At 43.3% G+C, this 72,089-nt stretch overlaps 2 protein-coding genes across 2 annotated transcripts; both read right to left on the reverse strand.

Moving 5' to 3' along the window:
* Window positions 1-12,508: 12,508 nt before the first annotated feature.
* On the reverse strand, window positions 12,509-21,338 carry LOC131291495 (uncharacterized). Its single transcript, XM_058320713.1, has 3 exons — window positions 21,321-21,338; window positions 20,203-20,371; window positions 12,509-13,212 (listed from the first exon to the last, which is right to left on the reverse strand). The coding sequence occupies exons 1-3, from the start codon at window positions 21,336-21,338 to the stop codon at window positions 12,509-12,511; spliced, it is 891 nt and encodes a 296-aa protein (XP_058176696.1).
* A 13,304-nt stretch (window positions 21,339-34,642) lies between these two features.
* Window positions 34,643-37,480, reverse strand: LOC131291496 (uncharacterized). Its single transcript, XM_058320714.1, has one exon. It carries the CDS (start codon window positions 37,478-37,480, stop codon window positions 34,643-34,645), a length of 2,838 nt encoding a protein of 945 aa, XP_058176697.1.
* Between the last annotated feature and the right edge of the window lie 34,609 nt (window positions 37,481-72,089).

Consider the following 72,089-nt stretch of genomic DNA (forward strand, 5'->3'; position numbering starts at 1 on the left):
GCCTTAACTAAACTATTTTAGCTATTTACTCATTATTCATTTATATAAACTATATACATTTCGATGCAGTCCAGAAGTCCAAAAACATTGTGAACATTGTCAATAATCTTTTGTTTTATTGAAATCAAATACTCTAAACTTCATTTTCTCTTTGCAGTTCAGTCAGACATAATTCATAGCATTGTATTAAAGAATTCATGAACTATTCACTATATGCAATATTATACTATGATTAACTGTACTAAACGATACTATCTATAAAATATATTCATTTCTATACCTAAAGACGTTCGTAAACAATATGAAACTTTTACATAATGTAGTGTTTTTTATTTCAATCAATCTAAAAGTCATTGTGATGAAGGAACACTAATTCCGTCATTTTTTTTTTTGGATTTAATCGCGATCGCTTGTCATTATAAATTTGTCCGGCTTTCGAAAATACTCTTTCACAGGGTACAGAAGTGGCTGGTTTACATAAAAATTGCCGCACTTGTATATACAGGGTTGAAAATCTTGATTGATATTTGTGTAACTTCGCCATAATGTAGGAAACACCCGACGTCTAGGCTGTCGCTGGGCACGGCTAACCTTGACCCCGATTGCTGGCGCAATGGGGACTTGGAAGCGTATGGTTGAGGCTCCGTGCATAATTGAGGTTGAGGTTGAGGTTTGGGTCAGATAATTTTCCTTGTACTCTTATACGACTCACAAAGTCTCCAAACAGGTGTTGGCGGTATTGATCATTATCTTTTTTGTCAACTAGAGTTTGTATTTGACTTTCTGGAGGATTCATATTTTGATACGTTGTTATGCCTTCTAATACAAATTTAATAGGTTATTCATATATTTTCTCTTCGTTTTCGATGCTATGGCTTTTCATCTGTAGATCTAGCAGCATTGCTTGCTTGACTGTATTGTTTTAAAGCAGTGAAACCATTTTTGCTAATTCATGTTGCAGAATGGAGCACCAAAGCTCGAACCAATGCTGACTTGAATGCATCTTCCAGTCAAGAAACTCTGAATCTACTGGACAAGGCCACCATGAACACCATACCTTATCAATTTATCAAGCAGCAAGGCATGGTTGACGTAGTCGAAGTCAGTGAGGAAGCCCGTATAAAGATCAGGAAGCACATTATGTTAGTATCGATGGATCTGTTTGGCATTAAACCATGTTGAACAGTACAGATCGAAAGTCGAAATCCTCGCTGGAGATGTTTGACTATAAGTAGCTCAAACAATTTTCTACACGCGAATAGCATGGTGATATCACCCCGGTCCGTCTTCTTGTGAACAGGGAACATCCATGATGATTTCCAAAGGAACGGAAAGCTTGGAGACTATAAGGGTTGATTTGTTCAAGATTTTTGTTAAGATCGGTACAAGGTCCTTAACAGCAGAGAACACTTCTTCTTCGGTGATGGATGGCAAGGGAATATCTACTTGCTCTTGAATGGCTCCAAGAATTGTGAATAAACCAATGTTGATGCACTGTCATACAGTGAAGAAAAGTAGGTGGCAAAGGCGTCACAAAGATTCTATTCGCCTGAGTATGTGTTACCAGTCAGAGACATCGATGCCGGAAATACACCGTCACTTTTCGATTTTTTTATAGGGATAAATTTGTCATCGACACTTAGCCGAGTTTACATTTTAATCTCAACTTCTAACTTCGATGAAGTAAAAAGCATTTTCTTTTCAATTGCTTCAATAATAAAAAACTTTACTCGATAACTAATATTGCGATTAGTTTGAAAACTTTGTGTTTCAAACAGCAAACAAATTAATTGTCGAGTTTGAATCAAACAAACAATACGGAGCATTCGTTTCGTTTAAATGCTCCTTCGTTAAGGCACTTCAGGGATAAATTCCCAGAAGGTTTTTGAATTCATTCTGAACGCTTCCACGTTGATACTGCCTAGAATCAAATTATCAACATAAATTGACAGGCATATAACGTTCCTTCCATGTTCATTTCCATCCTTATTTCCAACCACTCATTCACCGGGTGCTTCACAGTTCCTTTGATCGTTGGGTCGTCGACTATTCCATTGCGTTACGTCGTCATTATAAAAATAGCTTTTTACTATATATTTACGTGTTGCAGGTTCTAATAAACTCACGTATTTTTTTCTTCGGCTCTAACATCAGCTCTCCTTCCTGTCCCACCACTTCGTCTAAGACGTAGTTTGCTGATTGTCGAGTATTTTTCGATGGAGCGAAACTTTGGGCAATTTGGTGGATTCGTTATTTTAGGGATAAAGTTGATCTTATTGGCCCTGTACCACTCAAGGCCACCTTGGAATAAATACAGGTCGCCAAATCGGGCCAAGAGACAACTTTGCCCCTGTGCGCTTTGATAAATGGTAGAATCCATTTCTCCAAACATTGGGTTCTGTAAACGTCCGACGTCATTGCGGTGCCGTTTTGTGCCCGCAGATGCAGATTGCATGTCACACCATCGTCTTTTTTGCGAACTTGTTATCAAACACAAAATTGAGTTGTTTCTGATCAGTGAGCAGCCTCACATGATGTGAGCTGATGTCGTTGCACACGAGACAGGTGTGCCAGGCCCCGCCTACACAGGCACGAGGAGGTAGCCTGCTCATTGGTCCCCAGGATCATAAGGTGTGCGCTCGATGTACAGCGTCTGAGCCTTAGAGCCGCTGAGACTCGCAGTCTCAGAACAGATCGGACCAGTATGTCGGGTACTTCAAATACCCGATATCGCTCCAACTAGGCACACGTGCGAACTCAAGATGAGATCTAACCAAGCTGCATTAGGGGGTTCTGAGACACATGGAATCTGTGAAGTCAGATGCCATGCGTCGGATGAGGCCGAGAGTTTGTTAGGCCTTGCTTATCATACGGTACCTTGCATGGATCGATATTAATCAAGAAATTGATCTTGCGATGGTTGATTAACTAAAGTGATTGATCCTGTGTTCGAAATTAAAGCACATAAATCTTATCGTGTTATAAAGATGCAAAACTGTTCTTCTTTAATTATGTGTATACGGAATAATGTATACATAATATCCACATAAAAGAAATTGTCAACGTTTTCGATCGCATCACGCAAAAACCAAATCTAATCTATTTCTCATCATTCTTGATATCATCTCTCTTTTTCATCCCGGTCAAACAGAACCCAACGTAAAATCGCGAAAAGGCCGGGTTTCTTTTGGTAACCTTTTATTGAACAATTAAAATAACTTCTTGCAGAATTTCTTGCAGCTCAAATAAACAAAAATTATTTTCCAGTTTTTTTCATTACATTATGGACCAAAAATGATTGCACAAGTGGACAAGTTCAAAAGGTTGATAAACACGGAACAAGAAAAATTAAATTATAGGATCTATCAGCAAAAAAGTGTTTCAAAGTGGCTCCACCTTAATGAGCTAATCAACATGCGTTAACATACAATGGATTATAGAATGGTCGCTTCAGGAACGCGATTACGATTGAATAGGGATATAAGGAATCGCCGAAAAATCTAAAGGATACTTTTTTAATTCAAGGCTGCAAAAACGAGAGAAATAAGACGATAAGTTAACAAAACATTAAAAAGGTGGTGCAGTGGTACTTACAATAACAGGAAAGAACATTACAGAAAAAACAGAACCAGAGCCATTTACAATGATGAACGGTCATCCATACAACTGATCCGCGTTGGAACAGTAGATGCGGATAGGTGATGCAAAACGGTTGAGAATGGGTGAGAGCGAAGTTTGCTGATGATATTCCTGTGCTTTCGGTGATCAGAGATCATTTCGTCACAGAAACAGTGCCAGAAGCTGTTTTCATCCGAGAAGAGCGCTGCAATCTTTTAAAAAAAGGTAAAGTAAAGCCTCTTGGTATGAAAGTTCAGCTAAACGGTGGACGAAGTTCTACAAGTAGAGAGGGTAGCAAGTCTCTGTCAGCTCAAGATGAATGATATCAAACTGAGTGTTACTATACTATGTGGTGTAAAATTGCCTTGTTGCAAAGCACTCTTGGTAAACAATATTATCGATCGGCTTTCAATAAAAGGATATGTTTGTCGAGTGTTTAGCGGCACAGCAAGATGTCTCCGTGAAATTCCCTAGGATGTAGGAATTATTATATAAAGTTATCTGGTACAGCCCATGTCCGTTAAGCTTCGATTGAATCAGCTTCCCTATGATTTTTTCTACACAGTGCACAGTTTAAACTGAAATGGAAAACATATTTAATTTAGTTTAGTTTTTTCTCCGAGTACGAAGTGGGCCTGTCCTATCTACCGAAAGGCTACCGGGATGAAAAGGTACCGATATGTAATTAAAAAACGTTGAACAGTTCCCATAATGTATTCCAAGGAGTTGTGCATTCTCTTTTGGCTGTATCTGCTACATATATTAGCGTCTGGAAAAGAAAATCATTTGTTTTGGTGAAAAATATTTGCAAATGTTTTGCTATCATCTTACCTGTTGCCTTTGCAGACACTTTTTTATTTTTGCTTTGTAAGCCTGAATAAATAAATAAGTAAATAAATAAATTAGTATACGATTGTTGCACAAAGTGCTGAAGAACTTAATACGTTCCGAGATCTTACTCCAGCTAGCACCACGATGAGGTTGGTGTCGGAGTTCAAGAATACACATTTTGTAAAACATTTAATTTGTATATAAGCTTTTGCTAGCCAAAAAAATATATGTTTAGGGAACGAACGCAGGAGGCGTATCGCTTTTGCAAGAGCTTTTTTAGCTTTGTGCTATTTTGATGAAATTCCAAATAGTTAAAAATGTGTCATCGTTTCGGCGTTTGACTTCGTACTCCGTAATGTACTCCTCCTCGGTTTGTTCTCTTTTCTCTTCAGAAACGGTTTCAACCATCGTCAGACATTCTCAATATTCTGCGTGTGCACCGTGGGGTCTTCAGGGTGAATAAAATACTGCGAATGGTTTATGGTCTGACGGATGAAACCATGCAAGGCATTGTAAGACCTCCAACAATCAGCCATTATTGTTGTGCCCGGACGGACATGGGTCACAATACACCGTTTTGGAGCCCAGGTAAGCATCGTTCAAGTGCTTGTGTATCACTGTTCAACCGTTAGTAAACATTTGACGTCCAACTGAAATACTGTTGCGTATCTGGGCATGGTCCAAACGTAAATGAATAAAGTTCAAACGCAACGCGACGGGATATTGTTGGACTCCTCATAACGTTTCCAAAACTTATTTGTTTTGCGAGATTGATTTGATACAGCCTGAGCTACGCTTGATTTTGTGTTTTTTACGGTACTGAAAACCGGCTCAACGGGGTCCAAATCAGTGATGTCTCCCCTAGCACATGGTTTTGCTAAAAAACCATCGGATCTTCTCGCTCTCGACGGGATGATGTTGGACTCCGCATAACGTTTCCAAAACTGTTTTGTTTTGCGAGATTGGTTTGATGCAGCCTGAGCTACGCTTGGTTTTGTGTTTTTTACGGTACCGAAAACCGGCTCAACGAAGCCAAAATCGGTGGTGTCTGCCCTCAACTATGATTGTTTGAAATAAAGGGCGGGCAAGATAGCGCTAAGAATGCTATCGATCACGCGCCACGTGAACTGTTGTGTCTTAAACGTACCTGAATCAATAGAAGCATCTACCTGAATCTCTAGCAGCATCGTACCTGAATCTCTAGAACAATCGTACTTTCTATTTAATTATATACCTGCGTACCAACATGCCGAAAATTAATTGATCGCCTCTACCCGTTTGTTTGAAACGTACACTTAAACCTTACCTGTGTTCCACATTTTTTACTCGCTGACACGTTTGGTACAATTCGAGCTCGTGTTTTACTGGCGTCTCAAATGGTAAAACGTCTGATAAAACAGCACAAACTTTTGCATACGAGCCAGAGGATTATTGTTTGGCTTAAATGTTGTACGCCACAAGGCGTGAATTTTGTTCGTGTATAGAATTTTGATCTCAGCTACCGAAAAGGGCGTGTGGCCGAAGCACGTGAGTGACAAAAATAGTGAACGAGATACGTGTTTATCAATTTACCATGCAAAATTGCCTTATCGTCGGTGTTCTACAGTTACGAAATTGTTTTCAAGGGCGATCTTTACCATTAATGTGGGAAAAGGAAAAAGTAACAGAGGGGAATATGACCATGACCAAGTTTAACCAACGGGTTATTTTCCCCCGAATACGAGTAGTCATACGTATGCGCCAAGTGCGCCACAACCGGTATGCAACAGTTCCGAACTGGTTTTTCCTGGAATGTCAATGCCACCAATGAGATAACGGCGACGCGCCAGTCATAGTAGCGGTTCTTTTTCCTTCGAATTCCAGCAACGAATTGTGTACACCGATTGACCCTGACCCTGAAACCAACTTTATATTTCAAGGGCAGTCTCTTTAAAAGGTGTAACTAAGCGAAGTGAAAAACGATCGGGCTGTTGTTTAATTCTTGCTAACGGCTCATGCATGTCTTCAACAGTGGCGCACACTTGGCTATCCAGTGCATGGTACTTTTCATGAATTATCGCACGGGCAGTATGTAACCGAGCGGTAAGCTGGGCAAAGATTTAGAAAGCTTGTTTTTGTTTTAATTAGCAAAAATAATCCGGTTCATTGGATTCTTTTTTATATATACCATTACTGAAAGAAAATGAGGCAGTGAAAGAGGGGAATATGGCGATGACTTAGTTTTAAAAATGTTTATTTTTTCTCAAAATGTTAGCCGTCAAACGTTTGCGCCGAGTTCACCGCAGCCGGTAACCATACAGCAACCCGTATAGTTTGCTCGCAGATTACGACTTTGCGTTTACGTTCTCTTTCTGGCACACGGAGCAGAAAGCCAGGTGCGCCAGAGTGTATCTGCTATGAAGTCGATGCTCGCACATGCTGTAACAGATGCACTATGAGGCAGTCGGAGGAAATCCGCCGAAATGAAATTGAATACGTATAAAGCTTGCCTTGAACACACTTGATCGTACGCCGTGAAATTATGTGTAACATTCTAGACCGATGTATTTGTTTCATAGTCCAATTAAAATAGAACATTACATTTATTTTTAAAGGAATACAAAGTTTTCTCACAAACTATTAACCTCATACGGTTCTACTGTGTTTGCAAATGTGCGGAGTTTCCAACGTTTCTGTTCGCACGCTCGTCCGGCTCATGCGTTGTCTCGCTCACACACGCCAGTTCTTGTGGCAAAACGCAACACAGTGTGAGAGCGAACGTTACTCTGCTGCACTCTCCTTCTCGATTATGCTGGCGCGATGCCGTAGCATGCTCTCTCTTTCGCTCGTTTAATGCCACTGGAGTCCGACCTTCAACTATCGTATTGGCTAAATCTGGGTCAATGACCGTGCGTGCCCTACTTTCGTTGCTTGAATTCGGAGAAAAAGAAACCGCTAGAATGACTTGGTTTATTACATCACCTGTTCTTTCACGGCGTCGCCGTTATGACATTGGTTATAGTTACCAAGGTTCATTCGGAGCTTTTGCACCAGCATTTTTCGCAACAAATTTTTATTTTCCCTAGACGGCTAATCGGTCGTTTGGGTCGTTGACCGATCGCGGTGTACTCTTGGCATGGCAGAATAAGGTACCTGAATGATGAATTATCGTTCGGGCTGTATACAACCGAGCGCCTTGCTAAGCACAGTTTCAGAAAGGTTGTTATTATCTCTTAAGGCATAAACTACAAAAACAAAATATAATCAGGTTTTCTGGAGTTGCCATTAGGCGCATTTGATGCGAGTACAAATAAAAACCAACCTCGCGCGTGATGATCGGCTGCATCTACTACATATTTTAGCTTTTTTTTATGTATGGATTTCTATGTGCACCTAAAACTCGACCAACATTGAACCGTCGCTTCTGAAACTTTTCACACATGAAGTTTAAGTACTGCAGATGTTGTTGAAGGTTTGTTTGATCACTATTTTTTGATAAAATCATATAAATTTTACAATTTAAACTCAGTTTTACTAACACAAACAAAACAAGCATGTAAACAAATGTCAAGGTGTATCTACCATAGTTACACTAAGGTTTATACATAGCGGGGAAATTGATGAAATGTCAAAAATTTTAAATATGTCGTTATTGTAACTATTAAATTCAAACATATCTTTCAAGTATTAGTTAAAACCATAATTCTTTTCTCAATTCCTTCTTCACCGCGCAACGCCGGGCGTCAAGCTAGTACATCATATGTTTCCAAAACTGTTTCGTTCGGGACGGGAGTAAAAATAAGTCGTACTTTTCGTTTAATTATATACCTGCCTGCCAATATTCCAATCATAAATTAATCATTCGTTACCTGTTTCCATGAAAAGTACGCTAAAACTCTACCTGTGTGCAACATTTTGTACTTGCTGACACGATAGGTACAATACTAGCTACCTGTACTGTGTTTCACTGGCGTTTTAAATGATAAAACTTCTGCATGAACAGCAAACCGAGACAAAATCTGTTCGCTTTCAAGTTAAAGCAAAACTTGTAGCACATGTAACAAAATGGGCCGATGGTGAACAAGATCTAAGCGTTAACGGTCACAGCCCATCAAGTAAGACATATCTCCCATAGCTGTTAACCATTCCGTTTAAAAAATATCAAACGTGGGCGAACTTTGTAACATTTTTGGCGTAAAATATGAGTGAAATCGTGCATGCAGTGCGTGTGAAACGTGAAATAAAACAGCAAAATAAATCACGAGGGCCAGCGATAGTGAATTCAACGAGTGCGAGTAACAAAGCAAGGAAAAATGAAGCCAAAGCTCAAATTACTTGAATACGAGCGTCTTATCGTTCAAAGTATTTTCTTTCCTTGCATTTATTTTAATTGAGTTTTATTTTCGTAGATACTTGCGCTTTATAGATACTCGCACAGGAAACGCATTTTGTGTTTTTAGTAAATTCTTTCGTTCGAGGATAGTTTTCAACAAAACACAAGTATGTTTATTGCAGCTTGACTATGTCAGCCGTTTTTTTATTATGGCTGATAGAACATTTACACGAATTTTACACGACGGCAGATTTACTAACTGCCGGGTGATGTTCATGACTATGATGATCAAATTATTCCTGCAAAAGTTTCAGGCTACCATCACCCTCAAACGAAATCCAATATGTGAGTTAAATCATGCTTGTAATAAAAGTCATCATAAACATCGAGAGCCACCGATAGCGAAATAAACAATGCGAGTAACGAATCCAGCAAAAATGAAGCCTATGCATAAATAACTTGAACACGAATGTTTAATAAGTGATGTTTGTTTATTTGCATGCATTAAAAAAACTGAATGTGCTATATCTATCTTTGCATGCATTTATTTACTAAATTACATGCATTACTGAGAATTGAATAAGTTTTTCTATTAACGAGGGTACATTAATAAAATTGTAACAATTGTAAAATTGTAAAAAAAAACATAATTTAATGTGCTATATCTACATTTGCATGCATTAATTTATTGTATTGCATGCATTACTTTAAATTGAACGCGATTTTCCATTTTTTGCATGCATTAAATTAATTGAAGGCATGCATTAATTATAGTTAAATTAATTATTCATATTAAAAAAGAGTGAGCGAGTGGACGCTCGACGACGACGATGAATTGTCCGGTTTTCTTCGTTTAGCACGCCTGTTGCGTTGATCCAAATGGCCAAAAAGGGTTGCATCGTCCAGCGCCGTCGACTCCGCAATCGGCAAGTCGTGGAAATCATCGGTGCTGCATCTGGCCTGGTCTTCGTCCACCGCTTCCGTTTTCGGTAGCACAGCCAGCATGTACCGATCCAGCTCCTCCCACTCCGCCTGCATCTGAAAAGATGAACATGTATCAGTATACGCCATATATTCGGTGATGTATCTAATCAGGGCGTCCTGGTGTTCTTTCTCGAATGCTGTTTTGCGGACTGTTGGCAGTCGGTGGAATCGCTTCCTTGCAGCCCGGTGACACCTCGCTGCGGTATATGGTGGTTTATGTTGGCCGTACTTTGCGACGAAGAAATCGATTGTAGTGAGCGGAACGGATTTGGGCTTTCCGTTTGCCTCGTCAAACAGCCGCTTTTCTTCCTTAGTAAGCCGGTGGTTTTCCGAACGCGATGCTTCGATGATAAAAGGCAGTTTCGCGGCAGTCTCCCGCCGAGGCTTCGACTGCTGCTGCGGATCTATTTGCTGGCTCCTTTGAGGCTTTTCTTTCGGAGCCGGCTTCTCCTTCTGCTGCTGGCTGGTGGTGCTTTGCGGCGAGGCTTTTTACTCTCCGACAAAGGAGCCGTTCCGAGCGTTTCAACTACCAGGTTGTTGATTGTTGCAGCACCTTGTTTAATGGTCTGCGCCAGTTGCTCGTTCTGCTCATTTTTCATGGTCGCCAGCTGCTGGGTGAGGACGCTAACCTGGGTCCGGAGCTCACGGTTGTCATCTCGCAACTCCTTGAGCATCTCCCGCAGTTCAGCGATGACCGTCGCGTTCCGCGATGACTCCTCCCGCATGACGGCCAGCATGTCTGCCATCACCCCTGAATCCTGCCCTCTGTGGGCTTCAGGTTCGGCCGATGATGCTGCCAGGTGGGCCGATGCGCCCTGTTCAACGAGACCATCTCTCTCTGGGGTAGTTCGACCCTCGTCCATCGCCATCGTGCGCCCGATTACTAATGTAGAGATCGGCGTAGCCGTCGGTGGTGATGGTGATGCCGCTGCTGACGATAGTGATGCGCTCGTTGGCTTTGGCGTTGCAATCGAATGCTCCGAAGTCTCCTCGTCGCTGCTTTCAGTATCAATCGTTACATCGGCCGATCAATTGTTGACTGAGTTCCCCGACGGGGAGGCCGATACCGGGTCCAGTGGCAGTGGTCCCAAGAGCACCCCAAGTCTGTCTCCTATTTTCCCGAAAAACGAGCGTTCCTCTTTAGAATGCTGGCAAGAGCTCACCGAAGCCGAGCGACTCCGGAGTGCCCGACCAGGAACTCGCCCCGGCTCTTCCTCCAGCTTATCTTCGGGAGCCTCCCCTTTCGCGGTCCTTGATCTAAGAGTCCTCCTCGGGGTTTCGTCCTCCATGCTGGTGCCTAGGAGAGGAGGGGGGGACGCATGGGCGTAGGGGGGTCAGATGGGCCTAGTACGCCTGTTAACGTGAGTATCCTTGCACGAAAATCCAAAATTTTAATCGTTCGCCGTATTTCGAGCAGATTTTCCGAACTACGAGCACCTGCTCGATATCTAAAAAGGTTGGAAAATCCGAAATTTAATATTTTGCGAAATTTGCGAAAGCACTTGCTCGAATTTCGAATTTCGAGCACCAGCTCGAACACGTGGTTCTAATTTCCGGCTGTCAATCCGTCATAGCGGATTTGGTCGGTCCGCTTTCTCGAGTCTTCAGTTCAATCGACGGATTCGGCAAGATGGTGATCGCCGGATCTTCAGCTGTCAACTCGTTGAACCGGTTGAACCTACCTGAATCTCTAGCAGCATCGTACCTGAATCTCTAGAACAATCGTACTTTCTATTTAATTATATACCTGCGTACCAACATGCCGAAAATTAATTGATCGCCTCTACCCGTTTGTTTGAAACGTACACTTAAACCTTACCTGTGTTCCACATTTTTTACTCGCTGACACGTTTGGTACAATTCGAGCTCGTGTTTTACTGGCGTCTCAAATGGTAAAACGTCTGATAAAACAGCGCAAACTTTTGCATACGAGCCAGAGGATTATTGTTTGGCTTAAATGTTGTACGCCACAAGGCGTGAATTTTGTTCGTGTATAGAATTTTGATCTCAGCTACCGAAAAGGGCGTGTGGCCGAAGCACGTGAGTGACAAAAATAGTGAACGAGATACGTGTTTATCAATTTACCATGCAAAATTGCCTTATCGTCGGTGTTCTACAGTTACGAAATTGTTTTCAAGGGCGATCTTTACCATTAATGTGGGAAAAGGAAAAAGTAACAGAGGGGAATATGACCATGACCAAGTTTAACCAACGGGTTATTTTCCCCCGAATACGAGTAGTCATACGTATGCGCCAAGTGCGCCACAACCGGTATGCAACAGTTCCGAACTGGTTTTTCCTGGAATGTCAATGCCACCAATGAGATAACGGCGACGCGCCAGTCATAGTAGCGGTTCTTTTTCCTTCGAATTCCAGCAACGAATTGTGTACACCGATTGACCCTGACCCTGAAACCAACTTTATATTTCAAGGGCAGTCTCTTTAAAAGGTGTAACTAAGCGAAGTGAAAAACGATCGGGCTGTTGTTTAATTCTTGCTAACGGCTCATGCATGTCTTCAACAGTGGCGCACACTTGGCTATCCAGTGCATGGTACTTTTCATGAATTATCGCACGGGCAGTATGTAACCGAGCGGTAAGCTGGGCAAAGATTTAGAAAGCTTGTTTTTGTTTAAATTAGCAAAAATAACCCGGTTCATTGGATTCTTTTTTATATATACCATTACTGAAAGAAAATGAGGCAGTGAAAGAGGGGAATATGGCGATGACTTAGTTTTAAAAATGTTTATTTTTTCTCAAAATGTTAGCCGTCAAACGTTTTCTTTTCTTTCAGAGCCGGCTTCTCCTTCTTCTGCTGGCTGCTGGTTGCTTTGCGGCGAGGCTTTTTACTCTCCGACAAAGGAGCCGTTCCGAGCGTTTCAACTGCCAGGTTGTTGATTGTTGCAGCACCTTGTTTAATGGTCTGCGCCAGTTGCTCGTTCTGCTCATTTTTCATGGTCGCCAGCTGCTGGGGGAGGACGCTAACCTGGGTCCGGAGCTCACGGTTGTCATCTCGCAACTCCTTGAGCATCTCCCGCAGTTCAGCGATGACCGTCGCGTTCCGCGATGACTCCTCCCGCATGACGGCCAGCATGTCTGCCATCACCCCTGAATCCTGCCCTCTGTGGGCTTCAGGTTCGGCCGATGATGCTGCCAGGTGGGCCGATGCGCCCTGTTCAACGAGACCATCTCTCTCTGGGGTAGTTCGATCCTCGTCCATCACCATCGTGCGCCCGATTACTAATGTAGAGATCGGCGTAGCCGGCGGTGGTGATGGTGATGCCGCTGCTGACGATAGTGATGCGCTCGTTGGCTTTGGCGTTGCAATCGAATGCTCCGAAGTCTCCTCGTCGCTGCTTTCAGTATCAATCGTTACATCGCCCGATCGATTGTTGACTGAGTTCCCCGACGGGGAGGCCGATACCGGGTCCAGTGGCAGTGGTCCCAAGAGCACCCCAAGTCTGTCTCCTATTTTCCCGAAAAACGAGCGTTCCTCTTTAGAGTGCTGGCAAGAGCTCACCGAAGCCGAGCGACTCCGGAGTGCCCGACCAGGAACTCGCCCCGGCTCTTCCTCCAGCTTATCTTCGGGAGCCTCCCCTTTCGCGGTCCTTGATCTAAGAGTCCTCCTCGGGGTTTCGTCCTCCATGCTGGTGCCTAGGAGAGGAGGGGGGGACGCATGGGCGTAGGGGGGTCAGATGGGCCTAGTACGCCTGTTAACGTGAGTATCCTTGCACGAAAATCTAAAATTTTAATCGTTCGCCGTATTTCGAGCAGATTTTCCGAACTACGAGCACCTGCTCGATATCTAAAAAGGTTGGAAAATCCGAAATTTAATATTTTGCGAAATTTGCGAAAGCACTTGCTCGAATTTCGAATTTCGAGCACCAGCTCGAACACGTGGTTCTAATTTCCGGCTGTCAATCCGTCATAGCGGATTCGGTCGGTCCGCTTTCTCGAGTCTTCAGTTCAATCGACGGATTCGGCAAGATGGTGATCGCCGGATCTTCAGCTGTCAACTCGTTGAACCGGTTGAACCTACCTGAATCTCTAGCAGCATCGTACCTGAATCTCTAGAACAATCGTACTTTCTATTTAATTATATACCTGCGTACCAACATGCCGAAAATTAATTGATCGCCTCTACCCGTTTGTTTGAAACGTACACTTAAACCTTACCTGTGTTCCACATTTTTTACTCGCTGACACGTTTGGTACAATTCGAGCTCGTGTTTTACTGGCGTCTCAAATGGTAAAACGTCTGATAAAACAGCACAAACTTTTGCATACGAGCCAGAGGATTATTGTTTGGCTTAAATGTTGTACGCCACAAGGCGTGAATTTTGTTCGTGTATAGAATTTTGATCTCAGCTACCGAAAAGGGCGTGTGGCCGAAGCACGTGAGTGACAAAAATAGTGAACGAGATACACTGGGCCCAAAGTTAATCCGGACGCTCAAAAAATGAGCATGCGTCCGACTTTGTGGTTGATTTTAGAGTACTTAGAATTGATAACAATGATTTTTGTTCATTGCATCTTTTTGGTGCACCTTCCTACGAAGTACGTGCAAAAAGAACGGTGAAAAAAATCGTACCCAAACGGCGCAATAAACAAAAGAGTGGAAAAAGTCAGAATTTTGACGGCCAATCGCAAAGTCGGACAGTTATATTTCATCGTATTTTTGTTAGCTAAAGTGGTATGTAAGTCAGTTTCGACACTTGATATTTGTTAATATCGATGCAGAAGACTCTTGGGCATCGTTAGAAGCACTCGGATAATTCGATTTATTATATTACTAGGATTTTTAGGCCAGGTACCTGGCCCGTCAGCAGTCCCTGGCTCCCCTACCGTCCCATTGTTGGTTCCATGCCGTCCCCGTTACAGTTTCTAGGTCTTTCCGCAGAAGGTATATTGTGTTGACAATTGCCGAGCGATAAGTGGGTTCAAATACAAATACGAATTGCGGGATAAAAAATTACGAAATAATCTGACCCTCTCTCTGTTCGACCAGCGTCCGATCTTCACGCGCAAGATGTGTCCCTTGAATTGAAGCCCCCATCGATATGTATGCAAAAGCACTGTTATATCGCAAAATGTAACCAAAAAACCAAACGCGTCTATGGAACAGCTCGGTTAGTAGAAGGTTTTTCGAAGACAGGGACTTGAACCGAATTACCCACACAACACATATGCATGTAAATCGAATATCAACTTGAAATAATCGTACTTCTATGCAATATGGTTGAATCGTAAATGATGCTAAAATAATGCCTAAACGTACAAAAGTGGAGGCGCTAACCGTACATTGTTCAAAATGTATATGTTTAGTCGTATATTTTCTAAGTCGGCATCATATACGACTTACGATGTACATCAGCCGTACATTGTTCGTATATCTATACGTATGCATAAAGAAAATCGTATTACATTCTTAATCGGCATCATATGCAACAAAGAATATACATTGCTCGTACATTGTCTATGCATAATGCGATTCCGATTCGAAATATACTAATATGAGATTCAATTTATTCAACTTAATACGACTTCGTGTTGTGTGGGTACAGCATATTGTACCAGTTTCTGTGCCACACAGCACATGCAACCGGGTACTGCAACCTTTGCAAACGGTAAAATGTCAGATAGTCAGCAAACTGTCAAAATCTGCGCAAATGTGTTTTCGGTCGTCGAGTGACAAATAGATTTGCAAAAATTTGCGCAACTGGTATTGCTTGCAAGCCGATGGAAAATAGTTGTTTGTGATGATATTTAATGTTAGTTCAAAAGATTTCGGTGAACACATTACCTCTCTGTAATTTGTTACAGTTAAACATTCAAATCAACACTGAATGCGCTTTCATTTGGATCGGCTCACGAATAGGAGCGTCGATACGAAACAAAACAAAAAAATGACAGCAAAACTGACATTCGCGCGAGTATTATACACCCGTTTGGAAGGTAAAGCTACCTGCTCGCACAGCTCGAACATATCGTCCTATGCCGCTCGCATTCTCGCTCTCCCTCCCTCTCTTCTCTCACTCTCACTCTCTTTTTCTTTCTTTCTCGTTTTCTCCCCATCCCTCTCATTATCACCCAATACCTCTCTTGCTTTGTTCACCACTCTATGTCCCTTACTTACCCAACTCTACCCTCTCACCTTCCACCGCCCATTTCCTACCTCCCTCCTCCCACCACCCATCTACCTCCACTGATGACCATCAACCCACCACCATCAACCACCACCAACCGCCCACCAACCACCACCAACCGCCCACCAACCGCCACGAACCGCACACCAACCGCCACGAACCGCCCACCAACCGCCACGAACCGCCCACCAACCACCAACAACTGCCCACCAACCACGACCAACCTTTCACCAACCACCATGAACCGCCCATCAACCATCTCCCATCTTCCATCTCCCATCTCCCATCTCCCATCTCCCATCTACTCTTTCTCACTTTGCCAACCACGTCTACCATCACATTCACACTGTCTCGCTCTCTCTCATTATCTCTCTCTCTGTCTATTTATCTCTCTCTCTCTCTCTCTCTCTCTCTCTCTCTCTCTCTCTCTCTCTCTCTCTCTCTGTCTATTTATCTCTCTCGCCTTGTCATACATTCCATTTTTATCTCTCTTTTTCCCACTATGTCAGCTTCTATCTTTACTGTATGTCTCTCTCTTTCTCTCTCATTTTATCGTTCTACCTCTCCCTATTTCTTTATCTCACTCTTACACACACTAACAGCACAAAATTCCAACAACAACGCACAGAAGGGTCGGTTTTGCTTAACAGGCCCATTTTTCTGATTTTGAATTAGTAGCGACATTGAATCAGGCATCATTCGAATAAGGGTTACTTTTCGCGCGCGTGTTTGTTGGGCCATGGTCGACCCTCGGAAGGAAAATTATTATATAGGATGTGGGAAAAGGAAAAAGTAACAGAGGGGAATATGACCATGACCAAGTTTAACCAACGGGTTATTTTCCCCCGAATACGAGTAGTCATACGTATGCGCCAAGTGCGCCACAACCGGTATGCAACAGTTCCGAACTGGTTTCTCCTGGAATGTCAATGCCACCAATGAGATAACGGCGACGCGCCAGTCATAGTAGCGGTTCTTTTTCCTTCGAATTCCAGCAACGAATTGTGTACACCGATTGACCCTGACCCTGAAACCAACTTTATATTTCAAGGGCAGTCTCTTTAAAAGGTGTAACTAAGCGAAGTGAAAAACGATCGGGCTGTTGTTTAATTCTTGCTAACGGCTCATGCATGTCTTCAACAGTGGCGCACACTTGGCTATCCAGTGCATGGTACTTTTCATGAATTATCGCACGGGCAGTATGTAACCGAGCGGTAAGCTGGGCAAAGATTTAGAAAGCTTGTTTTTGTTTTAATTAGCAAAAATAATCCGGTTCATTGGATTCTTTTTTATATATACCATTACTGAAAGAAAATGAGGCAGTGAAAGAGGGGAATATGGCGATGACTTAGTTTTAAAAATGTTTATTTTTTCTCAAAATGTTAGCCGTCAAACGTTTGCGCCGAGTTCACCGCAGCCGGTAACCATACAGCAACCCGTATAGTTTGCTCGCAGATTACGACTTTGCGTTTACGTTCTCTTTCTGGCACACGGAGCAGAAAGCCAGGTGCGCCAGAGTGTATCTGCTATGAAGTCGATGCTCGCACATGCTGTAACAGATGCACTATGAGGCAGTCGGAGGAAATCCGCCGAAATGAAATTGAATACGTATAAAGCTTGCCTTGAACACACTTGATCGTACGCCGTGAAATTATGTGTAACATTCTAGACCGATGTATTTGTTTCATAGTCCAATTAAAATAGAACATTACATTTATTTTTAAAGGAATACAAAGTTTTCTCACAAACTATTAACCTCATACGGTTCTACTGTGTTTGCAAATGTGCGGAGTTTCCAACGTTTCTGTTCGCACGCTCGTCCGGCTCATGCGTTGTCTCGCTCACACACGCCAGTTCTTGTGGCAAAACGCAACACAGTGTGAGAGCGAACGTTACTCTGCTGCACTCTCCTTCTCGATTATGCTGGCGCGATGCCGTAGCATGCTCTCTCTTTCGCTCGTTTAATGCCACTGGAGTCCGACCTTCAACTATCGTATTGGCTAAATCTGGGTCAATGACCGTGCGTGCCCTACTTTCGTTGCTTGAATTCGGAGAAAAAGAAACCGCTAGAATGACTTGGTTTATTACATCACCTGTTCTTTCACGGCGTCGCCGTTATGACATTGGTTATAGTTACCAAGGTTCATTCGGAGCTTTTGCACCAGCATTTTTCGCAACAAATTTTTATTTTCCCTAGACGGCTAATCGGTCGTTTGGGTCGTTGACCGATCGCGGTGTACTCTTGGCATGGCAGAATAAGGTACCTGAATGATGAATTATCGTTCGGGCTGTATACAACCGAGCGCCTTGCTAAGCACAGTTTCAGAAAGGTTGTTATTATCTCTTAAGGCATAAACTACAAAAACAAAATATAATCAGGTTTTCTGGAGTTGCCATTAGGCGCATTTGATGCGAGTACAAATAAAAACCAACCTCGCGCGTGATGATCGGCTGCATCTACTACATATTTTAGCTTTTTTTTATGTATGGATTTCTATGTGCACCTAAAACTCGACCAACATTGAACCGTCGCTTCTGAAACTTTTCACACATGAAGTTTAAGTACTGCAGATGTTGTTGAAGGTTTGTTTGATCACTATTTTTTGATAAAATCATATAAATTTTACAATTTAAACTCAGTTTTACTAACACAAACAAAACAAGCATGTAAACAAATGTCAAGGTGTATCTACCATAGTTACACTAAGGTTTATACATAGCGGGGAAATTGATGAAATGTCAAAAATTTTAAATATGTCGTTATTGTAACTATTAAATTCAAACATATCTTTCAAGTATTAGTTAAAACCATAATTCTTTTCTCAATTCCTTCTTCACCGCGCAACGCCGGGCGTCAAGCTAGTACATCATATGTTTCCAAAACTGTTTCGTTCGGGACGGGAGTAAAAATAAGTCGTACTTTTCGTTTAATTATATACCTGCCTGCCAATATTCCAATCATAAATTAATCATTCGTTACCTGTTTCCATGAAAAGTACGCTAGAACTCTACCTGTGTGCAACATTTTGTACTTGCTGACACGATAGGTACAATACTAGCTACCTGTACTGTGTTTCACTGGCGTTTTAAATGATAAAACTTCTGCATGAACAGCAAACCGAGACAAAATCTGTTCGCTTTCAAGTTAAAGCAAAACTTGTAGCACATGTAACAAAATGGGCCGATGGTGAACAAGATCTAAGCGTTAACGGTCACAGCCCATCAAGTAAGACATATCTCCCATAGCTGTTAACCATTCCGTTTAAAAAATATCAAACGTGGGCGAACTTTGTAACATTTTTGGCGTAAAATATGAGTGAAATCGTGCATGCAGTGCGTGTGAAACGTGAAATAAAACAGCAAAATAAATCACGAGGGCCAGCGATAGTGAATTCAACGAGTGCGAGTAACAAAGCAAGGAAAAATGAAGCCAAAGCTCAAATTACTTGAATACGAGCGTCTTATCGTTCAAAGTATTTTCTTTCCTTGCATATATTTTAATTGAGTTTTATTTTCGTAGATACTTGCGCTTTATAGATACTCGCACAGGAAACGCATTTTGTGTTTTTAGTAAATTCTTTCGTTCGAGGATAGTTTTCAACAAAACACAAGTATGTTTATTGCAGCTTGACTATGTCAGCCGTTTTTTTATTATGGCTGATAGAACATTTACACGAATTTTACACGACGGCAGATTTACTAACTGCCGGGTGATGTTCATGACTATGATGATCAAATTATTCCTGCAAAAGTTTCGGGCTACCATCACCCTCAAACGAAATCCAATATGTGAGTTAAATCATGCATGTAATAAAAGTCATCATAAACATCGAGAGCCACCGATAGCGAAATAAACAATGCGAGTAACGAATCCAGCAAAAATGAAGCCTATGCATAAATAACTTGAACACGAATGTTTAATAAGTGATGTTTGTTTATTTGCATGCATTAAAAAAACTTAATGTGCTATATCTATCTTTGCATGCATTTATTTACTAAATTACATGCATTACTGAGAATTGAATAAGTTTTTCTATTAACGAGGGTACATTAATAAAATTGTAACAATTGTAAAATTGTAAAAAAAACATAATTTAATGAGCTACATCTACATTTGCATGCATTAATTTATTATATTGCATGCATTACTTTAAATTGAACGCGATTTTCCATTTTTTGCATGCATTAAATTAATTGAAGGCATGCATTAATTATAGTTAAATTAATTATTCATATTAAAATAGAGTGAGCGAGTGGACGCTCGACGACGACGATGAATTGTCCGGTTTTCTTCGTTTAGCACGCCTGTTGCGTTGATCCAAATGGCCAAAAAGGGTTGCATCGTCCAGCGCCGTCGACTCCGCAATCGGCAAGTCGTGGAAATCATCGGTGCTGCATCGGGCCTGGTCTTCGTCCACCGCTTCCGTTTTCGGTAGCACAGCCAGCATGTACCGATCCAGCTCCTCCCACTCCGCCTGCATCTGAAAAGATGAACATGTATCAATATACGCCATATATTCGGTGATGTATCTAATCAGGGCGTCCTGGTGTTCTTTCTCGAATGCTGTTTTGCGGACTGTTGGCAGTCGGTGGAATCGCTTCCTTGCAGCCCGGTGACACCTCGCTGCGGTATATGGTGGTTTATGTTGGCCGTACTTTGCAACGAAGAAATCGATTGTAGTGAGCGGAACGGATTTGGGCTTTCCGTTTGCCTCGTCAAACAGCCGCTTTTCTTCCTTAGTAAGCCGGTGGTTTTCCGAACGCGATGCTTCGATGATAAAAGGCAGTTTCGCGGCAGGATCAGCATGCTTCCACAGCTTTTTCCGGTCGGGGCAAGTCAGATTTGAGGTGCTGTGTTGTTTTGAAAAATAATTGTAAGGTGTTATGGTGCGGTTTGCTATCTTGTTGTATGTTGTTTTGGTTTGCTGGTGGTGCCCGACCAGGAACTCGCCCCGGCTCTTCCTCCAGCTTATCTTCGGGAGCCTCCCCTTTCGCGGTCCTTGATCTAAGAGTCCTCCTCGGGGTTTCGTCCTCCATGCTGGTGCCTAGGAGAGGAGGGGGGGACGCATGGGCGTAGGGGGGTCAGATGGGCCTAGTACGCCTGTTAACGTGAGTATCCTTGCACGAAAATCCAAAATTTTAATCGTTCGCCGTATTTCGAGCAGATTTTCCGAACTACGAGCACCTGCTCGATATCTAAAAAGGTTGGAAAATCCGAAATTTAATATTTTGCGAAATTTGCGAAAGCACTTGCTCGAATTTCGAATTTCGAGCACCAGCTCGAACACGTGGTTCTAATTTCCGGCTGTCAATCCGTCATAGCGGATTCGGTCGGTCCGCTTTCTCGAGTCTTCAGTTCAATCGACGGATTCGGCAAGATGGTGATCGCCGGATCTTCAGCTGTCAACTCGTTGAACCGGTTGAACCTACCTGAATCTCTAGCAGCATCGTACCTGAATCTCTAGAACAATCGTACTTTCTATTTAATTATATACCTGCGTACCAACATGCCGAAAATTAATTGATCGCCTCTACCCGTTTGTTTGAAACGTACACTTAAACCTTACCTGTGTTCCACATTTTTTACTCGCTGACACGTTTGGTACAATTCGAGCTCGTGTTTTACTGGCGTCTCAAATGGTAAAACGTCTGATAAAACAGCACAAACTTTTGCATACGAGCCAGAGGATTATTGTTTGGCTTAAATGTTGTACGCCACAAGGCGTGAATTTTGTTCGTGTATAGAATTTTGATCTCAGCTACCGAAAAGGGCGTGTGGCCGAAGCACGTGAGTGACAAAAATAGTGAACGAGATACGTGTTTATCAATTTACCATGCAAAATTGCCTTATCGTCGGTGTTCTACAGTTACGAAATTGTTTTCAAGGGCGATCTTTACCATTAATGTGGGAAAAGGAAAAAGTAACAGAGGGGAATATGACCATGACCAAGTTTAACCAACGGGTTATTTTCCCCCGAATACGAGTAGTCATACGTATGCGCCAAGTGCGCCACAACCGGTATGCAACAGTTCCGAACTGGTTTCTCCTGGAATGTCAATGCCACCAATGAGATAACGGCGACGCGCCAGTCATAGTAGCGGTTCTTTTTCCTTCGAATTCCAGCAACGAATTGTGTACACCGATTGACCCTGACCCTGAAACCAACTTTATATTTCAAGGGCAGTTTCTTTAAAAGGTGTAACTAAGCGAAGTGAAAAACGATCGGGCTGTTGTTTAATTCTTGCTAACGGCTCATGCATGTCTTCAACAGTGGCGCACACTTGGCTATCCAGTGCATGGTACTTTTCATGAATTATCGCACGGGCAGTATGTAACCGAGCGGTAAGCTGGGCAAAGATTTAGAAAGCTTGTTTTTGTTTTAATTAGCAAAAATAATCCGGTTCATTGGATTCTTTTTTATATATACCATTACTGAAAGAAAATGAGGCAGTGAAAGAGGGGAATATGGCGATGACTTAGTTTTAAAAATGTTTATTTTTTCTCAAAATGTTAGCCGTCAAACGTTTGCGCCGAGTTCACCGCAGCCGGTAACCATACAGCAACCCGTATAGTTTGCTCGCAGATTACGACTTTGCGTTTACGTTCTCTTTCTGGCACACGGAGCAGAAAGCCAGGTGCGCCAGAGTGTATCTGCTATGAAGTCGATGCTCGCACATGCTGTAACAGATGCACTATGAGGCAGTCGGAGGAAATCCGCCGAAATGAAATTGAATACGTATAAAGCTTGCCTTGAACACACTTGATCGTACGCCGTGAAATTATGTGTAACATTCTAGACCGATGTATTTGTTTCATAGTCCAATTAAAATAGAACATTACATTTATTTTTAAAGGAATACAAAGTTTTCTCACAAACTATTAACCTCATACGGTTCTACTGTGTTTGCAAATGTGCGGAGTTTCCAACGTTTCTGTTCGCACGCTCGTCCGGCTCATGCGTTGTCTCGCTCACACACGCCAGTTCTTGTGGCAAAACGCAACACAGTGTGAGAGCGAACGTTACTCTGCTGCACTCTCCTTCTCCATTATGCTGGCGCGATGCCGTAGCATGCTCTCTCTTTCGCTCGTTTAATGCCACTGGAGTCCGACCTTCAACTATCGTATTGGCTAAATCTGGGTCAATGACCGTGCGTGCCCTACTTTCGTTGCTTGAATTCGGAGAAAAAGAAACCGCTAGAATGACTTGGTTTATTACATCACCTGTTCTTTCACGGCGTCGCCGTTATGACATTGCCCTACTACCAATTTTGAATGAACTCAGGCCTGTCCCCGTGCATCGGAGCGAGACGCAGCGACTGACTTATGCCCCGTCGCATTCGCGCTGCAGCGCCGAAATTTTTCAACCCGCTCTTGAGTGAAACTTTGCATGAAAAATGAAATAAAGCGACGGATGGAAAGCATAAACCGTTACAGTTTGAACGGAAAGTTTATTTACCGGCACCAGCGCTGCCACCAACGGTAGAACATTTTCCAATGTAAACAACATTGACGCTTTCAAATCTATTATCGATGCACAATAAAGAGAAGAAATAAAACAAAACTGCTCCTTAATGGTTATTCCTAGCCAAGTGCATCATTCAGACAAAAGATAGTTCCACTAAATACCTATGCAATAATATTTATTTCACCTCAATCGCCTCAGAAATGATTGTGTTTTAGATGATCCAAAATGTATGATTTCAAAAGCATTCGAAGCATTCTCGTGCGGTCTCTTCAAAGCAACACTCGATAGAATAAAGAATCCTTCGACAGAATTTCTATATGTGGGTATGTTTTCATTTACGTTATTACAAAATCGTATAAGTATTACATACCTATAATGACAACGAGAAAATAGACAAATATTATTCAATTTATTGATGATATTTATCTGTTAGCTCGGAACGATCTGTTTGCGCATGCACATGCACATGCATATCAGCAATTACAGCGCTGGAAAAACAAATTACAAGTTTGCTAGTTGCTGGCTCTAGTTATGTTTTAAGAAGGGTGGATGCGATATGTTTTTCTCCCGCATTCAATTTTTACTCTTCTCCCGCAGTTGCTACCATTGCTACCGCTGCACGTTTTGCACCTGTGAATAAACGAATGCATATCAAACTAGCATATGATCGGCTATTCACAAAGTGTGTCCATTAATGGCCGTCCACACAGCATCGTAGCGTAGCGATTTTGACACTCCATCGTAGTGTCAACTATTCTTTATGGCCGTGGCTAAGGCCTCTCGACCAACATTTACACTACGACGGAGTGTCAAAATCGCTACGCTACGATGCCGTGTGGACGCTGCCTTATATTCAAAACATCAAAAATATATCCCTGTGATACATTGATCATTTGAATCAATGATCTCGAACGCCAACTATTGCGAGGTGTTTGATGTTAAGGATTCATGTTCGCCATTTGATATTTGAAATATAGAATTCTTTTCGAGTTTCACCTTCGGGCGTGAAAGAGTTCCAACATAATCGACATAGACTGTCCTTATACCAATTAAATCTTGATTAGTGACGAACGTTTGCATTTCGCGAATATTACAATAACGTTGGCATTTAAAAAATGAGAAAAATTTTAACGACTTTTCATGAAAAAACGGAACACGTTAGCAATTTTCTGTTAGAAGCAAATTAAAGAGTAGCATTTCGTTTAAATTTAAAACAAGTTTGACAACAACCATCTACGTTTGATTGTGTGTTAAACATCCAGCTTAATAGCGGACCTCGTGACCAATGATTATTTAAAACCAGATGGCGGCAAGTGGCAAAAAAGCCTAGTATTTTATATTACTGTTGAAGCTTGTTACAGTATTTTTAAAGCGAAAATTTAATTTTTTTTTAAATATAATAAATTTTAAAAGTGAAAATCAGCGAGAAGGATTTGCCCAAAGTCGCTGTTCTTGTGCAGTGTCTTCCGGAATAAATCCACTTTATCAGAAAACACGATAAAGACGATTCAGTGGTTTGGACATACATAGCCGCAGTAAATCATGCGTAAAGAGGATCGGAGGAGTTGAATGGGTCAAATATAATTGAAATATCTCACACTGCTCACCTTGCTCATGCCTATCAACTACAACCAATAAAAAAAAAACATTTACAACAACTGAAAACATTCCTACATGGCTGGTTTGGTTGGCTATGCCAAAATTTCGGCCAAGGCCAACTGGCCGTCGGAAGTTATTTTGAAAGTACTAAAAATATGTAATCTTCAATAAAATTTACTTGATTCAATATACTTGGTTGACTTTTTTCTTATCGTCAACGAAAATTTGTCTATTTTTTAATGCAAACGTCGTGGCCGTGTTTCTCAGTTCAAATGTTAATTAAAAAGTAACGGTAATCTTTGTCCGGCAGTGATTAATTTTCTATCCACTTGAGCAGTTGCTACACGAGTTTATGTATTTATATTAGGGTAACCAGCATTTAAAAAAAAACGAAAGCGTTTTGACTAAGGAGTGTCATTAACCTGCTCTCTTTTAAACTGTTGTTAGCGCTGCCAGAAAAATATAATAAACGCCAATCAAAGAAGGCTTAGTAAAATAAGATAGAAGAGGTTAGCCAAGAAATAGTTAGTTGCAATGAAGACTTTGAGAGAGGAGGTTGTAATAGTATTTTTTTTTGTGAACACTTGGTGAAGGCTTGATGGAGGATTGAAATTGTGTGAAATATAGCTGCCATTCGAACATCTTCTAAAAACAACTATTCCGTTATTTTCGAGATAACAACTGTCAATACATGATTTCACCTTATGCTGGGAAACGATTATGTTTCCGGCGGAAGAAGATGTTGGAACGTATTTTGCACACAAAAGTAGCTTTTGATAAGAGCTAGATTTTTATCCGTTACTTCCGAATGCTGTCTCCAATCGGTGTATAGATCTGTGTCTAGATCTTTACTAGTTTCCAAAAGACGTAATCTCATGAAACAATCAAATGTTAAGCAATGAAAAATGCGATGCGACATCGACATCTGAAAAAAAATCATTGCAACTTGCAGTGACTTGGATATAGTGGATGTGGGTAAGCTGTGTAATTATTTTTAACCAGATTTTGGCATGGCTTATCTTTGTAAAAGTGATTTCTTATCTGTAACATATTGCAAGCTAGGTATGAAGCAAAGTTCCTCGTGGAGAAAAAAGTACCCGGTTGACAGAAATTGACATTGTTGCTGGTACTATGTAGTTCCAGCAAGAGTCCCAGCAATCTGCCATGGAAAAACTTGCTGGTACTACATGACAGCTGCAAAAAATTTGAATTTTTGTCAACCGGGTACATCTTTGATCATTCGTATTGTTCTTTGCTCCGCATCCACTTTCGTTTTGCATGTTCTTAACGTATAAAGCACATGTTACACAAAAGCATGCAACTTAATCGCTTGGTCACTGTTAATGACGCCGGCAGTACACTGTTTTTATAGAAATTTAAATCAAACATTTTGCGGTCATATTTTAGTACCTTTTATTACATGTTAAAAATGTGAGGAACAACTGTAATGAAAACACAAAGAAATTCCATGCGCATATGTATGTTTAATGCAGCGCGAAAATATAACAAAGATAATCATATGGTGCGATCGGTTGTCGCCACACCAGTGTGGCAAAACAAGAATCAGCTGGTTCTTGTTAGCGGTTCTTTTTACAAGGTCAACGCGCGTGCGTTATACACATGTATGAACCATGCGACGCGTGCGTGTACTGTCACGCAAACACAAAGCGATCAAAGAAAACCCTAGTTAAACCCGAGGGTGTACAAGAATCTCGGTGGACTACTGGAACAATTCGAGATTAACACCCCACACGCTTCGGACTGGCAGAATCAAATGGTAAGTAAAAACTTTAATAACAAAGACAAATATATACATCTTTCACCCTCAGGCAACATACCAACTCCCAAAACCGAAGCAACGGCGGAACACCTGCTACCAGGCGAGCAGAACACATCAGGAGGTTACAAGAGGACCGCAGAGGGGAGCGAGGCAGCAGAACGGCAAAGGCAGAACAGAACAGAAGAAATAGAAACAAACGGAACAAGAGTTGTGAAATGTTTTTTTGACATTTTTCTAATTTTTTTTGCAAAGGTTCAAAACAAAGCTTAAATTTGTTGAATTATTTCATTAATTATTTCATACGCTTCAATTATTTCATGAACTCCGGTGCTGCATCTGAAATGAACGGAGCTGCTTTAATAGGAAAAGTAGCCGAACACTTCACAGAAAAGCAGCGGTCATTTTCCATAGCGAAATGTTGGTGGGGTGGTTATAGTTACCAAGGTTCATTCGGAGCTTTTGCACCAGCATTTTTCGCAACAAATTTTTATTTTCCCTAGACGGCTAATCGGTCGTTTGGGTCGTTGACCGATCGCGGTGTACTCTTGGCATGGCAGAATAAGGTACCTGAATGATGAATTATCGTTCGGGCTGTATACAACCGAGCGCCTTGCTAAGCACAGTTTCAGAAAGGTTGTTATTATCTCTTAAGGCATAAACTACAAAAACAAAATATAATCAGGTTTTCTGGAGTTGCCATTAGGCGCATTTGATGCGAGTACAAATAAAAACCAACCTCGCGCGTGATGATCGGCTGCATCTACTACATATTTTAGCTTTTTTTTATGTATGGATTTCTATGTGCACCTAAAACTCGACCAACATTGAACCGTCGCTTCTGAAACTTTTCACACATTAAGTTTAAGTACTGCAGATGTTGTTGAAGGTTTGTTTGATCACTATTTTTTGATAAAATCATATAAATTTTACAATTTAAACTCAGTTTTACTAACACAAACAAAACAAGCATGTAAACAAATGTCAAGGTGTATCTACCATAGTTACACTAAGGTTTATACATAGCGGGGAAATTGATGAAATGTCAAAAATTTTAAATATGTCGTTATTGTAACTATTAAATTCAAACATATCTTTCAAGTATTAGTTAAAACCATAATTCTTTTCTCAATTCCTTCTTCACCGCGCAACGCCGGGCGTCAAGCTAGTACATCATATGTTTCCAAAACTGTTTCGTTCGGGACGGGAGTAAAAATAAGTCGTACTTTTCGTTTAATTATATACCTGCCTGCCAATATTCCAATCATAAATTAATCATTCGTTACCTGTTTCCATGAAAAGTACGCTAAAACTCTACCTGTGTGCAACATTTTGTACTTGCTGACACGATAGGTACAATACTAGCTACCTGTACTGTGTTTCACTGGCGTTTTAAATGATAAAACTTCTGCATGAACAGCAAACCGAGACAAAATCTGTTCGCTTTCAAGTTAAAGCAAAACTTGTAGCACATGTAACAAAATGGGCCGATGGTGAACAAGATCTAAGCGTTAACGGTCACAGCCCATCAAGTAAGACATATCTCCCATAGCTGTTAACCATTCCGTTTAAAAAATATCAAACGTGGGCGAACTTTGTAACATTTTTGGCGTAAAATATGAGTGAAATCGTGCATGCAGTGCGTGTGAAACGTGAAATAAAACAGCAAAATAAATCACGAGGGCCAGCGATAGTGAATTCAACGAGTGCGAGTAACAAAGCAAGGAAAAATGAAGCCAAAGCTCAAATTACTTGAATACGAGCGTCTTATCGTTCAAAGTATTTTCTTTCCTTGCATTTATTTTAATTGAGTTTTATTTTCGTAGATACTTGCGCTTTATAGATACTCGCACAGGAAACGCATTTTGTGTTTTTAGTAAATTCTTTCGTTCGAGGATAGTTTTCAACAAAACACAAGTATGTTTATTGCAGCTTGACTATGTCAGCCGTTTTTTTATTATGGCTGATAGAACATTTACACGAATTTTACACGACGGCAGATTTACTAACTGCCGGGTGATGTTCATGACTATGATGATCAAATTATTCCTGCAAAAGTTTCGGGCTACCATCACCCTCAAACGAAATCCAATATGTGAGTTAAATCATGCATGTAATAAAAGTCATCATAAACATCGAGAGCCACCGATAGCGAAATAAACAATGCGAGTAACGAATCCAGCAAAAATGAAGCCTATGCATAAATAACTTGAACACGAATGTTTAATAAGTGATGTTTGTTTATTTGCATGCATTAAAAAAACTTAATGTGCTATATCTATCTTTGCATGCATTTATTTACTAAATTACATGCATTACTGAGAATTGAATAAGTTTTTCTATTAACGAGGGTACATTAATAAAATTGTAACAATTGTAAAATTGTAAAAAAAACATAATTTAATGAGCTACATCTACATTTGCATGCATTAATTTATTATATTGCATGCATTACTTTAAATTGAACGCGATTTTCCATTTTTTGCATGCATTAAATTAATTGAAGGCATGCATTAATTATAGTTAAATTAATTATTCATATTAAAATAGAGTGAGCGAGTGGACGCTCGACGACGACGATGAATTTTCCGGTTTTCTTCGTTTAGCACGGCTGTTGCGTTGATCCAAATGGCCAAAAAGGGTTGCATCGTCCAGCGCCGTCGACTCCGCAATCGGCAAGTCGTGGAAATCATCGGTGCTGCATCTGGCCTGGTCTTCGTCCACCGCTTCCGTTTTCGGTAGCACAGCCAGCATGTACCGATCCAGCTCCTCCCACTCCGCCTGCATCTGAAAAGATGAACATGTATCAATATACGCCATATATTCGGTGATGTATCTAATCAGGGCGTCCTGGTGTTCTTTCTCGAATGCTGTTTTGCGGACTGTTGGCAGTCGGTGGAATCGCTTCCTTGCAGCCCGGTGACACCTCGCTGCGGTATATGGTGGTTTATGTTGGCCGTACTTTGCAACGAAGAAATCGATTGTAGTGAGCGGAACGGATTTGGGCTTTCCGTTTGCCTCGTCAAACAGCCGCTTTTCTTCCTTAGTAAGCCGGTGGTTTTCCGAACGCGATGCTTCGATGATAAAAGGCAGTTTCGCGGCAGGATCAGCATGCTTCCACAGCTTTTTCCGGTCGGGGCAAGTCAGATTTGAGGTGCTGTGTTGTTTTGAAAAATAATTGTAAGGTGTTATGGTGCGGTTTGCTATCTTGTTGTATGTTGTTTTGGTTTGCTGGTGGTGCTTGTGGTGGCTAGAAATAAACAAAACAAAACAAATAATACAATCAATGAAAATAAAGGCACCTTTTAGTTGATTATTTAAGACTTACGAATATTGTTGCATTTCTTGTGGGGTAGTTTTCGGCGTCTTGCCCAAACACTCCCGGACTCCTTTCTTCTGCACGATGCAGAGCATTTCGTCCAGCGTCCGATGCATGTTTATTGTCTGCAACAACATTTTGGTAGCGCTCTTTGCTTCTTCGGCCGTACGGTTGCCGACAGCGACGCGAGCCCAGTCTATTTCCTGCAGCCGGGCATCGGCATTTAGCACGTCCTCTGCTGGCAAAATTGCTCGAAGCCCGTGGACCAAATCATTGTACTCTGATTCCGTCCACTGTTCGGCAGCTACGTTTCCGAAATTCGCTCCTTGTTCGGAGTCCGCCGATCCGAACAGCATTCATCAAATTGGAAGCCATTTTCTTCACCAAACTTTTTATTTTTTCTGGAGTGAAACTTGTTGCGTCTGCTTTTTTTGACCGTAGAAAGGAGTCTGCAAAATGGCGTCGTTTTTTGCGGCAGGTACATCGGACAAGATGGACATCTTCTGTCCTGCTTCCCAAAATGTCAGATGAATGAAAAAGGAATTTATTACTTGACAATAGTTCACAAACAATATTTAGAACACGTTGTCTCTTTCTGCGTGAATGTGCCAATATTATTGCGATTATGTGAAAGAAACATAACTAAATTTAAAATAACGACTAGAGAGAACAATTCTTTTTAAAACTAGAATCATCATTAAACATAGAATCAAAAAAATTGGTTCATTGGTGGTCTTTATTCTATTTGAAGAACTGAACCCGCATCTTGTACACACGATGACATTGAAGAAAATTGTCAAAAAGAAAACTTCATACGGAATACATGTTTTTCTGTTTCAACAGACTTTATTTTAATATCCATCTGCGGATATTGAAATAAAATTAATCTTTATTGCCTTCAAATAACTTTTCCAACGATATATAATAATGCGAGATCGGTTGCAATCAACCCGTCTTATTCCCAGTCGAATGACGAAGAGCGCCTCATAAGTAAGGAAGGAAGGACTAATAACATAAACAGAAAACCAGGATTAATTATGTTTAATGAAAATAAAACTCCATTCCGCTGGTTATTTAACTGCATTCCGCTAGTTCTACGCTCCGGTTAGCCTAAGCTTTAAGAATGACTGCCCTTGAAATGCAATTATGGTTTCAGGGTCAGGTTCAATCGGTGCACACATTTTGTTGCTGGAATTCTGAGGGAAAACAACCGTTCGTATGGCTCGCGCGTCGCCGTTAACACATTGGTGGCATTGACCTTCCAGATGAAACCAGTTCGGTATTGGGCGCATACGTGTGACTACTCGGATTCGGAGAAAAATAAACCGTTTGTTAGACTAGGTCACGGCCACATCACCCTCTTTCACTTCATTGTTTACTCACATTAATGGTAAAAATCGCCCTTGAAAACTATTTCGTTTCTGTAGAACACCGATGAAGAGGCTATTTTGCATGGTTTATTAATAAACACGTATTTCGTTCACTTTTTCCTCTCTTTCGATGGGATGTTGTTGGACTCCGCATAACGTTTCAAAATCTGTTTTGTTTTGCGAGATTGGTTTGATGAAGCCTGAGCTACGCTTGGTTTTGTGTTTTTTACGGTACCGAAAACCGGCTCAACGGGGCCAAAATCGGTGATGTATCCCCTCATACCTGATTTAACTTAAAAACCATCGGATCTTCTCGCTCTCGACGGGATGTTGTTGGGCTCCGCATAACGTTTCCAAAAAATATTTGTTTTGCGAGATTGGTTTGATACAGCCTGAGCTACGCTTGATTTTGTGTTTTTTACGGTACTGAAAACCGGCTCAACGGGGTCCAAATCAGTGATGTCTCCCCTAGCACATGATTTTGCTAAAAACCATCGGATCTTCTCGCTCTCGACGGGATGTTGTTGGACTCCGCATAACGTTTCCAAAACAGTTTCGTTTTGCGGGATTGGTTTGATGCAGCCTGAGCTACGCTTTTTTTTGTGTTCCAAACTATGCTTTGCTGGGTTTATGAGATGCAGCTTATCATGCACGAAGTGTTTTTTTTTTTTTTGAAACGTGGATTCAAACTACAAAATAAATATCGACTGCCAGCGAAATTGAAATTAAAGAGTGCGGAAAGCCAAAATAGGGAAAACGTAGCCAAAACTCAAATAAATTGAACACGACTGATATGGTTTTAATAGTTTTTTATTTGCATGCATTTATTATAATTGAATAAGCTATATCTACATTTGCATGCATTAATTTATTAAATAGCATGCATTACTTTAAATTGAACGCGATTTTCCATTTTTTGCATGCATTAAATTAATTGAAGGCATGCATTAATTATAGTTAAATTAATTATTCATATTAAAATAGAGTGAGCGAGTGGACGCTCGACGACGACGATGAATTTTCCGGTTTTCTTCGTTTAGCACGGCTGTTGCGTTGATCCAAATGGCCAAAAAGGGTTGCATCGTCCAGCGCCGTCGACTCCGCAATCGGCAAGTCGTCGAAATCATCGGTGCTGCATCTGGCCTGGTCTTCGTCCACCGCTTCCGTTTTCGGTAGCACAGCCAGCATGTACCGATCCAGCTCCTCCCACTCCGCCTGCATCTGAAAAGATGAACATGTATCAATATACGCCATATATTCGGTGATGTATCTAATCAGGGCGTCCTGGTGTTCTTTCTCGAATGCTGTTTTGCGGACTGTTGGCAGTCGGTGGAATCGCTTCCTTGCAGCCCGGTGACACCTCGCTGCGGTATATGGTGGTTTATGTTTTCCGTACTTTGCGACGAAGAAATCGATTGTAGTGAGCGGAACGGATTTGGGCTTTCCGTTTGCCTCGTCAAACAGCCGCTTTTCTTCCTTAGTAAGCCGGTGGTTTTCCGAACGCGATGCTTCGATGATAAAAGGCAGTTTCGCGGCAGGATCAGCATGCTTCCACAGTGTAGCAAAGTTCGGAAACTTTCCGATAAAAGTACGCGTGTAGCTAGTGCTAAGTTACACTTTATTTAGAATCGTTCGTAAGTGGTTTTCTAAGTGATATTCGTAGTGATTTCCTTAGTGATTTCCAAAGTGGTTTCCAAAGTGCTTTTGCACGTTTGCTCTTCGCGATCTTCAAAATGCTACTGATCGGTGATCGTTAATATTGCGGTGGTCAGTACTCGTCGCAGGGCTGACCCCATGACCGCTCGTACTTTGACCCCGTATCGTAATCGTTATCTTTCTTCGATCTACCTTCGTTCCTTACCACGGGGTCCTAGTTCCTACTTGCTATAAACTCGGGAGCTAGGTTGCCCTCGCTAGCTAGCTCCTTCGTATTCTGTCACTTCGCTGTTGTTTACTTAGCCGCGTGTGTTTACTTGCCAACATCCCGCCGCCCGTGAATCCTGGTGGCTCGAAAGGATTCACTAACTCGATGGCAAATTTCCTTCACTGCAGCTCAACCTAACTCCTATCAACATCTTCTTCGTCAAGCTCGGCATGTGTGACTGCTAGCTTTACTGTGGTACAACCAACTTAGCTCCTATCAAACCCTTCTTTCCTCCTTTGTATCACGGATGGGTTTCTGCGCTGGCCAATCTTCTTTCGACCGGTACAGAAACTCTGGCCCGTTCAACCACATCCCGTCGGGTTCGATGACGGTTTCTTTGCACCATTTAGTCAGGCAGTCGGCAGGATTTTGTTTACTCGGTACATGCCTCCATTGCGATGGATCGGTTAGCGCGATTATTTCCCCTATCCTGCATGCCACAAACTGTTTGAAGTCTCTCGTGGGGGAGCGGATCTAGGACAGCACAACTTCTGAGTCGGTATGTATGAACTGTTCCCTTATGTGAAGTTCGTGACTGTCAATAATTGTTCTCATTATCCTCGCACCCAGCAATGCTGCTTCCAGCTCCATTCTCGGGATGGTCTGGTGTTTCAGGGGAGCAACGCGGCTTCGGGCCATCACCAGGCTACAACGTATATCGCCCGCGTTTGCCATGCGCAGATAGCCTGCACATCCGTAGCCTAGCTCGCTAGCGTCGGTGAACACGTGCAGTTGCAGGTTTTCAAAGCTCTCCGGCGACGCCCCTCCGAAATACCACCGTGGAATACTGAGTTGGTGCATGCTGGGAAGGAGGTTGGTCCAGCGTACCCACTTTTCGAATTGGGCCTCGTTCAAGTAGGTATCCCATTCCGCACCGGCACGCCACAAATCCTGCATGAGAATGCGCCCATGGATCAATACCGGCGCGAGGAGGCCTAAGGGATCAAACAAGCTCATGATGATGCTCAGAGCGACCTTCTTGGTGGGAACCTTTTTCCCGGTGACGTATGGAATCAAGTGATCCTGCCAGCTCGCAGGAAATTTCAGGGTATCCGACTTCGGGTCCCACTCTATGCCCAGCACTCGAGGGAATCGCTCATTCTGGTCGATCTCGATCGCCTTCTTCTCTGTGGTGGCGTTTTCTTGCAGTGCTTCTGCTACTTTTTGGCTGCTGCTCACCCAATTCCGCATGTTGAACCCCGCCTGTGCGTGAATATATTTTACTTGTTTAGCCCTCTCCGTGGCTTCCTCTACCGTGTCACAACTATCAAAGTAGTCATCCACGTAGGTTTTATTCTTAATTGCCAAAAACAGCAGGCAGTTGCAATAGCAGGTCCGGCCCCTTTAGCAGCTGCGAGTTGAGGGAAACGCCGTCGACTTTCGCTGCTGCGTCCCATACTAGACGCTTCTTCTCGGGTTTGCGAGGGTGACCCACAACGTTAATGGGCAGGTACCAAACGCGGTTTGGGTCTGCCGTAGCCAGCTCTTCTTGGGTCGCTTTGTGCGCAAAGCCCTGTTCTAGGTACGTGTTAATTTGGTCGTGTACCTCCTTTTTGAGCTCCGGATTTCTTTCCAACTTCCGTTCTAAGGATACTAATCTTTTTTCTGCCATTTGGTAGCTATCCGGTAAGCAGACATCATCATCTCGCCACAGCAATCCTGTAGTGAAGCGGCCATCCTCCTTTACTGTGGTGCTTGCCAACAGCTCCTTCGCTCGAGCTATGTCCTTCGGCTCTGGAAGGTTTTCGGCAAAACTGGACACCCCAACACCCTCTAGCGTGAAATACTGCCGTAGCGCTTCGTGTAGCTCCCGATCGGCTTCAGGGTCCATGCTGTCTGTCACTCTCGTATGGCAGTTGACATACGCTCGTATGAACCTAACTTCCGCCTCCCATTCCGGAATGGATCCACAGGAAGGAGCCTTCTCTTCTTCCGCCGGTTGGTTCACGCTAACTGCTGCTGAGTACGACTGTGTGCGCTGGTCTACCGCCGGTTGCTGCACCGCACATGGTCCGTAAATGGCCCATCCAAGTGGACACCGCACTGCGATCGGCTCACCTAGTTCGCCGGAACGCGTCTCTAGTGGTTCCAGCAAAGCAACATCTTGGAGCCCGATCAATATTTGAGGCACTGTCTCCAGATAAGTTGTGACTGGCAAACCCTGGAAGTGATTATATTTGCTTATCAGTACGTTATCATTTAAGGTTTGTTTCGGGAGACTTAGCTGTTTGACTGTGTGAGCGGCCGCTACTGTGTAGCGCCGCCCTTCGCCCCTCGCCGAGATCTCGAAAGAGACGCGCTGAGAAGCCTCCTCCGTCCTCCGCACGTCGCTGGTCCACAGCATCTCCATGGGTTCTCGCTTTCCCGTGACGCCTAGCTGCTCCGCAAGCGATGACTCTATCATCGTCAGGTTGGAGCCCTCGTCCAGAAGCGCGAATGCATCCACGCTGCGCCCCTCCTTGTGCAGCGTAACGGGAACAACACGGAACAAAATCTCCGGCTCCGCTACGCGATGCGTGTTGCACTGTGCTTTCACGTTACCGGTGTCCGAGTGTAGTAAGGTGTGGTGTCTCTGGCCACAAGCTGTGACCCGGCAGGACTGCTTAGATCTGCACGCCTTATCCCAATGAAGGCTCAGGCAGTTTTGGCACAGGTTCCTCTGGGTTACCACTTCCATTCGTGCGGCGAGCGGCATCCGTTGGAATTCCTTGCACTCCCTCACTCTGTGGCTGGGGTCATTGCAGACGAAGCACTTTGCCACAAGGTTGCCTGTGCTGCCTCTCTCATCCTGCTTCACCACCGGTTGCGCTACTGGAGTGCTAACTTCAACGGTCGACGAGGAATGGGTGAACGTATGTGAACGGTGGAGTGGTTTCACGGGAGCTCGACCTGCCTCGACTTTGGCGGGAGCGTACACCGTTACCTCGCAACAATCCTCCATCAGTTCGTCCATGAACGCACCAAACTCCCTGAGGGTTGGCCGTTCGAAATGGCGCTTAAATCGGGCCCACTCTAACCGCCTAGTTGCAGGGAGTTTCTCTACCAGCTCGTCTAGCAGCATTGGGTTCGCCATGTGGTCCTGCATCTCACACGCAGTAAGGTGATCGCACAGTTGCTGAACCGCTAAACCGAACGTGATGAGCGTATCCAGACGTTCCGGTTTTGGTGCTTCGGTGGCCCGGACCTTTTCTATAAGCTCCTTTATCAGAAGCGCGGGGCGACCGTACAGCCTTTTCAGCACCTCCATGACCAACGGGGCAGCATTTGGCAGCATAAGTTTCGAAGCGACGGCATCTCTCGCTGCTCCTGTCAACGCGGCCTCGAGTCGCATGATATTTTCGAGCGACGAAAACCCACATGCCTTCGTTGACTCCGTGTAGCAGCTATAGAAGATCGGCCACTCTTTGGGCGACCCGGAAAACGTGGGGAGCTTTGCTGGCCAAACTTTCCTTGCTGCTGCCTCGTCAGCTAGCAATGGCTGCCTCTTCGGGGTCGATGGCTCCTTCGATTCGGTTCGACGGGGCCATTTTGCTTCGCTGGTTTTACTCACCGAACTAACGGAATCTCTCTCCGTTTTCTTCATCTTATCTAGCATCTTCGATGATTTGCTAGAGCTGCTAGCAAAATCATCCACTATCCGAGACATCTTTTTCTCGAGGCTTAGCTTTAAGTTTGCTAGCTCTGCCGTTGCCGTTGCTTTAAGGATCTCCAGTTGGAGCGCATGCTCCCTTTCCAGCTGCTCTATCCTGGCTGCCCTCGATGCGCGGGAACTGCCACTCGTTCTCGAAACGGAGGTTTTTGCAACACTTGAATGCGATTTTCCCCCAACGGACGCATTAGATCTATCCCGATGGTTCGTCGCTTCTCCGGACGCCATCGCTAAATCCTTCTCGGCCGCCATCTCCTTCGGGGTGGTCGCCATCGCCGTTTTCTCCGCACGCGCGGCAAGCCCTTGCTCCTTCAACAAGCTTAAGCACGTTTCGGCCTTTGAAGACATCAGGCTCGTCTTCGTTTCGGGAAATGTCTTGAGCCGTGCTTCGGAGGTTTCGCTGCCCGGGCGCTTGGCATATTTGGATTCTCGATGGCCCGCGTCCGACTGGGCTTCTCCACCCAGGTCCCTTCCGCGTCTCTCCATCTTCCCAAACCTTATCTCGCTCCCGTCGGCTGGCCTCGTGCATCTTTTGCAGCTCCATTCCCGGTTCTTCACTTCGGCCGTCACGTTGGCGCAATCATAATGCAGCCACTTGCCACATATATCGCACTGCACCATATCGCATGCTGAATTGTCCCGGTCGCACGCAACACAATCGAAATTCTTCGGCATTTTACTCACTTCGAAAAGAGTCACTCACTTTTCAAACTTTAAAAATCACACGGACTTATACTCTTTGCAAGAACTCGTGCAAAGGGTTTTTTAAGAAAACGGTTTTTAAAGAACTGTGCAAAAGATTTTTGTAGCAAAGTTCGGAAACTTTCCGATAAAAGTACGCGTGTAGCTAGTGCTAAGTTACACTTTATTTAGAATCGTTCGTAAGTGGTTTTCTAAGTGATATTCGTAGTGATTTCCTTAGTGATTTCCAAAGTGGTTTCCAAAGTGCTTTTGCACGTTTGCTCTTCGCGATCTTCAAAATGCTACTGATCGGTGATCGTTAATATTGCGGTGGTCAGTACTCGTCGCAGGGCTGACCCCATGACCGCTCGTACTTTGACCCCGTATCGTAATCGTTATCTTTCTTCGATCTACCTTCGTTCCTTACCACGGGGTCCTAGTTCCTACTTGCTATAAACTCGGGAGCTAGGTTGCCCTCGCTAGCTAGCTCCTTCGTATTCTGTCACTTCGCTGTTGTTTACTTAGCCGCGTGTGTTTACTTGCCAACACACAGCTTTTTCCGGTCGGGGCAAGTCAGATTTGAGGTGCTGTGTTGTTTTGAAAAAATATTGTAAGGTGTTATGGTGCGGTTTGCTATCTTGTTGTATGCTGTTTTGGTTTGCTGGTGGTGCTTGTGGTGGCTAGAAATAAACAAAACAAAACAAATAATACAATCAATGAAAACCAAGGCACCTTTTAGTTGATTATTTAGGACTTACGAATTTGGAGGTTCCCTCGGAGGTTTCGATTTCTAGAGGGAATCTACCGTTTTTTATTTGTTATCCAAGTTCACGTAGAGCGGGTGTTCGTCGTAACACGAGTGGTGGAGAACTATCGGACGAGTGATAGAAAGAAAAGCCTAGCACGCCGGTCCCAACACGGATGACGGTGGAAGGTCGGACACGAAAGAGCCTTGAAGGAATAACCAAGCACGCGGGTCTCAACACAGGTAGTGGAGAACGATCGGGCGAGTGATAACTGATAACTAACTGCTAACCGACTGAGTAGTAGTAGTAAAAATGGTTTAGAGAGGCTTTGAGCCGGGTGGCCTCTTTCACCTCTAAACTAACCGACTGCGAGAGAAGCGCAATGCGCTACGCGCTTTTATAGGATTCCGGTGGTTCCCTGGTTTTCCGATAGGTGGCGCGTGTGGTAGGCTGAAGTCGAGTTTCCACAACGCGGTCGTTTAGCGCGACCGCCACACGAATATTGTTGCATTTCTTGTTGTGTAGGTTTCGGCGTTTCGGCGTGGGCTTGCCTGCATACTCTTCAACCTAGCGCTAGAGAGGGCCATCCGAGACTCGGAGGTGGAAACTTCGGGGACCATCTTCTATAAGTCAATCCAGATCCTGGCATACGCTGATGATATTGATATTGTTGGTAGAAGACTCTCCTATGTAGCAGAAGCATACCAAAGGATCGAGCAAGCGGCGAATAACCTCGGACTGCAGATAAACGAGGGAAAAACCAAGATGATGGTGGCACCATCAGCGGCCCTGCCAACAATTGCCGAAAGCCTACGCGGGGGTGACGTACAAGTAGGTGAACGCACTTTTGAAGTCGTCCAAAATTTCACCTATCTTGGGTCAAAGGTCAGCACCGACAACAACATTGAAGATGAAATTCGCGCTAGGGTGCTGGCAGCCAACCGGTCATATTACAGTCTGAGAAATCTCTTCCACTCACGATACCTGTCAAGACAGTCGAAGCTGGGACTATACCGAACATACATAGTACCAGTGCTCACATACGCCTCCGAGACATGGACTCTGTCCAAATCTGACGAAACCCTCTTAGCCGTGTTCGAGAGGAAGATGCTCAGGAGGATTTTTGGCCCCGTATGTGAGGAGGGACAATGGAGGAGCCGTTATAAAGACGAGCTCTACGAGCTGTACGGCGACCTTACTGTCGTACAGCGAATTAGACTCGCCAGGCTCCGGTGGGCTGGTCATGTCATGAGAATGGCACCGGACGACCCAGCCCGTAAAGTCCTTTTAGGCTGTCCCCAAGGACAGAGGAGGCGTGGTAGGCCTAAATTGAGGTGGAAGGATGGCGTAGACGAAGCCGCCAATAAAGCCGGGATACGGAATTGGACCAGCGTGGCGAGCGACCGTGAGCGGTTTCGGATGGAGCTTCGTCAGGCCAAGACCGCTCAGCGGTTGCAGCGCCATATAACGAACGAACGAGTTTTTGGCGTCTTGCCCAAACACTCCCGGACTCCTTTCTTCTGTACGATGCAGAATATTTCGTCCAGCGTCCGATACGCGTCAACTCTCTGCAACAACATTTTTGTCGCCTTCTTTGCTTCGTCGGCCGTATGGTTGCCGACAGCGACGCGAGTCCAATTTATTTTCTGAAGCCGGTCGTCTGCTTTCTTCTCGTCCTCCGCTGGCAAAATTGCTCGAAGCTGGTGGACCAAATCATCGTACTCGGCTACCGTCCACTGTTCGGCAGCTACGTTACCGAAATTCGCACATTGTTCGGTCTCCGCCGATCCGAACAAATCCTCACTAGCGTTTATCCAACTCGAGGCCATTTTCTGCACGAAACTTTTTATTTATTCTGATGTAAATTGGTTGAGTCTGCTTCTTTCGTCCGTAGGAAGGCGTCTTTAAAAAAAGCACACGCATTGTCAATGCGACACATCCGATTCATGATTGTCAAATAAAAACAGAACACACCTCTTCCTCTTCACTCGTTGGGGAATTGTAAGTTTGTCAATTTCCTAAGCAGGTGCAAATTGTTATGACGACATTAAAATTCAGTGAAAAATAAATGCAACTTCGTTTTGATTAAAGCTTCACATTACTTTAGATTAAAAACAGTTCGCCAGCCATGTCGGGAAATCGAAGTTCCCGCGGTCGACAGAAGTTTCCCACAACGGCGAGGAAATGCTTGATTTCACCGAATCAACGTTCAGCAGCCAGGGGCGTAGCTCCAGCAGCGCCGGCAGCAAACCCGGTTGATTTCCGAGCACCGGTCACAGCTTGTACCAGCAAACCTAAAGATGACTTAAGTACGAAACTGTTGGAGCTAGATAACACGTTGCTGAACGCGGTCGATTTGGCCAGCATCGAGAAAAAAGTCAAACGTTCGAAGCCGCGTACCTCATGGGGCGGAAATATGACACGCGCCGCAGCCGATCAACCGATCACACCGTTTCGAAAACGTTCCAAATCAGTTGGAGGTAGGTGAACGATTTATACGAGTGACAATAACGTAGGATTTAAGATACTTTTTACTTTATTTCAAAACTGTTTTCCTGTAACAGCCATTGAAAGAAGGCTTATGGCAAGTCCTCCGAAACTGCAAAAATCAGCTGTAAGTAGTCGCAAGATTTATGTGCTTAAAATGAACATGGACGGTGGCGAGGTGAGCGACGGAGGGAGGGACAGTGGCTGTAATGAAAATCTAACATCAAATCGGTCAAACGTTGCAAACGAGGAAACTCCTCCGGTTCGTCCTCTGTCCTGGGTGGAAAATGACGATGCTGAAATGCTACCATGTGGGCAGGTACCGATCGCCAGCCATGATCAACTTGACACGAACGAAATAATCAAGGCTAAACTGAAACGGATCGGGTCCACCAAACCAGTAACGCACGTCGGTGATATGCTGCGAGAGGGTAACGGGTTCGAGGTGTACACAAACCAGGACATCTGTTCGCAGTACATGCGGCTAGACGAGTCCCTCGCTGATGAGGGGGTGGAGCGAATCGTCGCGATTCGATTATTTTTAAACAGTTTTCTTGCATTCACCTTCCCGGATGTCGCAAAAATTGAATCGGACAGAGATAAAAGACAGGAGATCAGTAATGAAAGAGTGTGCCAGCAACACCAGCAAATTTCGCTCCCAGATTATGACTGTGCGTTGGCGATCCCGTTCTGGCCCACTTGAACAGATAGCGTGCTGGTCTCTTTCAGCAGCTCTCCCGGGAGAGCGCTGTGTGACATTGAGAGATCGCATGTTCTGTTCACTCGCAGCAGTGCTGAAGAACGAGAGCACTTCCTCAGTGCTCATACCAAACGTTAAAACAGAATGCAGCCCTACTCTTACTCCTATCAAGGATTATCAAATTGGTACTCGGACATCGCGATTCTGTTCACTGCAAAGCAAAACGAGTTGCGCCAGATCCTGCAGTAACAGGCAGTGGATTTCTACTCCTTCCTTAAGTACACTCCGACTCAACTAACTTAATGACAATTTTCATATAAAAGAATAAATCCTGTTTTCTCTGTTCATGTAATACGTAAAAGTATAAAATAAATTAAATGAAAAAATAAATTTTCAAAACAATAGTTTTTCCTTAAACGTACTAAAAAATAAAAAATAATGTAAGTTAAATGACATATGTATTTATGTATCAGTTTTTTGTTTTGGTCATTATTCGCATAGGATCGTAGATGGCGATCGAACTGAGAGCAATCTCGATGCAATGCGAATAATGATCAAAACGAAAAACTGATACATAAATACATATGTCATTAAACTTACATTATTTTTTATTTTTTAGTACGCTTAAGGAAAAACTGTTGTTTTGAAAATTTATTTTTTCATTTAATTTATTTATTTATTTGAAGAACGATGGAGACGTGAATATTTTTTTCTCCTTCGCTGTGTACATCACATGCGTAGAGCGATTTTGCCAGATCGACGTAAACAAGCAACACGGTAAGTTCGCTAAAGTTTTTCGGCGATAATTACATATAATTTTTACATTTCATCTATTGCAGGGTAGTATATATAGTATTCAATGAACTATCAACTATTCAACCTACGATCCTTGCTAGTTGGAGACATCTTTTTACGCAGAATGATAAGTTCCGGAGCAACGCACCTGACCGAAAGAAGCTGAGCAAAAAACTTCCTCAACTAGCAGGTAAGCTCTGCAGTGAAGTGTGTGTATTTCATACGAAATAGTTTATTGTATAGTGTGTATGCTGTTCTTGATGGATCATCGATGTTAACTTAGTTTTCGGTGTTATTGGATTCACAAGAAATCCAGAAATAAAAAGATAAAAACGCAACAAACCATTTCGTCCAGTGTATTCATTCGCGCAAGGGCTGTGACGTCAGAGCCGCGCGTAGAAGCGAAAGAAAAAATCTCTCGGAAGTACCCATGAAACATTCGGCCATATAAAATTGAGTGACTTATGGGGCCGAAATTCGGAACCCTATTTGGTACCAAATTCAGTGAAACTCGGCCCCGAGCTATACCACTCAACTCTCCGGGCCACATGCTCCAGACCAAAAGAGACGAAAAAAAAGAGCTCGGGGCCGTGTGTGCGAGCTGCGCACTGTACTTTGCGCTTTCACCGATGGCTATGTTTGTCTCGCCTCACACCACATGTGTACCGGTGTCGTATTTGGTGGTTCTTGTCTTTTCGTCAGTCGTTCCGTGACGCTCCTGTGAGGCGGATGCATGCTGCTCGTCTGATGGGGATTTGCATGCACGTAATTCCCATTTATGGTTTGGCTGGATCGGGTGGCAGGTTTTGTCAGGGGTTTTGATGCGGTCTTGTGTTCGTCAAGAATTACGGTCTGCACGTCATACGTGTAAGTCTATTCTTCCTTCCAAAAACAGACACGTTCGTACGCAATAAGTATCGTTGATTTTTAACGCATGTTGGTCATGCATATTCTTTTTTCTGAAGCCAAAATCAGGTTTTTTTTGACGATTTTTTTTTATTTCAGAAATGGAATTGGCTTCGTCTGACGACATGCTGATGTCAAAGACTTGGTCGTGACCCATACGGAAACAGTTTTTCTGCGTTTCTGGCCAAACGATAAGAGATAGCGACTTGAGGTCTTCGACAAAGTTGTACAGTAAATTATAATACAATTTTCGTTCTTGGACCACTTTCCCCTACAAGGCCTTCTTGACCATCAAAAACGGGCTAGAAAGTAAAAAGTCAAGAATTTGCTCTTTTTTCTAATTGCTTCTTTTTATTAATTTTTAACTTCAGTTGATTTAAAAAAGTAATTTCAAATAACAAAATACTCTTCCGAAACAGTTTTATGGAAATAACAATCTTTCCATCGCTTTTGGATGTGCCGAACCGCCTGATGTTACCGGTGGTTCACAATCGTTGATTTGTATTGTTACCGTTTTGTAAAACCAATGAAATTTTTAATTTTTTTTACAAAAGTCAATTTCATAAATATTCTTGTGTGAAGGGGAATAATCATAAGCGTTCAATACCAATAAACTGTGGAAAAAATTGTCTATCATTTTTTGAGCTTTCGAACCGCTGCGTGAAAGGCAGCACAATGTGTGGTATGGTATGTGTGTATGCTACTGCCCAGTGCTCGGTACGACGTAAACAACACAAGTACACGGGAGAACATTCTCGATGTTTTGCTTTTCGCTGTCCGTCGGTGGAACGATCGCTGGATTCTCTTGTACCGATTCTCTCGTTCCATCGATTCCATATGATCCACGCTCCCGAGAGCTCAGCCGGAGTACGGACCCCTTGGGCGCGAAAGCGACAGAAGACAGCTAAATCGCGGCTCAGTATTGCTTGCGCGGTCGCCCCCATTATCAGAGGCGGAGCCCTTTAAAAATTGAGCGAAAACTCTCAAAAATGTTTCATGGGTAACTCTCGGGTCTGGGGCTCTCGCGCGCTCACCTCTCAAAAATTGCACGGATGCCGCTGCTATTGTCACAACTATCCGTTGAACGGATAACCCTCGGTTTTTGAACGGATATCAACTCATCGCGAGGTTAAAGCACGCAAAAGGTTATTTGGGAGGGAAAAGAAAGAGAGAGACAGAAAATGAGCGGCATAGGACGGTATGTCCGAGCTGAATTAGCGATTATGTGAGAAGGAGTGAGAACAATCGCGTTCGCATACAGGATTAGCTTACAACGCATCCAGTTGATTCGAACTCGCATCTCTATGCATGTGTTAACGGATCTACCACTACAAGAAAACAAAACAAGAATGTGAGAAGTGGGATCGCTTTCCGCGGCTGAGCATACGGTGGACCGATCCGAGACTGCAGTTATGCGAGCAGGTAACTTTACCTTCCGCGAAACGAACAAGGCAAGAAAAGGGAGATAGTTCCTTCCGCGAACCACAGAAGGTGGGGGATAGCAAGCGGCAGAGTGTGCAGGCCGTCGAGCTGATACCGCGCCTTTTATGAATCATCACACACATGGAAGGATTCTCCATTAGAAACGAAAGAAAGAAAAAATCGATGGGGGGAATAGTGAACCACAGAACATGCAGCGTATGCGGCACTGATGGCACAGGGAGAGAAGGATGTGCCTCGCATCGCATCGCAATAATATAGATTATCATGCGTAGCAGGAGTGTTATGCTCAGTTTACACGGGACGCAAAAGCCTGATAAAACACGAGCAAATGTCAGTTTTGCTGTCATTTTTTTTTCGTTTCGTGTCGCCGCTAATATTCGTGAGCCGATCCAAATGAAAGCGCATACAGTGATGATTTGAGTGCTTAACTGTAAAACAATAGCAGAGAGGTAATGTGTCCACCGAAATCTTATCAACAAACATTAAACATCATCACAAACAACTATTTTCCATCCGCTTGCAATCAATACCAGGTGCACACATTTTAGCCTACTCCTTTTTTTAACTCAACGACCGAGAAACAAATTTGCGCAGATTTTGACAACTGTAGTTAGTCAGTTAGTGTCAGACTGACAACATTTTACCGTTTGCAAAGTTTGCTTTGTGCTTCATGTCCGACCCACACTTTAAAAAGTGGCGTAACCACAGGACATGCGTAGGCTTGCATGTACTGCGTAGCACAGAAACTGGTGCAATATGCTGTAACTCGGTTTAAGTACATGTCTTTGAAAAACCTCCTACTAACCGGGCTGTTTGATAAACACGTTTAGTTTGGTATTTGGTAAATTTTTTCGATATAACTGTAATTTTACATTTATATCGATGGGGGCTACAATCAAAGGGAGATATCCTGTGCGCCAAGATCAGGCTCTGGTCGAACAAGGAGACGGTCAGCTTACTTCGTATCTTACCGTTGGTCCCGCAATACGTATTTTAAACCCCCTTACCGTTCTGCAATCTTTATTTTTATAAATCTCAGTTTCAAAGTTCCGTGAAGAGATGAGGCAATAAACCCTACATTTTAACAGTGCACGTGAAGCATGCTTTTTACAATCTGACTCTAAGTGGAAACGGGACTCGAACGCGGGTTTACCAAGAGCGAAGCCGTAGTCTTGCCGAGGAACCATAGCACAAGTTAGAAATAGTGAGGAAATATCGCTACTTGAATGGCAAACGTAGATTTTGAAGAAAAATTTTGTTTCGTACCCATAAAAGATTTTCCCAATCAGGATTCGAACACCAAACCTCTGATGCAAGGCTCGAGCACCACTACCAGTACACCTGTTGTACGAGTGGATAGCATAGGGAAAATACAGGTATACATGGCTATGTGAATAAATTGAACTACTAAGCTTTTAATTTAATAATGGTTATGATAACTTGAAATCTATGTATCAAAATATGATAGGATTTGAAAAAGTACATTAAATATCTAAAAAAAAATCATGAAAAAAAAATTTTATAGCCGGCAACAAAAAAGTTTTTCCTAGCCTCGATTTGCACTCCGATCCTCCGGAACAACACCCATGCACTATTATCGGATTTGAAAAATTACATTAAATATCTGAGAAAAATCATGAAAAAATATTTCACAACCGTCAACAAAAAAGTTTTTCTCAGCCTAGATTCGAACTCCGATCCTCCGGAACAACACCCATGCACATAGCCCCCTAGACCAGTGATGTCAAACTCGTTTCACCTTGCGGGCCGCATTTCCTCCCAAAATAGGTTCGCGGGCCGCATTTTCTCTCAATATAGGCTCGCGGGCCAAACCCTATAATTGATTGGAGTGATGAAAATATGTTCTTATCAATGTGGTTTTATTTGTGGTCAAGAATGTTTTACATTTTCACATTTTTTCATATTATATTACTTCTTATAAAATTTACAAATTTTGAGTAAAAGAGAGGGTTTGTTGCTCAATCGTTTTTCAAATTTTAACGAATTCAACTCAAGTTTATTGAAATATATGTTGCAGTTCAACACTGTTGTGTAGTTTGTTAATGATTTTAGAGAAGTAAAGGTATATAATTACAATAGCTAACTTATTGCTCCGCATTTGTTATTTTGTTTGTCTGTTAACACTATTTATCCACTTGTCTAGAAAAATCTGTGTAAAATCTTTGCTGCAAAGTTGCATATCACTTTCTTATTGAAATTGTTTAAATTGACATTCGTTCAGTTCTCTTGCAATTCGCAGTTCGTGAAAAAATTTACATTAAATATTTTGGTATTTGCTATAAGCCAATACTCAAGGATCCAAACATTCGATGTAATGTTTCAAAGGGGTCGCGGGCCACACCCAATGTTCTTGCGGGCCGCATGTGGCCCGCGGGCCGCATGTTTGACATCCCTGCCCTGGACTATTGATGAAAGAAAATTTACGCGTGATATCACAGCTACTAATATATATGTAGCCAAACTGAATGTAGCATAGAAAATGAACCAAGAATAAAAACTTCAGTCACATTTTTCCTCCCCGAGCTTCGCCGGGGCTTCGAGCTAGTTGCCGATACAATTGAAACCATAACGGGACGACATGGAACCATCAAAAGGGCGGTAGGGGAACCAGAGACTGCCGACGGGCCAGGTACCTGGCCTAAAAAACCTAGTCAAACCTAATTATACCTATCTTTAAGGATTTGCGACCACAAAACAAAAAAAAAAATCGGGATGTAAATGCTAGGTTCAGTGGATCGATTCACGATTCGTTTATATTTAATAATAGCTCGTGCATGGGTTTCTTTGAAGACAAGTTGAGAAATGGCGAGTGAATGTTAAAGCTATTACGTAAGTGTATCACTTGTTATACATACATATGTGTTCCGATGTTAAATATTTATTTTCATTTCATATCTCATAGGTGACTCTGCATATGCTTCAAAGCTATGGCTTATACAGCCGTTTAGAAATCCGGATCCCGACACGCCCGAATCATCGTTCAATTTGAAGCACTCTAGAGGGCGTTCAATAATTGAACAAACTTTTGGATCGCTGAAAAATAGATTTAGGTGCATACTGGGTGCGAGACAGCTTCATTATGCTCCACCGAAGTGTGTCAAAATAGTGAATGTATGCTGTGCGCTGCACAATTTATGCATTCGTGCAGGATTACCCGAAATTGAAGATTAGGTGTAGTGCAAGAAGTACAACAAATAAAAAAAAAATTATTCTCATTTTTTATTGATTCAAGTATTATACAAATAAATTTATTATTTTAATATTTTTTTTATATGACAATGCATAATATAATTGAACACATAATCCTATGCACAACTTAATCATAAATGGTATATCGCGGTTAATTTTTTTTAAATATTCTAAGATACTAAAATGAAAACTTCAAGTTTCTTCGACATGTTTTTTGGCACTGTTGGCCAGCTCACCCAAGATTTTGGTCATTTGATCATTTTGACGAATCAAAATGTCAATGCTTTTTCCGTCCTGAGACTGGCTAGTTGATCTTTTTTTAAATAGTTTTTTACTATTCTTTTTTTCTACGGCGTTGGGTAACCGTCCAGCCTCTATTATTGTCCGACGACGCTACTTTCTCTTTCTCGTTATAGTTGGTGGAGTCGATGGTTCTGCTCGCTCTTCATCATTTGAACCTTTGTTAAATGGCCCTTCTTCCTCCTCAACGTTAAAATCTTTGCTGATCGTTTAAATTGCCCTCTGGAACACCTATACATATGCTCTCAGGTACTCCCATTGCGTTTTTATTCAAATGCGTAACTGATAAAACGCGCTCATCTATGTCATACAATAAAGCCTTTTTTGCTACTCCACCACATGTCTTATTCATTTCTTTTTTATTGTAGCTCAATTTTCTTTTTGCGTTGTACTTCTTCTCTATCCACACCTAAAAATAAGTAAATCATAAAAATAGATTCAAGGTAACTCATTTACGAAATCTTTCAAATGCAGAATTACTCTGCTCCATGTAGTTGCTTCTTTTTCTTTTACGACCGCATGCAACGTCAGGATTTTTCTCCATCAATTCAACAAGCATCTGTTGCTGTTGTTTTGTCGTACGAGTGCAGCTTAAAAATATATTATTAATTAATTAATATTCGCACTTGAAAGAAAACACTTTAATTTTTTTTTTTATGCAGTCACACTTGTACTCACTTTTTTTTATCCATAACTTTAGTTCAATCTACAAATACTTCACAAATAAAAACCGATAATACCGGGATACCACTTCGATGAGAAATATTCCACAGACTGCCGAGCGTTACCCTAACCAGGTTCACACGAACCAAATGGAACCAACCCGGAGCACCAACGGTGAATAAATCTGCTTTTCTAAACTTGTGTGCGTCTTTGGTGTTAATCTTTGTACTTTGTTTCAATTTGTTCGTAGAGCAAAGGCAGAGCTCAAACGATTTTATTGACGATTATTTCGAATATCGTCTGACGAGTAGATCGAAAAACATGGATATTTTGGCAAGGGATAGCATAAAGTTTTCCTACAAAAAATGTGCACGAGCATAATCGTGAGAAGACAGTAATTTTTATGCGAATGTCATATCATCACCAGCAAAGGAGGATCTACCTATAAGCGGACTGAGCGGCCGCGGGGGGCCCCGAGCTTAAGGGGTAACTACCGATTTTATTTATTCTCGCAGAGGTATATATAGTGTTATGTTCTGTAGGTTGTGAATAACGGGACTTTGTTGAATTATAAAAATACGTCTTGCCGGCACCGGAGAGAACAGATTGGTTGATCCGGTATACGGGATGTAGCTCTCCTGCGTTGGCTTCTTAGTATAGGATGGCTGCTCGCAATAGTCTCAGATGTTAAAATATCGCTTGGTACAGGTTCCTGCGGTGAGCTCGATATTTCGGAAGATGGTGGAATCCGATGACGCAGATATTGATGACGGTTCCAATTGCCAAGTATCGAGCAGTATATCCAAGGGTAACGGTGGATGGGCCTGTGTAGTGTTCCTAGGCGTATCGTTGCTTGTGCGTCGACGTAGTTGGTTAATATGTCGACGGATGGACTTCCCGTTGGCGGTCCTAACCAGGTACATGAATCGTCCTTGTCCTTCAACCACGGTAGCAGCTATCCACTTCCAATCGTTCAGCCGGTATTCCTTAGCGTAGATCAAATCTCCCGGATTCAGCTCTCGAGCTCGTACGCCGGGATTCGATTGAGCAATTTGGGGAGGCGGCAATAACAGCTCTAGCAGAGTCTTGGGACGCCTGCCCAGCATAATCTCGGCTGGAGACTTCCCTCCGACCAATTGCGCATTTTGGGTGGACCTATAGTTCTGCAAGAAGGTGTCCAGGGCTTCTCGCATTGTGAGACCATCAGCGGAAATCTTCCTTACAGCGCGCTTAAAGGTGCGCTCAACCCCAGTTTGCCTACAAAAAGATTCAAATTCCGAACTAGTAAACTGTGGGCCGTTATCTGACACAAGTGTTTCCGGGTTGCCAAAACGGGCAAATACGTTTCGAAGCATACTTATCGTCGCCGGGGCTGTTGTGCTGCTAGTTGGGATAACCTCTGGCCATTTGGAGAACGAGTCGATAATCACCAGATACCATTCCCCGTTAAGTGGTCCCGCGTAGTCGACATGAATGCGGCGCCAGGGACCATTTTGTTGATTCCTGGATGCCCGAGATGCACTTGCTTTAAACATTTTTTCTGAAGCACTTTAGGGATTACCACCCTCTCGCTAAAAATAAGACATCCGTCGATTGTTGTTAATGAATCTTTTCGGCTATGAAAGCGTGACAGTTCTCCTTCGTCAGTTGAATTAGTTGGCCATTCATACTGTACATACTGGAGTACTTTTTTCAAGAGTTTATCGGCTGCAGTAATCCATGGTTATCTATAATGTGTCCCAAGTATTTAATTTGATCAGTTATTATGTCGTTCCTTTTTTTTAAACGTTTCATTCCGATCTGTTCAACAAACGTTGCAATTTCCTGAATTTTGGCTTCGAACTGCATTGCAAGCGCCTGACTTTTGGTGTTTTAAGGTTTCATACATTGTTTCTGTTACATTCAAAACGAAAAAAAACACAACTTTAAAACAGACATAAAACTTTAAAATAGAAGTCAAACTTTAAAACACATCTCGTCGCCACTGTTATGTTTTGTAGGTTGTGAGTAACGGGACTTTATTGAATTATGAAAATACGTCTTGCCGGGACGAGCACCGGAGATAGAAGCCCCGAAGCTGTGTCTGCCTCGCAAAGGGCCGATGCCCTCCAGGCCGCAACGGTCGTGCCGTCTCTGTCCTCGTATGCTGTCACACAACTGACAGCATCGAGTCCAGCGTTGCCAGACACGCTTATTAAAATCTTAAACGCCCGTAACACATAGCTTGATCAAAGGTTTTAAAGATATACTTTGATATTACTTAACCATTGTTAATTTTTATCTAAAGCCTTGGCAGAATATGTTTTCATCAATCTTCTTCCATCTTTCCCAGGAGCCTTAAATTTTTTAGGATTTTAATAGTGTTTGAGACTTGAATGTACGATAAGACCAGGATATTTGTCGGTATCGATCTTTAAATTTTTTGTATTGAAGAGCGAACTTGCCTTTCATATGGACCAGGGTTTATGGCTGTTAGGGTGTGAGAGCTATATATGTGTTGGCCGATTGGGTTGCCTTTTTCAAGAGGAATAATTAATATTGATTTATCGTGATAGGTGAGAGAGGGTATTGGTTTGGGTTTTTCCCTATGAATTTTTGTGACTTTCCAGAACGGTTTGCTAGATGACTTGAGGATTTCAACCATGTGACTGAAGTAAATTTGTTTTGTTCTTCGCAACGAGATTGGATTACTTTATTAAATTTTTTTAAGACAAGTGCTGAGAGTGGTTGTTCGCTTTCTATAGAACAGTCTACGTGTAGCGTTCCTGAAAATTATTATAGCAAATGTAGTGTGGTCTATAGTGATGTTTGAACTATTGAATTGAATCGTTGGAAGTTCCTCTAGAGATCGATCTATATCATTATTTGTTTCCAAGCGTGCTCCAATATTGATATTATTCTCCACTAATCTTTCAAAGTTTACCCAGTCTGCATTCTTAAAATCTTTTTTAACAACTGGATCTTTGATTTGAAGAGTGTCTAAGACTGATGCTTGTACCTGTAAGTGCACTATGGAGCGAAAAGAGCAAATTGCCGGGATAAAATTCGGAATCAAATGTTTTGCAATTTTTTCATTGTAATATCGTGTAATACTATTATATTACACGGAATTATTATGTTTCTGGACAATCCCGCCGGTTGGCGCTGCAAAAACCTCATATTTTTGTACTTTTCTATGGGTGCATTATGTTTTATTTTATTTTATTCATTTATTCGACAGACTGTGTAGCCCGCTCGAATTTTGGTACACGGTTGATTATAATTACGGTATAGTTACACGTTTCACGTCACAGATAAGGGATTATTAATGGCTGCGGGAGTTGCGGAGACGGTTGACAAACTGGGCACGTGTGATGCCCGGCTCGAAGAGATCACATATTGAGTTAAATTGGCGACACATGGTGATAAGCGGGGACAAACCTCCAAAACGTGTACGATGATCAGCTAAGGTGATCATGTCGCGTGAACGAAGTGCTCTGGTGGGGGCGTATAGGTTGATAGCAGAAAGCAGCTCAGGAGAATCGATGTTGCTGTTCAACAGGTTCGCAATGAAGACGCATTGTGCCGTGCGATGTCGCTCGTCTAGGGTATCAAGGCCAAGTAAGGCGCACCGGGTGGTATAGTCCATTGCGTTCCAGTGGCGTAATGCATAACGGGTGGCTTTACGTTGTATGGATTCGATCCGTGCTACTGGTTGGGTAGCATTTGGCCACCAAACCTCAGATGCATACTCAAGCACCGGTCTGACCAAGGAACAGTAAATCATTTTCACAGTGGTTGGGTCACGAAGTTCTCGAGTAAGCTTAGCAAGCAGACCAACCAGCTGGTTTCCTCTAGAAACGACGTTGTTCAATTGTTTGTCATAATTAAGTTTTTGGTCGAGAAGAACTCCAAGATCGCACACGCAATCTTTACGGGTCAGGGTTGTACCGTTCAATGAGTAGTCGTAGAGACGAGGTTCACGAGATCGGCTGAAGGTTATGGTGACGCATTTCTCTGTGCTGAGATGGAGGCAGTTTCTGGAGCACCAGGAAGAAAAAGTATCCAAGATACTTTGGAGCCGAACTTGATCGGTTGTATCTTTTACAGGAATGAATAATTTTGCATCATCAGCGTAAAGCAGGTGACATTTAGCGGGAAGGACAAGCGACAAATCATTCATGTACAGGATGAACAGCAACGGCCCTAGGTTGCTGCCCTGTGGTACACCTGATGTAACTTTAATACGGCGAGATAGGCTATCTCCTAATTTTACCAAGTATGCGCGGTCACAAAGATAGGATCTTAACCAGTCCATCATCAGATTGGGAAGCCCGAGGGTGTCAAGCTTTCTGAGAAGGATGGAATGTGGGATGCTGTCGAATGCTGCTTTGATGTCGGTGTAGATTGCATCCATCTGCATTCCGGCATCAACTGAGGTGTGCACGAGATTGGTGAATTCTAATAGGTTCGTTGTCGTTGATCTCTTGGGGAAAAATCCGTGTTGATTTGCAGAGATGTAATTCTTAGCGCTGGCAAGCAGTGGGTCGTATATCAGTAGTTCAAAAGCTTTGGCGCAGGCGCATAAGGACGTTATGCCACGGTAGTTTTTCGCATCAGTTTTATCCTCTTTTTTGTGTGTAGGCGTCAACCAAGACACTTTCCATGAAGCAGGGTACACCCCTATGCGGAATGAAGCGTCGAAAATTTTGCAGAGAATGGGGGCAAAAACATCACGACAGCTCTTCAATATGACCGATGGGATTCCGTCTGGACCAGGTGTGTGCGAGGGTTTTATTTTGTCGATAGCTTTTATGACCGAGTCAGAATTGAAGATAGGGATGCCTGGATTGACTGCGGTAATTGGCGTATTTGTGAGGGCTGCTGTGATTACGGTCTGGTCTGTTACGTCAGGAAGGAAGGAGTCTTGGAGCCTTGTGGCAAAAATTTCGCACATTTCGGGCATTGTGTTTCCAATCACGCCGTTGTATGAGACAGAACCAGGAAGGCTTGGCGATTTTCGCTTACAGTTGACAAAGTTCCAGAGAGCACGAGGGCAGCGACGAAACTTGAGCTCCATTCGTCGAGCGTAGTTTTGGTAGCATATCCTATTGTAGCGTTGGTATAACGAGTGGACGGCGTTGTAATAGAATCATGTATCCATAGTATGGTGTTGCTGGTGGCGGCGGTAAGCAGCACGTTTGTCCCTTTTCAGTAGACGGAGTGTTCTATCACCCCACACGGGCCCGCGGGAGGGCTGCACAATTGGGGTGCAAGTGCGTAAGGCGTTACGTGTAAAGCTTAGGAACGCTTCAACAGCATGATCAACCGATGGAAAGTCAGAGCAGTGAAAAGTGGCATTGAATGAAGAAAGCATCTGCCCGAGTATATTCGTATCAGTCCGTGCAAAATTTAGCCGTGGCTCCATATGTGAACTGATATGCGTGTAGGGGTCTGCGGCGGCTATCAATTCCATAATAAGTGGAGGATGATGAGTGTCAACGGGTAGCAGCGGTGTATCACATGTTTTTATGACAGAAGATAGTTCCGCTATGTTGTAGTTTGCCATTACGAGATCGAGAACGCGACCAGATGAATTTGTCACGCTGTTCAACTGGAAGAGAGCATTTTGCGTCAAGCCATCAATGAGTCGATTAGAACTTGAGCATCGCGAATGAGGATTTAGATACTGAAAGGGAATGTCGGGACATTCGGGAGGTACAGACCAAGCGATCGCGGGCTGGTTGAAATCACCTAGTATGAGTATCCCGTCCCCTGGGAGCATAGTTGTACAGATGCCGTTTATGCTGTCAAGAATTTCTTCAATGACTTGTTCATTTCTGCTCATATCGGGCGGGAGGTATCCCAGCCAGCCAAAATGAACGCAATTCACCCGCATACACCCATAAAACGAAGTATCTATAAGAATTGCTATAGCAGTTGCACTAGCCTTTGCTATACACATCCGGTGTTCTTGAAAATTCATCGGGAATTCATTCCAGCAAAACATGAACCCCGCTTCCCCCTTGGTGGCCCTAACTCTTCTCTCGCACTAACGCCGCCGCATGGTCTTCGTGCTAGCTATCTGCATGCTCCTCGCTGTGTCTGCGCTCTTGGTAGTTCCTTTTCGCTTGGGTCTTCAGATGTTCGTGGCTGGAGTCGAACACTAACTGGCGGCCATCGGTGAATACTGAAAGTATAATACACGATACACGCGTGGCCAAAGCCCGCGCCTGGATTGCATGGATTGTAATCGACTTTTTATCTACAGGAGTGCCCACGCCCAAAACGTTTAAAAGTCTTTACTATCACCGGAGTTGGTGGACAAGAGTTGGTGCGTGATGTATGCTAGTTCCCCATCAGTTTTAAATAATGGATAAAAAAATTATTATCGGTTTTGAAATTCTTAACTTATTGTAACATATTTTTGACGGGGCCCGAGTATACTAAGGCTAGCTTGACTTAACGTAATAACGGCAAGACAAACATGTTCGCCATGTCAATCAACTTAATTTTGTTCATAACGCATTGCCTAATATTTCTACTTTATGTCGTTCAAAACATACAGCGAATTATACCAAATACGCTAGCAATTTTCAAATATCGAATTTCAGTGCAACAAATGCCAGCCAGCTACAGCGGGGACTCTTGCAAAGCGAGTGAATTGGAATTAACCACTCCGCACCATGAACGCTTGTTTGGACAAAATTATAAAACTCAACTACTTATTCGTGTTTGACAAAAAATGTTTGCTTGTTATATAGAAAGAGATATACAAATATGCCTTTTTAGTTGGGCACAAATGTGTCACTACAAAATGTTCAACTTTGATTCAAATGTGGAACATTGTATATCAATTGTTATTCGCGGTATATTGCATTCCGTCCGTCATGGTGCCCTAAGTGCGGGTCGGCGCATGCGTGGGACGGCGTGGGTTCATGAACGCCGGTCGGCGCATGCGCCGAATTAGCCATCCACACCATGAACACTTGTCTGGACAAAATTATAAAACTCAATTTCTTATTCGCGTTTGAGAAAAAATGTTAGCTTTTTATGCAAAAAGACACATACAAATACGTCTTTTTAGTTGGGCACAAATGTGTCACTACATAATGTTTAACTTTGATTCAAATGCGGAACATTTCATATCAATTATTATTCGCGGCACATTGCATTCTGTCCGTCATGGTGCCCAAAGTGCGGGTCGGCGCATGCGTGGAACGGCGTGGGTTCATGAACGTCGGTCGGCGCATGAACGATTGGATTTACACGAACGTCCGGTCTTACAGATACTTCTTTTTATGGGTGTGTGCGTGGTTCACTGCAGTGAACACGCGAGCGGTCTTATCGATTCCCAGCCAGCCAAATGAATAGAAAAATTCATGATTTACCCTCAAATTCAACAAAATCGCTCGATCTTTGGATGTATTGGGTATCTGTACACGGGCTCACACCGGTGAATTCGTTGCGGTGAACATTTTCTGGCAGACGCGGGAGCGCACAACCCGCACACACCTTTAAACAGAATAATCGATAAGTTCACTGCAGTGAACCACGCACACACCCATAAAAAGAAGTATCTGTAAGATACGTTCACTGCGTAAATCCAATCGTTCATGCGCCGACCGACGTTCATGAACCCGCGCCGTCCCACGCATGCGCCGACCCGCACTTTGGGCACCATGACGGACAGAATGCAATATGCCGCGAACAACAATTGATATAAAATGTTCCACATTTGAATCAAAGTTGAACATTTTGTAGTGACACATTTGTGCCCAACTAAAAAGGCATATTTGTATATTTCTTTCTGTATAACAAGCGAACATTTTTTGTCAAACGCGAATAAGAAATTGAGTTTTATAATTTTGTCCAGACAAGTGTTCATGGTGTGGAGTGGCTAATTCGGCGCATGCGCCGACCGACGTTCATGAACCCACGCCGTCCCACGCATGCGCCGACCCGCACTTTGGGCACCATGACGGACAGAATGCAATGTGCCGCGAATAATAATTGATATGAAATGTTCCGCATTTGAATCAAAGTTAAACATTATGTAGTGACACATTTGTGCCCAACTAAAAAGACGTATTTGTATGTGTCTTTTTGCATAAAAAGCTAACATTTTTTCTCAAACGCGAATAAGAAATTGAGTTTTATAATTTTGTCCAGACAAGTGTTCATGGTGTGGATGGCTAATTCGGCGCATGCGCCGACCGGCGTTCATGAACCCACGCCGTCCCACGCATGCGCCGACCCGCACTTAGGGCACCATGACGGACGGAATGCAATATACCGCGAATAACAATTGATATACAATGTTCCACATTTGAATCAAAGTTGAACATTTTGTAGTGACACATTTGTGCCCAACTAAAAAGGCATATTTGTATATCTCTTTCTATATAACAAGCAAACATTTTTTGTCAAACACGAATAAGTAGTTGAGTTTTATAATTTTGTCCAAACAAGCGTTCATGGTGCGGAGTGGTTAATTCCAATTCACTCGCTTTGCAAGAGTCCCCGCTGTAGCTGGCTGGCATTTGTTGCACTGAAATTCGATATTTGAAAATTGCTAGCGTATTTGGTATAATTCGCTGTATGTTTTGAACGACATAAAGTAGAAATATTAGGCAATGCGTTATGAACAAAATTAAGTTGATTGACATGGCGAACATGTTTGTCTTGCCGTTATTACGTTAAGTCAAGCTAGCCTTAGTATACTCGGGCCCCGTCAAAAATATGTTACAATAAGTTAAGAATTTCAAAACCGATAATAATTTTTTTATCCATTATTTAAAACTGATGGGGAACTAGCATACATCACGCACCAACTCTTGTCCACCAACTCCGGTGATAGTAAAGACTTTTAAACGTTTTGGGCGTGGGCACTCCTGTAGATAAAAAGTCGATTACAATCCATGCAATCCAGGCGCGGGCTTTGGCTACGCGTGTATCGTGTATCATACTTTCAGTATTCACCGATGGCCGCCGGTTAGTGTTCGACTCCAGCCACGAACATCTGAAGACCCAAACGAAAAGGAACTACCAGGAGCGCAGACACAGCGAGAAGCATGCAGATAGCTAGCACGAAGACCATGCGGCGGCGTTAGGCGAGAGAAGAGTTAGGGCCACCAAGGGGGAAGCGGGGTTCATGTTTTGCTGGAATGAATTCCCGATGAATTTTCATGAACACCGGATGTGTATAGCAAAGGCTAGTGCAACTGCTATAGCAATTCTTATAGATACTTCGTTTTATGGGTGTATGCGGGTGAATTGCGTTCATTTTGGCTGGCTGGGTAGTGCAACTGCTATAGCAATTCTTATAGATACTTCGTTTTATGGGTGTATGCGGGTGAATTGCGTTCATTTTGGCTGGCTGGGCGCTTCCCCCTTGGTGGCCCTAACTCTTCTCTCGCACTAACGCCGCCGCATGGTCTTCGTGCTAGCTATCTGCATGCTCCTCGCTGTGTCTGCGCTCCTGGTAGTTCCTTTTCGTTTGGGTCTTCAGATGTTCGTGGCTGGAGTCGAACACTAACCGGCGGCCATCGGTCAATACTGAAAGTATGATACACGATACACGCGTAGCCAAAGCCCGCGCCTGGATTGCATGGATTGTAATCGACTTTTTATCTACAGGAGTGCCCACGCCCAAAACGTTTAAAAGTCTTTACTATCACCGGAGTTGTTGGACAAGAGTTGGTGCGTGATGGATGCGCTAGTTCCCCATCAGTTTTAAATAATGGATAAAAAAATTATGGTCGGTTTTGAAATTATTAATTTATTGTAACATATTTTTGATGGGGCCCGAGTATACTAGGGCTAGCTTGACTTAACGTTATAACGGCAAGACAAACATGTTCGCCATGTCAATCAACTTAATTTTGTTCATAACGCATTGCCTAACATTTCTACTTGATGTCGTTAAAAACATACAGCGAGTTATACCAAATATGCTAGCAATTATCAAATATCGAATTTCAGTGCAACAAATGCCAGCCAACTACAGCGGGGACTCTTGCAAAGCATGAACCGGATTTAGCCACTCCGCACCATGAACACTTGTCTGGACAAAATTATAAAATTCAATTTCTTATTCGCTTTTGACAAAAAATGTTCGCTTGTTATACAGAAAGAAATATACAAATATGCCTTTTTAGTTGGGCACAAATGTGTCACTACAAAATGTTCAACTTTGATTCAAATGTGGAACATTTTATATCAATTGTTGTTCGCGGCATATTGCATTCTGTCCGTCATGGTGCCCAAAGTGCGGGTCGGCGCATGCGTGGGACGGCGTGGGTTCATGAACGTCGGTCGGCGCATGCGCCGAATTAGCCACTCCACACCATGAACACTTGTCTGGACAAAATTATAAAACTCAATTTCTTATTCGCGTTTGACAAAAAATGTTAGCTTGTTATACAGAAAGAAATATACAAATATGCCTTTTTAGTTGGGCACAAATGTGTCACAACAAAATGTTTAACTTTGATTCAAATGCGGAACATTTTATATCCATTATTATTCGTGGCACATTGCATTCTGTCCGTCATGGTGCCCAAAGTGCGGGTCGACGCATGCGTGGAACGGCGTGGGTTCATGAACGTCGGTCGGCGCATGAACGATTGGATTTACACGAACGTCCGGTCTTACAGATACTTCTTTTTATGGGTGTGTGCGTGGTTCACTGCAGTGAACACGCGAGCGGTCTTATCGATTCCCAGCCAGCCAAATGAATAGAAAAATTCATGATTTACCCTCAAATTCAACAAAATCGCTCGATCTTTGGATGTATTGGGTATCTGTACACGGGCTCACACCGGTGAATTCGTTGCGGTGATCATTTTCTGGCAGACGCGGGAGCGCACAACCCGCACACACCTTTAAACAGAATAATCGATAAGTTCACTGCAGTGAACCACGCACACACCCATAAAAAGAAATATCTGTAAGATACGTTCACTGCGTAAATCCAATCGTTCATGCGCCGACCGACGTTCATGAACCCACGCCGTCCCACGCATGCGCCGACCCGCACTTTGGGCACCATGACGGACAGAATGCAATGTGCCGCGAATAATAATTGATATGAAATGTTCCGCATTTGAATCAAAGTTAAACATTATGTAGTGACACATTTGTGCCCAACTAAAAAGACGTATTTGTATGTGTCTTTTTGCATAAAAAGCTAACATTTTTTCTCAAACGCGAATAAGAAATTGAGTTTTATAATTTTGTCCAGACAAGTGTTCATGGTGTGGATGGCTAATTCGGCGCATGCGCCGACCGGCGTTCATGAACCCACGCCGTCCCACGCATGCGCCGACCCGCACTTAGGGCACCATGACGGACGGAATGCAATATACCGCGAATAACAATTGATATACAATGTTCCACATTTGAATCAAAGTTGAACATTTTGTAGTGACACATTTGTGCCCAACTAAAAAGGCATATTTGTATATCTCTTTCTATATAACAAGCAAACATTTTTTGTCAAACACGAATAAGTAGTTGAGTTTTATAATTTTGTCCAAACAAGCGTTCATGGTGCGGAGTGGTTAATTCCAATTCACTCGCTTTGCAAGAGTCCCCGCTGTAGCTGGCTGGCATTTGTTGCACTGAAATTCGATATTTGAAAATTGCTAGCGTATTTGGTATAATTCGCTGTATGTTTTGAACGACATAAAGTAGAAATATTAGGCAATGCGTTATGAACAAAATTAAGTTGATTGACATGGCGAACATGTTTGTCTTGCCGTTATTACGTTAAGTCAAGCTAGCCTTAGTATACTCGGGCCCCGTCAAAAATATGTTACAATAAGTTAAGAATTTCAAAACCGATAATAATTTTTTTATCCATTATTTAAAACTGATGGGGAACTAGCATACATCACGCACCAACTCTTGTCCACCAACTCCGGTGATAGTAAAGACTTTTAAACGTTTTGGGCGTGGGCACTCCTGTAGATAAAAAGTCGATTACAATCCATGCAATCCAGGCGCGGGCTTTGGCCACGCGTGTATCGTGTATCATACTTTCAGTATTCACCGATGGCCGCCGGTTAGTGTTCGACTCCAGCCACGAACATCTGAAGACCCAAACGAAAAGGAACTACCAGGAGCGCAGACACAGCGAGAAGCATGCAGATAGCTAGCACGAAGACCATGCGGCGGCGTTAGGCGAGAGAAGAGTTAGGGCCACCAAGGGGGAAGCGGGGTTCATGTTTTGCTGGAATGAATTCCCGATGAATTTTCATGAACACCGGATGTGTATAGCAAAGGCTAGTGCAACTGCTATAGCAATTCTTATAGATACTTCGTTTTATGGGTGTATGCGGGTGAATTGCGTTCATTTTGGCTGGCTGGGTTATTCTGTTTAAAGGTGTGTGCGGGTTGTGCGCTCCCGCGTCTGCCAGAAAATGTTCACCGCAACGAATTCACCGGTGTGAGCCCGTGTACAGATACCCAATACATCCAAAGATCGAGCGATTTTGATGAATTTGAGGGTAAATCATGAATTTTTCTATTCATTTGGCTGGCTGGGAATGAGAGCAGGCGATGAGCACTCCTCCCCCGCGAGCGTGAGGGCTGTTGTTGCTATTTCTATCACGGCGGTAGAATCGAAATTCATCGCCAAATACCAGCGAAGATGGCAGACTTGGGTCGAGCCAGGTCTCCGTGAGAACTATGATATCGAACTCACATTCAGATACTGAAAGACGTAGTTCGTTTGTCTTAGTGCGCAGTCCGCGTACATTCTGATAGTAAACAGAGATATTAGAACGATGCGGAGCTGACGGAGTAGTGACTAATGGCGGTAGCGTGCGTGTTTGTCCGGAGAAAGAATGAGATGAGTTAATCGGCGTTTGTGTTGACACTGTTGGGTCAGCTAGGCTGAGCTAGGCGATTGCATTATTTGGTGTTGAGGCCGGCCTGATAGGATCTGGGATAGTAGAGATGATGTTCTGTGTCCCCTGGTGAAATTGGATGGAATCATGCGATACGTTTGTGCTGTTGGAGACAGATGGATTGATGTTCTGCATATTGCTCTGCATCTCAGCATGGTTTTGGATGCGCGGGGTTCGAATGTTTGCGTGTGGTGAACGGTGGTCGGTGAATTCTCTGAAACCCACACCGGGTGGCCAGGTCGACGGATCGAGTGCTTTTTCACGAAGCGAGAGCGACAAGCTTACCTTAAATGAAATGAAGGTAGCGGTGCTCTGTGATCGACCCAGTCGAAGTAGCTTGTGCATTCGTACGTCGTTAGTGTTCAGCCTTTGCTTTATGCATGATTCAACCTCTTCGTCTGAAGCCGACGGGGCGATCCTTGTTAGGTAGAGCCAAAATCGTGGTTCATCTATGGGAACTGTTGGTATTGTGGTTGTGTTATCATCGTTGGAAGATGTTCCGAAGAGCATCGGTGGTAGGGTTTGATCCATTGGACGGGGTTTCGGCATGTTACTAGTGTTGTGATTTCGCGAAGCATGAGTTATGGTGGGATTTGCGTGTGTTATGTGAAATGCAGGTGGTTCAGTGTTCGTGTTCAGGAGTGCGTCACTTGATGGTCCAGGAAGCTGCGCATTCTGTAATACGGAGTGCACAACCGGGCTTAGCGACCTGCTGGGTTTTGGTAGGTTGCGCTTGATGCCCGCGATCGCAGAAATCAAACGCTGTTCCAAATCGGCGGATAGGTCTCGCTTTAACTCGGCAATGGTCGAAGTGAGAAGATCGCGATAACCGGCCCAGCCACTGCGGTACGAGTTTCGGCATTCTACACATCCAGATAATATGCGGGGTTACACATCCAGATAATATGCGTGTCAGGACGTCCCAGTGCTTTCACTACACCACTCGCAACACCCAGACATGGACCGTGATACACAGCCCTACAGGATCCTCCGCAGGTGTAGGTGTTGTCGCTGGAGACGATCGCCGACGAGCAGGAGCGGCACACGAGAGCCATTATTGATGTTTGTCACGAAACTCAGTAAATTCACCCGTAATACTGCACTAATATGGATGAACGGTGATGATGAGATTGCGCTCAACAATTGTGACGGTTTAGACCAAGGGAATGTGCCCGATTCGGACTTTATACGGCAGAAAATTAGGGAAAATCGCGGAGTACCGTTGTGCACAACCTTACTGCTTGAGCGTTACGTTAATACTTACGTTTTCAATCTTGTTTTTGCATTAACTTAAAGATTTTTTTTAGTTTTACATAAAACAAACTAAATTTACAACATACTTTCATTCAAAATATTATTACCCGGAAAATAATTGATTGAACGTGGACAAAACTTCTGAACTATTCTGAGCTTGTACCATCATATTCTTCGTTTTGAATTGGCAAGGGTATGTTACTATTTGAGGAGCTGTAATCTACGAAGAATATTTTTACTGCGTCTGGGTATGGAATTTGTTTTTTAGTTTTCAACGTTTTAGACAGATATTGTTGAAATGTATGGATCGGATTGTAATGTTCTCATAAAAATGTCTTTAATATTGAATTCTTGTGACATTTTACGGGCATGTTCTCTTCTATCCCTTCTGTATATTTTATTTCTACCTTCTGCTGCTTCCTCTCCTAAGGATCTCAATGGACCTGGGGAATTTACAATTATTTCATCTACATGCGCAAGAACTTTATGGACAGTAGAAGGCATTTTGTACCAATTGTAATGATGTATGTACAACATGAATGTGTCTTTACAATATAGACTAATAGTTTTTGGATTTAAAGGCTGTGAACAGTTGATGGCTATTAACCATCATTTCGAAACCTTTCTATAAGTTCTGTTTCTATTTGCAAAATTCCTTGTACATCTTTTCCAGTACAATTTTTTTTATCGATCATTGCACGTGTTTTTTTAATGTTTAGTAGCCTTCCGTTTTTTAAATTCAATTCTGTACGAAATATGAGGCAAGCATTCGAAAAATCTCATCGAACAGTGCAGTGTAGTAGTATATAAGTCATGAGATAAATTCTCAGGATTTGGAATAAATCCATTTTATGAGTGCTCTACACTGTTCATTTCTGTTTGTCTATGCAATCATGGTGCAAAACCGAGTGTCGGTTGAATATGGCTGTCGTTCTGGTTCGTCGCCGCACCGAAACGGCCGCGAAGGATGCCGGTCCTGAGGTGCTCCGGGAACGAACGACAACTGTAGCTAACCACTTAGCCAGTATCCTCCTGGACTCTTCTCCGGAGGACGCCTTGAACCGAGTTCGCACCTTGCAGGCTTGCGGGGGCCTATGCAACAGGAAGGGGAACTCAGTTCGCGGGGAACTTCGAATAAAATCCGACGCGATGGTTGGCAAAGTGGGAAGTTAAAGCGTCTTCGCCTGGATGCAACCTAGTGTCCAGAAAGAGTTACCACGGGTGAGGTTCTTTGGTGGAGCAGGAAGCTAGCGAATAATAGTAATAAAACCGACGCGATTTCTTCTACTTAGCTACTAATGATCCTTTATTTCATTTTGGGTAGTTCACAGCACAGGATATGCTCCGCTAGCGATGTCTTATATCCTGGTCTACTAAAATAATCCTTGCGCGGATACTTCTTGTTTATCTTTTTATGTGTAAAAAATATGACGCGCCGCGACTGAAATTGATCCAGCGCCGGCCGTGTAGTGGATGCCGCCGTTAACTACTAAGCTAACGGCTACTACGAATCTAAATGCGTTGCGTGTCGTACTGGTTCTGTTTCGCTTATCTCTTATCGATGGCCGAGCCCCGCCTACCTTTTTTGCGCATCGCTTGTGTGCCTGAGCGACATTCTTCCCCTCGTAATCCAATCGCTTGGATTACCGATACTCGGAAGCGAAAGGCTACCTAACTACTATTATTGTTCGTTGGTTTTTTTCTTATTCACTATAGCCTGGCTAAATGTGTTCTTTCTTTTTCTAATCGTGAGCAAGTGTTCCTTATCCCTCACATCGATAATGGCCACCTTGACTGCTGGGCGAATCAAAACACCTTTCACGGTTTTTACCTCTACTGACCGCACTTGCCCGTCTTTTGCCTGATGCACCGTTATTACTCGTCCCTTCAACCATGATCCGGGAGGAGCGTTGTCGTCGGCAAGCACCACCACGTTACCTTCCTTGATCGGAACCGCCTTGTTCGTCCACTTGTCCCTCTTTAGCAGCGTGGGTAGATACTCCTTTTTCCATTTGTCCCAGAACAGTTTAGCGTTGTGCTGGACCGCTTTGAAGTGCTGCTTGTCAATGCTTGAGGTCGTAAGGGCCCATGGTGATACCGCGCCAGCATTGCAACCTATAGTGAAATGAAAAGGAGTGAGAACTTCTTCCTCCTCACTCGAGAGTGGAATGTGCGTTAGTGGTCGCGAGTTCAATATGAACTCGATCTGCAACAGTGTCGCTGTTAACTTTTCCGTTGATGGTTTGCGCAGTTTCCAGTCCTCCATCATTTGTCTCAGCCCCTTCTTGATGGTTTGGATCTGCCTCTCCCAAATTCCTCCAAAGTGGGGCGCTGACGGGGGATTGAAATGCCATTCCATTTGGTACTCTAATGCAGCTTCCTTCCCCATTCGTTGGTTAATTTCTTCCACTAGTTGACGAAGCTCCCTTTCTGCTCCGACGAAGTTCGTCCCGTTATCGCTGTACAAGTGGGATATTTTTCCCTTGCGGTAATGGAAGTTTTTTAGACACACTAGAAAACTGTCCGTATCTAACTTTGAGGCCAGGGGCCGAAATAACCAACCCCGGTGTGAAGAAACGGGGGAGTGTACGGCTGAACCCGAAATTCCGGGATATTGGCCATCAGGGAGGCGACGGGTTTGCAGGCATGCAGAATGCACCATTGGCAGCATCTTTTTACGTTGTTTAAGACTGCTCGCATGTTGATTATCCAATATTCCTGTCTCAGCATACTCACAACCACGTTGTCGGCTTGATGCAAGCACTTCTCGTGGCAGTCCCGGACGATTAGCTTGGTGATGCGGTTCTATTGTGGCAGGATTATCGGCATCCTGGCAGATGACGGCAAGCACTCCACATTTTTTAATCTGCTATTACAACGCATAACACCGTTTTCGTCCAGGTACGGTGTTAACGTTTTGATTGCGCTCTTCGGCTTTATTGCTTCATTCTCTTCTAATCGCTCCATTTCATCCGGGAAGCCCTCACGTTGAGCCCTTTTGAAGAGATAGTTCTTCACGGCTTCTACGTCCGACATCTTGACGGTGGATTTGAATGCGGCCTTATTTTTAAGATATTCAGTAAACTTCCGCAAGAATATCAGGTGACGTACCAGTCGCATCCAGTCTGAATAACGATCGACGTCTATAAGCACATCCTGTTCGGAATGGCAGTTTACGATCTCTTCCTCGGTGATGAGATCCGTTCTCTTCTTGGGCCAGTCCGCTTTTTCGCTTGTCAGGAAAGAAGGTCCACCGATTGACAAGCTATCATTGTCGGAAATCTTTGTTGCTGCCGGATTCTCCTTCTCTTCGGCTGTGATTTTTTCTACTGTCTCCTTCACAACTAGGTTCTCCGTTGCGGTGTACTTATTTATCATTGCATCCTCTTCCTCCTTAATTATCATCAGTTGTTCAGGAGCCGCGCGTGCACTTGACATCTCCTCTCCTTCTTTCCCGAACACGATCCACCCGAGCTTTGTCTCTATCGCGATTGGTTGGTTCGGTGGCCCAGCCTTCCTATTGATGGGCACGATTAGATGGCTGTTATTTAGGCCAATAAGCAATGTCGGGGGGGCATTTTTAAAGCTTTTTACTGGAACATTCAGCAGGTGCTTATATTTCGACTGCAATCTTTTCGTGTCTAACGACTGCACCGGAAGATTGAGATTTTCAATGGTGCGAACATCCTCTAAAATATGTTCTTGTTGCGTGCTTCCTTGAGCAGTGAGACGGACTCTGAAAATTGTGACCACCAAAGTCGCAATGTCTCCCGTCCACTTCATCGTTAGAGGATCTTTCACTCCTTCTAACTGCAGCTGATCCGCCACCGTGTTCTCCAGCACTGTTAAGGATGATGCTCCATCCAAAAGGGCAAACGTTTCCACCGCTACTGGCCCATTTCTCAATGTCACCGGGAGTACCTGGTAATACACCTTTTCTCTCATTTGCTTGAATCTGTGGTGGTTCACTGTTCCAGATACCGCCACCGGGATACCTTTTGAAGGATCATGCATTGCAGGATGGTGTCTCGCTGTACAGCCGTTGATATTGCACCCTCTCCACAGGTTGCAATCGTTTAGTCTGTGGTTCGTGTACCGAAGACAACCGTGACACAGACCAATTCTCTTAACGATCGCCCATTTTTCCGTACAGCCTTTTCGTCCAAACGTCGGTCAGTTTTCGAGCCAGTGGGTTTCCTTGCATTCTGGGCATTCTAGTTTCCTCTTGATCTTCGGGACTGTGTATCGCGGAACTTGCGGCTGTGTATCGCGGTATTCGTCGTCGTGTCCCATGACGTGTTCTTTATTCGTTGGTTTTGACAGACGCCGGATGTTTCGAGCATGCAGTTCCAGCCATTTGTTGAAGTCGCACAATGTCACAGGTCCGGTAACGTGCTTGATCCATTTAAGCTCGTATGATAACGGCAACTTGTTTACGAGGTCATCTATCAGCCGGGGGTCGTTTAGATATGAGGTGCAGCCTAGCACTGTAACGTTTGTAACCAAGTTGTCGATGGCATCGGCTAGTTCTGGAATCTTAGATGGATGATCAACTCGTATGTTGCTCACATCTCTCACCAGTTTCCGGTAAACGAGCTCTGGTCTGCCAAAGGTTTCCTCCAGCCTGAGTTTGATGGCATTCACGTTTTCAGGGTCAAGCATTAGCGCCTTCGCGCATTTCTCGGCTTCCCCTCGTAAACAGCGTTGCAACCGAGATAAGTTCTCAAGGTTTGAGAAATTGCCCTGCTTAGTTGTCTCCTCCAGGGTTTTCTTGAAGAGCGGCCAATCCCTGGGCTTCCCATCAAATACGGGTAAAGACATCATCGTCTCCCGCCTGAGAAGCGTTTCCATTGTGCTTGAGTTTGTGACGCCCTTCATGGATTTTAGAGCATCCACTAGCTACGATATCAACGACCGCTCATTGTCGGTTGATGTCGATAGTTTAGGTTGCCTAATTTTGCACTTAATGCACAAAAAAGGCTCGCTCTCCGTTGGTAATGCGGTGAGGTTGGCGCACCCGAGGTGGAACCAACGGTCACAGTCGTCACACTGGACCATGTTTACTTCGGCTCCGTCGGGTCGTGTGCACAGCCTACAAGCACCATTCTTGTTGTCCACGAACAGCTTCTCCTTCTGCGACATCTTGGTTGAGGTTCAAAGGGTCCTCTATCAGTGGAAACGATGTCGTATCGTCTTCCTACTGCCTGTAGGTCGTCGGGTCTTCACTGCCAGCTGAAGCGAGACGGTCACGAGGGTGATGGGTTGTCCGTTGACGGATGCTCTAGCTCAGCACCTTCGTTGAAGTCGTCCTCTAGTCCTCTGTTCTGCCAGTGTCCCGTACACCTCCTTATTTGTTTATTTGTTTATTTGTTTGTTTAAGACACTTGTCGGCCTCCGTGGGCTTTACAAGACATTTACATTTAAAATGGTTATTTACTGGACGTGATATAACAAGGACTCATCTGGACACGTATCTTAATTCCTCAAACAACTCTTGGGTGTTTCTATTGAAGTCGAGGCTGTGGTACACACTGTTAAAGCTAGTTATCATCGCGGAAATAGGCTCATTGCTGGCATACTGGTTGTTATGCCGTGATGTCATCAATAAGGTGTAATGTCTAGCGGTTGGACGTGGGACTTGGATACCGATTTTTTGCAGTAGGTTCGGGGCTTCGGTTTCACCTTTTAACAGTTTTAACATGAACATAGCCTTGGCTTTTTCGTTCCTTCTCTCAAGTGTTTCTATCCCTAACAGCAGACAACGTGTAGAGTATGGTATGTCATTGCTATTGGGCCAGTGTAAAAGGTTTATGGCATACCTAGTCATTCTTTTTTGTATAGCCTCAAGCCGATTTGTCCAGGACGCGACACTTGGACTCCACACTACAGAACCGAATTCTAATATTGATCTATCAAGGCTGCAATAGATAGTTTTTAAACACAGAGGATCACTAAAATCAGATGTCATTTTCCTAACTAGCCCTAATGTCCTATTAGCTTTCTTTAAAATGTTGTCATAGTGTGGTAAAAAGGTTAACTTATTTTCTAAAAGGACACCTAGATCATTGATTCGGTCGGTACGCGTTATAATAGCTTGTCTTATTCTATAGTCAGCATGTACAGGCATTTTTAGACGAGAAAATGATATCACAGAGCATTTCTCAACACAAATGACTAGGAAATTACGGTCACACCAGTCGATAAACTTATCTAAACACTGCTGCAAGCTATCACGATCATTAGCGCAACTCATTCGCTGGAAGAGTTTCACATCATTTGCGTACATGAGGAAATTCTCGGTCGGTAAAACGTAGCACAGATCGTTAATAAATAACGAAAACAACAATGGTCCTAAGTTGCTGCCCTGCGGAACTCCGGACGTGGACAGGAAAGCGTCAGAACGAGATCTACCATATCTGACGTAATACACCCGGTTTTTTAGGTAGGAGCGAAACCATAGCAGGATTGCTTCTGACATGCCGAGCCTATCTAGCTTAGCTAATAGTATATCTACAGATACACTATCGAAGGCGGCTTTCAGGTCTGTGTAAATGCAATCAATCTGCTTGCCCTTGTCCATGCTACTCATACATTCTGAGACAAATTCTACTAAATTTGTAGAAGTAGAGCGTTTAGGCATGAACCCATGTTGAGCCGGAGAGATGTACGTCGCGGACGGATTAATCAGTGCGTTATATATAAGTATTTCAATTATTTTGGCACATTTTGGCTTTCGTATGGATAGGTACCATTGAGGAGGTTTTCCATATCTTTGGTACAGTGCTTTGGAGAAAAGACAGACGGAATAAGCGGGCTAGATGGGGAGCCAGACTACTCCCGCACATGACTAGAGCTACGGAAGGAATGCCGTCCGGTCCCGGATAATATGATTTGTTCAGCTTCCGTAGAGCGGCTATCACAGATTCCTCGTCTATGACAATGTTCTGAATGTTGAGTATGTTTAATGGCGTGTCACGTGTGGGATTCAATATATCATCCTCATTCGGCGAGCGTTGGTCAAATACATCATAAAAACGCGACGCGAATAGGTCGGCAATATCTTTTTCGGTGCTGGCAGTAGTTTCATTATATGTCATGAAAGAAGGTAGCTGTTTCTTCGACTTCGTTTTGATGAAAGACCAGAATCGCTTCGGGTTGCGTCGAAGGCTGTGTTGAATACGATTGACATAAGATTTGTGCAATGACCGGTTTAGTGAGCGGTATTCTCGGCTTAAAACAGATGCTCTGCAGCGATTAAGATAAGTTGATCTGTAGTGATAGTGTCTGATAGCAGCCTTCTTATGACGTTTAATTATTCTTAGACCATTGGTCGACCAGGGAGGATGATTTGGCCGCTTTTGACGTGGTACTGTTTCCATAAATATGCCGGTAAGCTTCTCGTTGAATATTTTTACTGCTTTGTCTACGGTGATGTTAGATCGGTACAGGTCGCCCCAGTTCAAGCTCGAGATAATAGTGTTTATGTGGTCAAAATTTGCGCGGTAGAAGTCCAGATCCTGAGCTGTGCCATCTGAACTACTGCGTTTGAGCACCGTTCCAAATTTACATTGAATGGCTAGGGGTGGATGATACATGTCGACCGGCATCATAGGTTCAGGTGGCTCAAGTACATGTAGAAGTGGGGAAGTATTGTCGTCCACTCGGACTAGGTCTAACACCCTGCCATGTGAGTTATCGTGGTACGAATCCACGCGCTTAGCGTCGTGGAACCTCACGGCTGCTAGGTTCCTCTCTGGAGCCACCACTTGTCGTTCTGGTTCGTCGCCGCACCGAAACGGCCGCGAAGGATGCCGGTCCTGAGGTGCTCCGGGAACGAACGACAATAGTAGCTAACCACTTAGCCAGTATCCCCCTGGACTCTTCTCCGGAGGACACCTTGAACCGAGTTCGCACCTTGACGTGGCTGCCCTCCAGCTAGTTTCCCAAGGCTTGCGGGGGCCTATGCAACAGGAAGGGGAACTCAATTCGCGGGGAACTTCGAATAAAATCCGACGCGATGGTTGGCAAAGTGGGAAGTTAAAGCGTCTTCGCCTGGATGCAACCTAGTGTCCAGAAAGAGTTACCACGGGTGAGGTTCTTTGGTGGAGCAGGAAGCTAGCGAATAATAGTAATAAAACCGACGCAATTTCTTCTACTTAGCTACTAATGATCCTTTATTTCATTCTGGGTAGTTCACAACACAGGACATGCTCCGCTAGCGATGTCTTATATCCTGGTCTACTCAAAGAATCCTTGCGCGGATACTTCTTGTTTATCTTTTTATGTGTAAAAAATATGACGCGCCGCGACTGAAATTGATCCAGCGCCGGCCGTGTAGTGGATGCCGCCGTTAACTACTAAGCTAACGGCTACTACGAATCTAAGTGCGTTGCGTGTCGTATTGGTTCTGTTTCGCTTATCTCTTATCGATGGCCAAGCCCCGCCTACCTTTTTTGCGCATCGCTTGTGTGCCTGAGCGACAATGCCAATTTTTTCTATCAATTAAACTTATATAAAATGAATAGTTTACCGCCACATAACTTTTTTCATTTAGCTGAATTGCATAAGGAACTAACCTGGTAATTTGGCTTTTGATTTGGTCTATTGTTTATATAACTTTTTCTTTTGACTCTCTCGCAAACTCGATCACAATTGGCCTGCAAAACCTAACACTTTGGGGCATCAAGTTTATCCAGATGATATCTGAATCGTCACTAATGAACGAAAGACGGATAGGCGTTAATGCCAATACTAGTAATTCACTGTCTGATGCAGCATTGGAGAACCATGAAACGTTTGATTGTGAATGCTGTGTCCACTAGATCCGTCAATGCCCCACGAGCACAATAATACGATGCTTAGTGAATCACACAAAGAAGATGGAATGTGTCGCAAAATGTCTGCTTTTTGCCTTTCAATTATTCTACACGCAGTGTGATTCACCAACTCTTGAAGATTAACTTCAACTTTTACAGGTAAGGGTACAAACAGAACAAAATGTTAGTGTAGGGTTCATT

Source organism: Anopheles ziemanni, assembly GCF_943734765.1.
Source record: "Anopheles ziemanni chromosome X unlocalized genomic scaffold, idAnoZiCoDA_A2_x.2 X_unloc_1, whole genome shotgun sequence".
In the NCBI taxonomy this organism is placed as follows: domain Eukaryota; kingdom Metazoa; phylum Arthropoda; class Insecta; order Diptera; family Culicidae; genus Anopheles; species Anopheles ziemanni.

What these genes read in the sequence shown, in the direction of transcription:
- LOC131291495 (XM_058320713.1), bottom strand. An exon ending in TTTTGGCCATTTGGATCAAC is followed by an intron (nt 13,213 to 20,202) that starts GCAACAGGCGTG and finishes TCGGGAAAATAG; the next exon opens with GAGACAGACTTGGGGTGCTC.
- LOC131291496 (XM_058320714.1), bottom strand. Translation starts at nt 37,480, where the DNA reads ATGGAGAGACGCGGAAGGGACCTGGGTGGAGAAGCCCAGTCGGACGCG.